Source organism: Diadema antillarum, unplaced genomic scaffold, assembly GCF_040938485.1.
Source record: "Diadema antillarum isolate AM-2024a unplaced genomic scaffold, OU_Dant_1.0 scf00000048, whole genome shotgun sequence".
NCBI classification, from domain to species: Eukaryota; Metazoa; Echinodermata; class Echinoidea; order Diadematoida; family Diadematidae; genus Diadema; species Diadema antillarum.
In genome coordinates this window covers 1545509-1608399 of record NW_027270937.1, presented here as the reverse complement: position 1 = coordinate 1608399, position 62891 = coordinate 1545509, and the positions used below count along the sequence as shown (strand labels likewise).

The window sequence follows — 62891 nt, the reverse complement described above, 5'->3', positions numbered from 1 at the left end:
ATGTAGTGCCTATTTGAAATGTTAACATTCCTTAACATTCTTATTTCAAGTGTGATTTAGACTTGTGCTGTAAATGCTAAAAGGAATTGGACAGTTTTAGTTGAGATGGAGCTTCAGGTTTCCAACTTTTTTGTGAGGTAATGGAGAACCCTCATATGAAATACGAAAGAGCATACAATTCTCAAGGGAATTCAAAGTATATTTGAGAAAAATTGGTTTTGAAATGACTGGATATCCAAAACAAAGCAAGGATATCCAAAACAAAGCAATCCTAATAGAAGATGGAACCCAATTTTTATTAGGATCAGTTTGTTTTACTAAGAAGAAATTTTGTTTTTGGATATCTCAGCCATTTCAAAACAGATTTTCATAAAATAATCTTTGAATTCCTCTCAGACTTGTATTCTCATTAATGTTGTATATTAAGTGGTTTCGTAATTATCTTGCAAAACTTAAAAGTTGAATCCCCATCTCAACCGAAGCTATACCATCCCTTTAACTAGTAACCTCTGCTGTTGGTGTTATGATTTTGAGTTGTATAGGCCTAGGGGTAAGAAACTGCGTGATGCTTTCGTTTCACTAAATACAAATGGTTACTTGCTTTAAAACTTCATGGAACTCAAAGGCTGGCCTTGATGTTGAGAAATGCTGTGGATCCTACAATGTAAAGCTCAGTCAAATTCTGTGGTCCTCCTTCTGGAGGGGTGGGAATTCCACATACTGGCAAGTCAAATTCTCTGTCAGCAGACTTTCGTTTGAAGAGGTGAGAGTCGAGAAATTCTGTGGCCCAGCTGTTCTTGGTCAAGATGGGGGGGGGGGGGGGGGGGGAGAAAAATGAAAATGATAACTGTCCTCCGGACAGCTCAGGCTTGAAATTCTGTCTGCTTTAGGGAGCAGTACACTTTTAAAGATCACAGCACTTCTTTCAAGAACATTTTGTTTTAATTTCCATGACAAACTATATAAGTACTTCAAGACTAGGAAATTAATAGGTGCTTGTTAATTTTCATGTTTTTGATGGTCAAGTTTACTGCTGGACAGAGAGTAGCATTTGCCAGACAAATTGACCAGGGGATTATGATCTGAATATATTTTGGTAGGGGGCATTCCGATTATGCCCAGAATTAGCAATTTATTGAGGAAGTGCTGGATATTCTGTGCAGACAATGGAGCTACAAGCCATCAAGTTTACAAGTTATGATCTAAATGCAATAGATGTGATGATTTGCCAGGGTGCAAACATTTCAATAGGATGAATAAGTTTTATACTGCATTTAGGTGACAGGACATGAAATTGACATGTGCTTGTGTATTAGAGTTAAAATCAAGTGCACATTTAATCATGTACGTGGGTACTCTGCATACAAATCTTCATATTAAAAAAATCTTTCTTTTTCCGAAAAAATTTGATAAATTGTATTATCTGCATCAAGTTATGAATTTGAATTGAGGTCCTTCCTCTGTATTGATGTCTTTTTTCCCAATGTGGCTCGCTCATCGCCTCATGTTGAGTTGTGAATCTGCCAAATTGGACGGTATTTCACAGTGGCACTATTTCACGATGCCTCACTGATCGTGGGCAGTGGAAGGATTCCACAAGAGTTATCAAGGTCTTCTGTTTCTAGGCCTGGTATGTAGGGACTATTTCAGGCATCTCCTCTTGCAGATACGGCGAGACGAATGTCAAAGCAGTTGCCACGGAGGGGGGAAGAGAGCGAGAGATACAGAGACTCAGAAAGAGAAAGGGGAGAGATGGACATATGGATGGATAAAGGGGGAAACAGGAACATTATTTATGAGGTGGCATTCACTAAAAACAGACAAATGGACGAAAGATAAAGGTACTTTGTGTCATTATTGCAGAGATTCTTCAATAAGCATTCATGGATATGACCATTTATTCATCTGTGTGGTTATTACAATGTAGGTGGAGCATACAGATTTTTTTTTTAATGTAAATTATTTGGTTTGAAACTGATCACAATATGTAATATGAGGGGAAACACATAATATTATGATAATGTATATGAATTGAAGGAAATGATTTCCATGCATCACAAATAAAGTGGATGAATGAAATCAGAGACAAAATGGGATAGGTGGATGATGGGGGGATGAGAAGGGATGAGGGGTAAGGTACAGCTGCGGGGGGGGGGGGGGAGGGGGAGGGGGAGTGAGGAGGAAAAAAAGCTGGGTGATGAGACAAAGTATGCAAGCTGGTGGAGGAGGAAGATGAGTTGGAGAGAGACTGTGAGAGATCAAAAGTTGGATGTATCTCTCCTCCTTGTCTCCCCCCCCCCCCCCCCTTGTCTCTCCTCTCTCTCTGTCTCTCCCCCTCTGGCTCTGCCCATCTCACTATCTCTCAACTCTCGTACCCTCGTGGGCTTATGTGCCAGTCGACTCTGTGGCATGAGGATTTCCGAGCGTAAGAGCAGGGAGCTTCAGCAGCTCCATGGGTAAGAGTGTGCGATCACTACTGGCACTGGGCAAGCCCTGGCTCGGATGAAGTGATCTCTCCCCACTTATCGTGACGGAGCTTGCTAGCTGTAGGCCCACTCATAGGGATTGACGTTGGACATTCTTGACACGTAACATATGCACCGACTGACATTTATGATGGCAAAAGGTAATCAGCCAAATTTCTTTGTTAATTTCTGTTTGCTTTAGGTTTTGTATTTTTTGGCAGCATAGTTACACTTCTGTGAATTAAGACATCTAATTTTGCAAGATGTACATACCAGTGCATTTTTATGGTACAGTGTATGAAAAAAAAAAAATGTCAGTTGAGCTTTATTATCAATTAATTTCATTCTCACAAGGATTACTGAATATAGCCATTATCATGTCTATTTCTGTTTACCGTATGCTCTTTTTAAATCTACATTGCCAGTGTTTTAGTAGATGCTATCATTATCTCTTTTTTTTCTGAATAGTTCCAAGTCAGAGCATTGAGAAGTAGTGATTCATACTGATATATAATCAATATGAAGTTTCAAAAAAAAAAAATATCTGTAAGCATTTAGGTATGTTTTACGCGACTAACAGTGATCATTGTTGTGGTTTATCAATTTCATCCACATACGTATGGTTCAGTAGTTGGATATATGTGCAACATTTTTCCTCACTGTATGTAGCCAAGAACACCTCAAGTGTTCATTTCTCCCATTCATTATTTATAGAATTTATTTAGAGAATAAACTTCTGATCTCTCAGATGAAGTGCAGGATTATTGTAGGTTGTAGATCTCTGAAAGGCACTTGTACAGTATTTTATTATATTTAGTGGAGTAATAAAGGAATTTGTTCTGTGGAAATGCATGAAATTTAGTGGGTTGTTGTACAGCAAAACAAAACAAACGCAAACCCAATCGATATTTTCCAAGTACATAGCTGTGATGACACTGTTATACTATGTGACCATGATGTAATATTTGGGTGTCCATTGTATGTCGTTGCAAGTTGAGAGTCAACATATAAAAATGACTCCAACATTCTTTTGCCATATACCAGATTCATGTTGGATGTGAACTAATCTGTTGTACTTGTTTTTGTTGGGTTGTTTGTGTATGTCCGTGTGTTTCCTTTTTTTTTTTTTTACCTTCGATGTGCCAATTAAAGAGAAGAAAATTACTCAATCATTTACACACAGAAAAAAAAAAATCTGTTCATGTGACCCAAAATGAATGAAATGAAATTTGAATTTGAATTTGCTATGTGGTATTGAGTAAACTAGCAAGCTGGACTCAACTTTTTGTACACATGTGTTTCAGTACCAAATTATGAAAGACCTGTTGCCTCTGAAATGTCATGTTTCCAAAGGTTTTGCCTGTATTTCCATTTGGTTGATACTTCTGCTTTAAAACACCAAACATTTGTGACCTGTCACTCTATTGCATTGCTAAAAGTCATCAAAGCTTAAGTTGAGAAAACTGCAAAATCAATCATTTGGGGGAAAAAAAGAAATTTGATTTGTTCAGACTCAAAAGTTTGATACCCTAACCACAACCTGACCTGTCAAAGTTCAGAGTCTGTAAGATGTTTTTGAAATTGTATTTTTTCTTAATGATGTGTGTTTTAAATGAATCTGCTTTGTTCTTCAAATGCCTGATCAATTGCACACTTAACTATGCAGGTTCAAAGCCTTTTTTTCTGAGCGTATTTTCTGATGCCGTGATAGCAGGCTTTTCTACCTTGATATTAACTTGATAACATTTTTGCATCATTGGAAAGCTTGGAGTCTGAAGAATATGATTATTTGTTTGTTTGTTTTTTAAATCAGAAATGTAATGTTCGGCAACTTCATTGACAGATTTCATGGCAATGGGTCACTTACACTTTTACATGTAGCTGTATAGATGTAAGAAAAGTGATATCTCTGGAATAACTTTCTTGTAAATACTGTAGGCCTTCATACTGTATGTGATAAGTTTTGTGAGAAATTCATATGGAAGATATGCCGAGTGCGGTATATTCCTGAAAGTTGCACAAGCACAAGAATTATGTTTTTATGTTGCCCGCTGTGGCAGCCAAGTGACACCTGTGTACAAGGTTATGAGAGTAGACTATCTGTTTTCTTCACTTGGACTTGGGAGTTCTCCTGTAGATTAGTTTTCCACACAGTTTGGGAATTAGAATAAGGACAAACTTATGAGGGTCAAATAGAAAAAAAGAAAGAAATTCAAGGCTGCATGGAACTAATCTTGATACACCCAAGTCACCCAGGGTTAATGGGTATCTCAGATGTTGCTCTCGAAAATGTTGAGAAGATTTTTTTTTTCTTTCTTTTTTTTGCAGAAGTAAGCACAAGTATGAGGAGGCTTCAGTATACTTGTCTGTAATGTGTACGTGTGTCTATATTCATTGTTTACTGGAATGACTGGGCTTCATTGTGAGCATGTGATATTTCTGATTTCATATCCACAAAAAGTCACATTTTCACAATCACCAGTTTTGATGTCTGTCACCTTGTCTTCTGCCTGTAGTTTCCCAGGATTAAAGGATGCGTCTTCGGCTTCTTTGTTGGAAGAAATTTCGTTCGCGAACAGCTGGGAAATGTGTTAAAATTCCTGAGTCAGGAGAAAAACGGTGAAGAGAGGAGAAAGCCTGGAAAGTTGTTGAGATTGCTTTGTTTTGCTACTTTGGAGCTCAGCCACAGCTCGTCAGTGGCCACATTACTTTGCTGTGAGAAGGATCGGTGCTGGCAGTGTGTGAAATATAAAGCCCAGGACTTGATTGGACTGCTTTAAACTCTTTGAGTCCTTCAGTAATTTTGACTCGGCATTCAGTATGTGCGTTGCAAGTAGTGGGGCACGTAGGACATGACGAGTCCCACACAGGAGGCAAGAAGTCGAGGACAGGGACCCCCATCGGTGACCCTGTCTGCCAGCGGTCCCACCCAGCCAGTGGTTCTCCACCACGCAAGGGGAGGTGACGAGCCTCGCAGAAGGGAAGGTGGCATGTTCCACAAGCAGAACCGAAGCGATGAGCTCGTGCAGGGCATCAGCCGTGGTGGCGGAGTGGGCTCCCCTGCACTGAGCTCACGCTCCACACATCTCGGAGTCGGACACGCCAACAGCAGCTCCAGGAGCATGGATGGCCTGAACTCTGGCTCCTGCACCCTTTCTGCTGACCATCCTGCATTTGCTAGGACTAGACAGTACAGGAGCATGTCCAATGATGATATGAAATCAGAAATGCTGCCGCCAAAGCGCATGCCGGGCGAACCGACAAACTACATGGAAGCTGCCGCTGCGGCATTGAAATCTGGGAAAGGATCGAGTATAATTGACAACCTGATGAAGGAATACAGAAGCGGAAACCTCTACGCCCGCCAACCTGCCGACCTATTATTACCAAGTGCCAAAGAAGAACCCTCTTGTTCACAGCAGAAAAGTGAGCTGATGCTGCATCGTGAGAATAGTGCCCCTCAACTTAGCGGTTTGCGGGAGAGGAGAATGAAATCTCCACCCGACTACCCGGGGCATTCCCGTTTTGCGCACACCTTTGACATCACGCCCACAGGTACTCCGCGAGCAGCATCTCCCCTCTCCATGATGTCTGATTTTGACTTCTCCACTAGCCGGAGCAGTCGCGGAATGTTTGGATCGCGTGATTCATCAGTGTTTTCGGACCTTGAATCCAGTCCTGGCACAAGGAGTCGAGGACGTGTTCCATCCCCAATGTCATTGTCTTCCATGATGTCGGACCTCGAGAAAGGGACTCCCCCTCCCAGCTATCCCGGATTTAAGCGCACGCCGTTTCAGAGCCTCTCTGGCCGGGAGTACAAGTCAAGGAAGGAGAGCTCTACGGTCGACCACAGCCGGGCTTCCAGCTTTGGATCCTATCAGCATTCCATGAAGAGACTGTCCACGCAGACTAGCTGTGACAGCAGCCGAGGAAGGTAGGACTGCTCTGCATGTAAGATTTGTCCGGCCCAGGATAGATGTCTTGCATGTCTCCAAGACCTTCCCACCCACCAGTGGACATCAGTATGGCCCCTTCTACTGCATGAGCCCTTCCCAAGCAGCATCACTACAAAAAGTTTTGTCAGCCTTGGTACATTGTATATTCCACTGCCTCTTGTGATACTAATCCATTATATTACATTATGTACAAACGTACATGTATATTTACAGTTAATATTTTGAATGAACCATTCATAAATATTTGTTTATTGCATGTATGTAAAGCATGTTGTGTCATCGTTTATCATTTATTTTCATTCATTTATCGTGATTATCAGTGCATGACCCCATTATTGTTGGAACTTGAGTACAATGTTTAAAAAACAAGCTGAATGGATGTTTCACATTTCTTAGGGGTGCCTTAGTAATTTTGTATTATGACATTGCCCTCTAATACTCTATGGTGTGGGTAGTTGCATAATGTGAAGTTATCAAATTGTGGCCTGCTTTCAGGCATTATGTGCATGTGATACATGGCCAAGGATGTGATTGATTCTTGGGGTGGCATAAATCCACTGGAATGCGACATTGCATGTCTTTCAGGTCAGTTGACAACCGTTATGATTGTTTGGAAGATAACATTTAGGCATCGTGCATTAATATCTGATCACCGCGGTATTCCAAGATCTATGTCTTTCTGACTTTGATGGTTACATAAAGTTTGTTGATAGAGGCAACATTATGCATGTCACAACTTCTCTATGCTGTCCCAGCATGGCGAGTGCACGTCGACAGAAGAATGCAGTCGGCGCGTAATGGTTGGCTTACAAGCCGGCTACGCTACACATGTGTGGTGTGTCTGAGCCCCCCCCCCCCTTTTTCTTTTCCGCTGTTTATGCTCCATCATAAATCAGACGTCAGGCATTCCAGGGATGTTCCCGATTCCCAAGTGGGGACAGAATGGATGGCGGCGACCAGAGGAGAGTGACACAAGACTAACAAAGGACGGAACAGATGGACGCACACACACACATACATTTGTACATGCAAACGCACATGCACGCATGCACATACACACACACACACACACACACACACACACACACACACACACACACACACATAGTTACGCACATACATATGCACACACGCATATTGACACCGTCAGATGGGAGTGACGCAAAAGCAGACAGGCATTTTGCCGGCGAGCGGGACAGACAAACAGAAAAACAGACTTGATAGCAAATCAAACATTTTCATAGAAAACAAGTAAAAACATGAAATAAGCATCCAAGAGGACCGAAAAGAAAATCTAAGTGAACTAATCTAAGAATCTAAAGTGAAGGAAGATAAGAGGAAAAGCAGGCGGAAAAAGGGGAAGATAATTCATCGTGTGGATGTGGGATAACACAAACTTGTTTGGAGATGGATATTAAAAAGGGTAATGAGAAGAACAGAAGTACAACTGTAGTCAGAACATGCAGACTTGCCAGAATATGATATGACAGTACATAAATGTAATTAATATGACAATTATGACATAAAATGCGAAGTTTAACAATGAGGAAAATGAGAAGAAGTAATCTCTTCATTATACATATATGGTTTTTTATAGTTGTTATTTCAGAAAGTACTGTTCATGTATTTGTGGCTTTATTGAAATTGATGCATTGCAAATGTAGGCAAATTTTGCTAATTGAATTTTTAGTAGACTTCTGTTCACTTGAATTTAGAAAATGGATTTAACAAGTCACAAAACTTTGCTGTGTTGTCACATGTTACCATGTATAAAATTTTACATCATGTGATAGTGAAATTAATGTGCATTCCAGGACTTTGATGGAGTTTATTTGTATGTAGAGACTCCAGTGCAATGTGCATATGTTTGAGTGTAAGTGAGATATAAGAGGGAGAGGGGATGGAGAAATGGTTGGGGGTGAGGGGGGGGGGGGGGTGGGGGAGGGGTGTTGTGGCTGGCCACGTAGATGTGAATTAGCGAAGGGTGGCTCAGAATGTCGCAAGGGTGGCACTATGATGGATAGTGTTGAGCTCGATAGATAGGGAAACCAGCACTGGGCAGGTTCTTAGTGTGATATCCATCTGGGTTCAAGGTGGCCGGCGGGGAAGGTAGTTGCCTCGTCTTGTGCAGCGTTGGGGGAGGAAGTGGCTGGTGCTTTCGACTTTCAAACCAGGGAGGGGGAATCTCTTCCCATCTCCCTGCTCAAACTGACTATCTCGTATGGTTCCAAATAGAAAATCTACCACTGGTCAGCTCCATTTGGTACCTTGGCATTTTTGCTTTCTCTGCAGATTTTGTCATCAACTACCAAACCTTTGTTTCCAACCTTCTATATTTCATAGAAAATATGAAATGCCCAAGTATTGATATGTATGATATTCAATATCTATGACTCTTGCCTGATCATAATCGGTCAAAAAAAAAATTAGATTGTGAACATCAATTTGTTTGATGTTCAATATCCATGACTTTTGCATGATCGCAATCATTCAAAAACATTTTTGATAGTCCTTAATCATTCTTTTTACGTCCCTCCCCATTACCTTCATTTTGCCAAGCATCTCCCGCCACCACCTGTACCCCACCCCATTCCATTTTCTATCAATACCCTCTCTCTCCTCTCCCCTCCCCATCCCCTGCCCCTCCCTCCAGCCCCACCTCTAAAAAGCCTATCAACCATTCATCCATGAATGAGAGGCAAGTGCAGTGTGGGTGTTATCATTGCAAGGTATGTCTTCTTGGTAGGCAAAGGGGGGTGGTGGGGCAGTGAAGAGGATACGCATAGTTGTGGAGTCACAGACATCAAATGCCCACGTAGGAGGAACATACCACAGATGCTCTGGAAGTGAATATTATGATGGGGGAAGAGGGTGGGGCGGAGGATGTAGAGGAGGAGGAGGAGGAAAGAGGAGAGAGTGACCGAGAGAGGGAGAGAGAAAGAGAACAAGAAGGTGAGAGGGAAAGGGACAAGGAGAGAGAGAGAGAGAAACGGAAGACAGAGAGGGAGAGGGGGAGAGGATTTAGAGCGGGGGAGGGAGATGGGAAGGGATGACGGAAGATGCTGACGAAACGAGGAAGGTGATGACGATGGTTGCTAGGCACATGGGTGGCTCACGTTTATTGGGAGACACCACTGAGAGTTCCTGGTCTCCCATGCCAGAATGGCTCGGGTTGTATTCATGCCCCGCAGAATGAATGTGATTGTTTCCGTATATCTGTTCCCAGATGTAAAAATTTCGTGTTATCGGAATGACACCGATTTTGATTTGTCCTCCGTGATTGTCTGCAGACTTCCTGAACCCATAACTCATCCCAAAGACCCACTCTACCTGTGCATGCTTGCCCTCCAAATGGAATTTGGTTGTTTTCATTTGCTGCTCCCAGATATCGAAGGTGTATGCTTTTAACAATCACAATAATGACTTTAGCCTGCATTCCTGGCGTGTTTTATGGGTTCTTCTTGGCTTCCTACACCCATAATTCATCACACAGGGAAATTGGATCTCTATCAAATGTTGCTCAAGTCCTGTCATATTACTTAAAATACTCAGCCAAGCTTTACAGTGACTGGTTAAAGACTGTGTTCTAGATATTCTAGGGTATAGGGCCTAATAAATATTCTGCACTCCTAATCTCCAGTTCAAAATTGCTTTGCAAATTTAGTCCAAGAAATTGGAAGAAGTAGCTTTTGAGAAAATGCATCAAATTGTAGTACCGGGTATTTATTATCAAAGCAATTAATCATTATATTGATACTAGTGATTACAAATGTGACAGTAGAACCTACATCACAAAACCAACAAAAAGTTGCTTGTCCTGATTTTACGTGATGACTCAAAATAGGTGATTAGTCACCCTAGTCAATCTTGAGTTTTTCATATTTTGTGAAAGAGCAATTCTTCTGTGTAATTCTAAACTTTGGGATCATATTGCAAGCGAATGAGAAATTGTGTATTTACCTGTCTTTCTGGAACACTTTTTTGTACAATAGTGTCATTAAGTGTTTGGTAGAGGCCCCTTTTCATTTCTTAAGCATCCATCACACACTATTTCACTTTGAACCCTAATAACTTTTAAAGGGATGATGCTACTGCTTTGAAAGGTGGTATTAGTCATAGATAGGATGTGTTAATAGAGCATGCTCACTTTCAGCTTATTATGATAATCCTTTCATTGCTGTTGCTAAGGAGTTTTACATCATGTGTTTTGTCCCATTCATTGCACATGGCAAGGCTTGGTAAGGTCAGTGCTGGAATAGACCCTATACTTCAGAGCCTCTTTTCTCAGTACACGCATTTCCAGAGTGTGTTATTTCTTTCCAATATTTAGATATGTTAAGAGAGTCTATTTGAATTGAAGATACATCATTTTGAAGCTTAAACTCTGCTCTGTCAGAATCTGCCCCTAATTGAAAATCCATGTCTGGCGATTTTTTGTTGGTTTTGTGGCCAGGTGCATGGCCACTAATATGAAATTTGTGATCGTGAAGTGATAATAATGGCGATGAAAATCATTATCATCACCGTCATCATCATCATTGTAATGATTCTTTAAAATCATAATCTAATAAATAGCATAAAAATGAGAAAAATATTTATCTTGCAAAACCACAACTCATTGAACTGGCCACTCTCACTGCATTATAATTTTTCTTTGTATTATTATTATTATTGTTATTGTCATTATTGTTGTTGTTGTTGTTGTTGTTGTTATTGTTATTATTGTTATTATTATTATTATGATTATTATTTATTGAAATAATTTTAACCGTCATGTGATTCTGTTCTGTTTGTGGTGAGGTGTTTGACATTCCTCTTAATGTCTTTTTTTATTTATGGGATGGGCTCAGTACAACAACTTTCTCACAATATCATTGGTTGTTATCACATGCCAGGACTTTATCCCAGCCCATCATACAGTGTATGAAGGCATTTGTGCAAAAGGAATGCTGACAAGCTGATCATGCTGAAGAAGATATACTGGCCGTAACGGCATACCCAACATTTTCTCCCCTGAAACCGTTCTCAGCCTTATCTTCACAGCATTTCCCCTGGAATACCTTCTACAGAAAACCTGAAGGGGCAGAGCATAGTTTGGATTCTCCTGTATCCGACTCAAGTCAGGCACTTAAAGGGCACACCACACCACGTTCAAGATGATGAGATGATATATCATGAAAAGTCAAACAAACTGAATAATGACAGCCAGGACAAAAAAGGAGACAGCCATAGGATTTCACAGCTCAACATCTTTTCAGAAAATACTGATGTCTATCATAGTTAAGTGAAAAGTTAAAATATGTTGAATGCTCTTTTTATATTCTTTATATCGTTCTACACAATATGACATCACAAGCTGTAGTACCGGTAGTCTTCACATCCAGCGATAGCGGAACTGAAACTTCAAAAATTCGTAACTTTTGAATGGATAGTCCGATTTTACTCAAACTTTCACTGATGTGTTCAACTAATATTGCTGCATTCTCTCAATACTCACGTTTATAAAGGTTAACTTATCCTTTAAAGAAAATGAGTATTTAATTTCTAAGTCATGGTGTATCTGGTCGCCATTGCACCCACCTTGGGCAAGCTCCAGGGATTTTTTTAGATGGCTTAACTAACTTTTGAGCAAGAACTGTGCACAAGGTTTTCATTAAAATGCATAGGAAATTAGTTGATCATTTGCCCCAGTAGAAATCTGAATGTCTGCCTGTGTACTCCTCAACTCCCAAAAATTAAAGTATGTTGACAAGCAATGCCCTTCAAGTCAAATTGTACAGGTCACAAGAATTAAAACGGTAACAATTCCATCTCTACCACAGGATGTAGTGCACAGGTCAATGTAGAATAGGGTGGAATGTTTCTCAGTCCCACATGAGTTATTATCTGCTGGATTTCCTGCCTGCTTTGGTTGATTATATGTCATAGGGAGAGTAAGCTGACCATCTTTTTTTACCTCTGGGCCGACCTAGTAAACTCCGTTGACCCCAGCAGCGGTATCTCGGTCAAGTATTTTGTTGTTTTACTCTAGAGGGCATTGATACCTTGGTCCTTTCGTGGTCTTTGACAGTTGATGCAATTTTGCAGGGGAAAGAAGGAGAAATATTTGGCCCACGTGCACTACACAATGTTCATGTGATTTACAGTACATGGGATTTCTGTGTGACCAACAAGGTTGAGTAACAATTTCATGCCATGGTAATGAAGACTTGTTCAGCTGCAGTCAAACCTGTTTTGGGTGCGTGGCTAACAGCTTCTACAGTACCTCCTTGCAGTAGCAACCGTCCTCACCCTCCCCCCCCCCCCCCCCCCCCAAAAAAAAAAAAAAAAAGGAGGACAACTGGAGATCAGAATGTGTGAAAAAAAAATCATTGTAACATAAAGGAAGGAGTCTGATTTCCTAATTTAAAAAAAGGGTAATTAAAAGGTAATAAAATGAACTGTGACAGTTTATAAATGAAAAATGCCTCACTATCATGGAAATTATGAATTTTCAGGTTGTAATCCAATTCAATATTCAATTCTCTGGAGTGGAGTTGTACACGTATGTACATGTCTATGATAATACCACCACAGAAAAAAACAAGAATAAACAAAAAAGAATCATTCAGTTTCAGTGGAGGAGGAGAGATGTGATGGAACTTGTCATATTCAAGTCCAGCCGTGCTCTGAAGAAATATCTTCTGGATAAGGAGGGAATGTTGGTCAACCCCAGGCCACTGCTGGACACAATGAGTACTGGACTGGATTCCGATCTCATCGTCCGATTGTGGAGGAATGCTGGAGGAATGGGGATCCCTGGGGGAATGTGGTGGCTTTATTTTGCTTGCTCGGTTTGACAAATACAAGCACATTGATGGAGTGCTTTTATGTCAGTTGGCGGTGGAGAATGTTTGGCATTCTTCGGATTTGCATCCCAGTTGTTTGCGGGGAGGGAGAGGAGGGGGTTGGAGAGCCGGGATGTGGCGTCTGAGTAGTTTGGAGACAAAAGCGGATGACAAGGAGGACGACAGTACTGAGAGCAGTGATGATGACATCGATGATTAGGATACTCCGGCGACACTGGTCTACCTCCAGTGGCAATATCTTCCAGATTATCTGCGTGTTGCATTAGATTGCTGTGCATCCATATTCCTGGCTCAAAATTTTCAAAGTTTCATTTTTATTGTAAAATTTGCCCAAATTGAAACCCCACTCCCAGAATAATGATATGAAGAGAATAGACTTTGAAAAGGAAACTTTGAAGACGAAAATTATTGAACATATATTATTACAAACGGTGAAAAAAAAAAGGTTAACATATGTGGGGAAAAAATAGTATTAGAGTTACATTCAGAAGTACGACAGAACCTTTAAAAATTTATGGAATTTGAACATTTAACTTGCCATGGTGTGTGCCCCCCCCCCCCCAAAAAAAAATGAATAAATCGAAATTGATATTTAAGAAACAATTGAACAGCTACCCATCTGGCTCAATATTGAGCGACAACTTTGTGTTATTAAATTGGATTAATTTCTCTCCAAACTGAATGAAATCACACTTAAAACGATTGATATAATATGATATGATGTGATATGAAATGAAATGAAATAAAATGAAATAAAAATGCGCAGAGAATGAAAAGGAAACATGAGAGCAGAGAGATGACAAAAATTGTCCACAGTTAAATGCCTCTTGGAATTGAAATGACCTTGACATTTAATACTGGTGCTTTGAGTACCAAAAAATATGACTTCATCAATCTATAAAAATGCAATTATCAGACCTTCCACGTTATACAGGATACACAAGAAGTTTATTTCTGCAGTAAATACTAGACACCCCCCCCCCCCATCACCTACCGTCAGTCCAACAGAGTTGGAATTACAGTAAAAGCCCCTGCATCTGCTTTTGTGTGAATGATATTTTCAACATTTATCAAGAATATTCTCATAAGATGATGACTGCCAAACAGAGATAATCAATTTCAAATACAGCTTTATGGGCTCAAAATCTGTTTCAGAACATGTTTTTAATTTCCAAGTAGGCCCTAATCACTCAAAAGTGATCCTTGTCACTGTGCAAAATTCATTTAACACACTCTTCCTCCCCTCCCCCCCCCCCCCCTTTATATCCAGTGGCATGTCATATGTTTCACATACTTGGCCTACATGAGTCCTGCTCCTCTCATATGCTTGTCTGCAGTGTGTATGTGTTGCCAGGGGCAGATGTTTGGCCTTGTCGATTTCTGCTGTCCTGTTAGCCCGTCAAGATTGTTTGCATTGCTCGGATGCCAGCATGTTTTAAACCCAAAGTGCATGCTCCTGAAAGAGCGAGTGTTGGGACCGAGTAGGAAAAGGTATCCCCAGCCTCGCATTTCTGTCAGTATCGGTGCATCAGTTACCCCAAAATAATGCCAGAAACATACTCTCATTTCTTTCCCCTTTTTATGCCTGTACATCTGAGACTAGAAAATGTTAAAAAAAAGCCACCAACAACAACAACAGAAGGTATTCTTATGAAGATATATTTAAAAAAAGATGGGAAAGGAAAGTATTCAGTCAGGGCATTTTTTCCAATTAGGCGAACAGGAGAAATATACAGAAAGTCATGCCCTGTTGAATGGTACTTTCATAGCTACACTTGTGTTCAAAGTTTCTTTATCAGCAGTAAATCCCTCCAAACTTGGCGTGGTTGTAAACTTAAAAAATGATAATGATAGTAACAAGACCTCTCTTTTTGTTTAAGAATGTATCACTTCAGTCCCCCCCCCAAAAAAAAAAAAGTGCCATATGGTGACACAATGGCTCAGAATATGCATACTGCAAACTGTTAGTATGTTTAATAACAAAAGTCTTGATATACATACTATGCCTATTAATTATATATGTGCCATGGTGTAAACCCTCTGTGTGCCACATTTGAATATTCTGAGACGGCAACGTAGTCATGCTTTGCAAAAATATCCTGTTTTTTCAAATCTATGTAACTTTTGAAGATTTTTGCTACCCTGGGACATGTAATGAGCAAAGTTGTAGAGAAAATGCCAAGCTTTGCTTTGATGTAAATTGTATGAAATATCTATGATTTTTTTTTTCAAATGACCAGTATAAAACATAGCTCTACATTATTGTAGAGGCATGACTTTTGCACGCAAAACAGGTGCTAGAAACTTTGAATTTACTCGCAACTCCAGTAGGGAACTTGATAGTCAATCACTACATAAAATGTGACAGGGATGGAATCGTGAGAAACGCTTTCACTGTACTGCGGCAATTTGGCGGTTTATCGATCAGTTTGGGCGGATTTGTGTGTCAGAGCAGAACACTGTATCGTGAACTTGGCATGCAGCTGACTGAGTCGGACGTGCGAACATGGCGCATAAAGAGTTGAATAAAAGAAATGAATCCTGCAGCCTGGTTAGGAGACTATACCCCCCACCTCCCTTCCCCCTTCCTCCCCCGTTACTGATGCACCCACAGGTTTGGGTTGTCTTGACAGGTCCACTCCTCAGTGCCTCCCTCATTATCTTGTTTTCTGCTGGCATTCCTCAAGCACTAGGAGACGATGAGGAGGAGGAGGAGGAGGGAGAAGAGGAGGAGGAAGAGGAGACTGCAAAGTGCATTGACCTTTTACATGTTTTAACCTTCTGTCCCTTTGGGATATCCGATTATCTCTCCTTACCCCTCCCTGCCCTTTCTCTATTGCTAACCATCCCTTACTCACCACCACCCCCCCCCCCCCCCCCCCCACCATACATTCTCACCTGTGAGGTAAGGTTTTGACAGACTATGTTGTTGGGACCTTTCTTGTAATGACATTTTATTGACTTTCTACAAAGCCTACTCGTACTTTAGCGATGGTCACAATCTTTCGAAGGGGTTTGTCCAAGAAAACAAAAATTGCAGCTAGGTTCTTCTGTGCCATATAGTAGTCAAAAGATCTTGCTTTTATTCTTCTGATGATAAATGGATAAAAGATAAATGGATGGGAAATCGACAACCACCTGATTCATGATATTTACAAATTTTGGCAGTGTCCTGCGATTTTAGGGAAAGGTTATATGATGTCATTTTGTGCTGAAAATTGACACCATCACTACAATGCGTGAGACAAAATATTTGAATGTAGTATCCTTGCTTTCTCAAGAATTACAGAAAAGAAAAAGAGAAACCTAGCTTCAATAGATGATGTCTTCATCTTTAAGATTTCTTCAGCTTTAAGGAGTCCATGCGTCTCAAGTCCCTGTCACCTCGACGACGGCAGTTTACTGCAGTGGCTCTCTGAATTCATCTTCTTGCATCTTGACTTTCCCCCAAATCTTTTCCTCCTCCTCCTCCTTCTACCAACCACAATCCCTCTTTCCAGTTATCCCTGTTGGTCTTCAGATGTTGCCCTTCCCTTTCCAGCATTCCTCTCCTGCTCGGGGTAAGGGACTTACATAATCCCGCCAAGCATTTTTGCTATTAGTTCCCTCAGCGGGGGCTAAACACCCCCCTGCGTGACATCTGAATAAGGGAGAAAAATCTGTCAGGGATGGTATGTAGGTGTGGCAGGCAGGGGGGCTAGGGTGCCTGGAATGCCACACGTCGTCCTCTGATCATGGCCTTGCATCATCCAAGCCCCCATTTCCCTTGGCTTGGCTTTGTTCCCCTCCCTCAACCCTTCAACCCCATCCCTAACTTCAGTCATCATCATCATCATCATCATCATCATCATCATTATCATCATCGTCATCATTATCATCATCGTCATCATCATCACCATCACCATCACCACCATCACCACCACCATCATCAATACTATTGCCATTGCCATCGCCATCGCCACCATCATCATCGTCATCACTATCGCAATTGCCATCGTCATCACCATCGCCATCACCATCACCATCGCCATCACCATCACCATCACCATCGCCATCACCATCGTCATCTTCATCCTCATCACCATCACCATCATCATAATCATCACAATGACAGCTATCATCATCATCACCATAATCACCATTTATCAGTTATCATTATTATAACCATCTTTTAGAGTGACTAATTTTTGAAGCCACAAGCTTAAATTCTGCCTGTGATGATTGTACTAAAGAGCAGTGTAGGAGTATTCTGGACAGGAACTGTGAACACTGACGGAAATATGTAATGGGGCACAGTGGGGATGTGAAGCTGGCATATTCATATTGACTGATAATACAATATATATCATGCTGTCGAATGGCCACTATAAGCACCCCTACAGACCCTTCCACCCCCACATACACACATATACAATGTACCATGACATTATGTTACATATCAACAGGGGTGCAGAAAGGGCCTTAAAAATGTCCACTTGATGTTGATTGAGGATACGTATTATGCAGCTACACAGGTGCTGAACTGGCAATGAATAGAGATAACCTAATCCTCCTAATACCAAAGGTGTCACTATGGCCTTCCAATGAAACAGAGACATTGTTCCACCCTAGTAGGCTATCTGTCAGTAAATTTGATTTAGGAGAAGTTCACTGAATGCTTTCTAAGTTGGTGCTAAATGACAGGCACATGAGAGGTTAAAGCCCTCTCCTACCCCCACTCCCACCCACACACATACACACACATTCACACTTTACTGCCAATTGCATGCATCACATGTTGTTTCTTAATAATATCACAATGAAATGAAAAGTATTGCTCACAGAACATTATCAGCCAAAATATGACAGAGAACCCAAACAATACAGTGCACAGAAATTACATTTATTGATTAATGCAACGCGATTGCAGGATTTAATAATTCCATATCTACTGCAGATATACTACAGCAAAGCCATCAGACTCAATGGGCTGTGTCCCTTAGAGAATGCAAGAGTGATTGTGAGTTTAGAGGAGGAAATCCTGAATAGCCTCCAGATCATTAAAGCAGGAAGTCTCCAGACATTCTAATCTGGCCCAGATCTTACACCTGCAGTGTTTTGACTTGTTGATAGTCACCCTTGTTTATGCACATACAGCATGGGGCTTTGTGTTCTTATTGGAAAATGCTAACCAAGCTTCTCTGAAGTTGAGTATCTTTGGTGAGATTTTGTTCAGCTCCATAATATGTAGCTGTCTTTGTAGTTGTGGGGGGTGGATGTCGATGAATAGAGATTACCTAATCCCCTTAATCTCTTATTATTGTATCACTGTAGCCTTTTTGTTGGATCGAGGCACATTGTTATGCCTGGATGGGCTGACTATGAATTATACAATTGGGTCAGGCTTGGATGATTTTATCTAAATGCTTTCGAAAGCATGACCAGTATACAAATGATGCACAGGACAGAGCGGATTGGTGAGAACTGGATGCGTGAGTTTGACTTTGGAACTGTTTAAACCCACAAGTGCAGTGAGTGGGTTTTAGACTGTTTCAAAGTTAAACGAGATTCTCACATTTTCTCTCGAAATGTGTTCTTTTTCCGTATCAAAACTGTGTGTATTATTGTCTAATTTACCTTTTCCAACGTAGAAGTGCCCTTGTTTTGTGATAGAACTCGTATGAAGACGTGCCCTACCAATCAAGGCTTAGCTCACTAGATTTTGACTTTCACTGACCCCATTCAGTGTCCTTGTACAGTACAATATTTAGTAACTAGTGTAAATAAATTAGAGAGTTTGCGAGCCTAGTGTGCTTTCTAATCATATCTCACGCCCGATTGATATTTCGCATTGTTCGATGGCAGATGCAGTTGACCTGGTAAAAGGGATACATGAACTGCTTGATTGCTTTCTCACAGGCAGATTACCAACCTGTCCCTTCTCTGTCGACAGGCAAAAAGAATCTCATTTGGGGGCATCAACGGTTCTAGGAGAATTATGGAAGGAACGGGATATGAGAAGGGATCAGTGCATGTAAAATGTAACTTCAAGTCCATCTCATATGCCTGTGCGCACATACGTGTAATCAATACAGCGATGACCCATGCATACAAAAAAAAAATGCAAATTTTGACAGAGAGAAAGCTGAACTTTTAATTCTGATAACAAAAATAAGTAAATCGTTGAATTATGAGAAAATTATGGAGAAAAGGTATCTGCCTTTGTAATAATACAACTTGGGGAAATCCTCCAGACTTTCAAAGCACCTTCTGTAGTCTTCGTACAATAGCTTCAAAGGGGTAACCCTGTTGAGCCATGATTGATTGTAATTGGGGGGCTGGAATATGTCATCAATGACATTTCATGTGAACAATGTTAGCTCAAGGATTTGATTTGTGTGCTTGTAGATATATGTGTAAGCCAGTGAAGAGTGACCCAAATTTGTTTCCCCTTACATTCACTGTCATAGAGATGTTATTCATGTTGTTGCAGAAATGTTTACGCACAATTGATGTACAGTGTACATGTATTTCACTGAAGATTTTAAGTTCTAAACTTTTTATGTTAAAGGTCATGTTTACCTTAAATTGGGAGAGGTGATTTAATAAATTTCAAGATTACATTCAAGATATTACATGTATATGATGCATATGTGTAGGCCTGTTGTATCATAAAACATCGTACCATAAAAAATAAAATTTTCACAGTAAAGCCTAAAATCTAAGTAGATATCAGTATTTTTCCAATAAACCATAACTGTAGACAGTTTAGTCTGGAAACACTTTTATTATAACCATTGTTTACATTTTGTGTATTTAACAAACAATAATTAACATCGATTATACAAATTCATGTTTTTACAGTGGTTGTTTCTATCCCTAACTCACATTTTAGAACAATTCTAAACCACTAATGCAGGCTTTTTGTTTCATCTGCAAATGGTAAATTATGCCTTTAAAGTTTTTCTCAGATTTTATGCAGATTTTAATAGTTTAACAAGTTCCAACTAGTCTTTCTCCACTGTTAGATATTTGCAGCTAAATTCAGAGTTGCCAATTCAGTGATTGCCAGAGCTAACTGATTTTTTTCCAATGTCAGATTATATTATAGTAGAGCTATTCAGAGCTGCCAATTTGAGGATGATGTGTGCATTGAAAAATTCTGCAACACAATTTTCCTAAGACCTAGGCCTAATGCATTTCAGAGATATCACCATGGCCTTGACACTACCCTGTTTCAGACAAACTTTGATATTAAAGGAAGTTTTGCCTTTCATTTCCTGTTTCCTTCATGGCACAACAACTGTCTCCTTCATGGCACAACAACTGTCTCCAGGTAAATTTTGTTACATTTTGTTACTTACCGCAAGAAATATCTCAGCAGATATGTGTATAGTGGATGTTACATGCCCTATCAAGTAATATGACTGTTCCTGATGTCAGTAAATATCAAAAGAAAAAAGAAATCATGAAAGAATATTATGTAATGATTGTCTTGTCCAATGCTGATACCAGAAGAGCTTCCATCTGGGTCCCAAGCTGGGCATTAGACATTCCAGCCCAAGTAGATTACAGGGGCATTCCCATGTGCAACCTGCAATTGAATACACAGAACTAGGTGGATGGGACTAAGCTTGATTTGATTCCACACACAAAAGCACACATACACACACATACTGTGAGCTGGTGATGTACGCGAGTGTCACACATCTGACATGACTTGGACTCGAAAGAATATCAGAACGGAGGAGACACGATGTCGCAGGAGATACTGTCGTGGTGGCATTAAATTGTGTCCCACCCCATGCAATTGGGGGGGGGGGGGGGGATATGACTCCATAATGTCTAACAAGGAATGTGCATTGCATGAGATGATAGATGAAGGTGGCATGTGTGATTGTATAGGTGTTGGGCAACAACACAAAATGCCATTGGACCTTACACCTACAGGCTTAACATTAATGTCTTGCCATGTAACCCTGCTATTAAGGTACATGTACGGTACACTGCAGACGAGATTCAAGCTTAGAAAACGGCACACAAAGTGATTTGGCTCAAATGTGTTATTTGTTCCGATTTCGAATGTTTGATGTTGATAACACCTCTAGTCTGAATTTCAAAGTTAAAGCATGATTCAAAATTGAATATTTGTTTTTCTTTAACATTACAAAGAATGTTACTAGAATATTTTTTTTTTTCAATGGACAGATTATTTTTTGTGCGTAATCTAGTGCACATTTAACTGCTTGTAAAGTTCCTTGGCCAAACTGTCGAATTTTTGTTTGTTTGTTTTTTTCAATCAGTTACTATGATAGGATTTTTGAAGCAAAGTGGAGCTTCTTTCGAAAACGTAAAATCTTGAGAAAAGACAGAAACGACCAAAATCAGGAGAGGATGTTAGCATCAAATATTAATCAGATCTTAAAGTATTTTTTTAAAACAATAACGAACAAATGTCTACATAGGAAGAGACTTTTTATACTGTGCAAGATATTGCTTCACAAGCAGAACAAAAGGTATAATATTGTGCTTTTAGGAAGCTTCGGGAAAACAGACACACACACATTAATAGCATTGTTGTGTGTATCTTTATCATATTCTTATAATTTGTTTGAATGCCAGATGTGAATCACCCCCCCCCCCCCCCAAAAAAAAAAAAAAAAAGACATGCTCTTATCACATTTTCTGAAAAGTGGGATTCATATTGAACAATTTAGCAGGATACAAATCTTGAGATTTTTGCCAGTGTGGACATAACAATCCCACCAAATAGCGCGATCAGCGTTGCGATCCAAATCCCAAGAAATCTTGCAGTTACATTGGAATCATGGCAATAATATGCACCACAGCGTGTGAGTGAACACTGGAACAAAAAACCTCAATTTTTTTTTTCAGTCCCTTCATTCTAGCCGTACGTGATTGCATAATGCACAGACCACAAGGGCACAGGTCTTCATTTCAGTTGATTTCAGACATTTGGAGTTTGGTTGACAAATTATTGCAATTAGCACTTTAAGAGCGGGATATTTTTGTCTGTTTTAACCTGCACAAAAACAAAGCAAAAAATCTTGATATTTGGATCACAATCGTCCAGAACATCCCCCTATTCCTGTCTCGTGTGAATGCAGCATGTCTGCGTCTCTCCCTTATCAATTGTTTGGTGTCCTACCAGCCACCCCGAATGCATCTGAAGTAAAAAGCTTTTAATAGCAAGATAAAAGGTGGGGCTCCATTATAGGTGACATTGGCTCACCTTCGTCTGTGGGTCTGTGTGACAAGAGATTAAGTGACAAGAGATTGAATACATTCCTTTACTGTGTATGTTGGCCTGGAGTAAAACAAGCCTAATATCAAAGAGTGTAGATTTATCCACAAGGCACCACACACACTTACACACAAACAGACATGCACACACACATGTACATATAACTCAAATATACAGCTTTGTACCTGTATACATACTCACACGGGGGGCAGGGAGGTGTAAACATGAAAGGCACGTAACAGAATTTTCATCACAATACATAATAAAGAATAGGTTTACAGAATATTTTAAGTATACGGAAATGCTGGAAATAGGGAGGAATGCTCCCCATACTCTGGCTGTGACAACATACACCAAAGCAACATACTCTGGGTGTTTAAAAAAAAAACCCAGATAAATGAACTGTCATGGAGAGCACTCATATTTTATTTGCAAACTTTTAACCTATTTTTATGTATATCCAAAGTATTATTTATTTCTATTATATTGTTTGCAATGTATGTATCATGTAGATATCACTGTATGCGTGTGCATCATAGATTTGTTTATTTATATTCTTTCATTTTTTGTGTACTTTCATTGATAAATTATTTTTCTAACAGCCCGAAAGCTTTGCTAGTCTATCATTAACTCACAGGGCTTTTGTATTTGATTCAGTTATTTTTCTTTAATTCATGATAAGAACAATTTCAGTTCAACAATTCAATGTGGAACTCCATAGCAACCACTCTGAAGAGTTTTTAAGTTGAGTCTGAAAGTTTGCACATTGTATTCATGATTATTAAATACAATGTACCAACTTTCAATGCAATGCAAGTTGTAGCATTATCCTTTCAAAAGTGATTAGGGTTGAATTTGAAGAGGCAGTACCAGATATTTAAGAAAAGAAAAGGAACTCTTCCTCATACTGCACACGACCACACAGACTCGAAAAACATGCTCTGCAAAGAGACGAAATTTCCCTTTTGTCCTACACTTCATTGAATAATGCTCAGAAGAATTGCTCTGTCAGAAAATATAAAAAGATAGAAATTGACTAGGTCGACTCATTTCTCCCGTTTTGATCAGAGTCCTCGAGTAATATCGGGTATTGCAACTTTTTGGTTGGTTTTGCGATGCACCATTACGAAGCTTGGTTGTCATTTGTAGTGACAAGGTCAGGTTGAGTGGGGGAGGGAGGGGCATTTTTCCACCTCCTCAGTTTGCAGACATCTTTACCATTCTTGGTGAAGAAAACACTCTAGTGTACGTGCCAATTGGCAAATAAAGAAGATTCTTGGAATCAGCTGAAATTTCCAAATATGTTTGCCTTGTGATTACAGATATATGTGGTATAGATGCGCTCTGGAAGAAAGAAAAAAAAGGTAATTCAATTTTGTATGATTTGTCAGAAAGTTGAGGAACCAGTTAGAGCTAATATGCAACATGTGCTATTATAGAAGCGAGATGCCTTCTTTCTACACCTGGAATATGATTGGAACTAGAGGTGTTTACAGTTACATTGGGAATATCTGTCCTTTAAACTGGGTTACATCACATAGGGCGAGGGGGGTTGGGTGATGGTATGTGTGTACATGTGCACTGTTCTCACATGGAAGCTTCTCATGTGTTTTAGTTTAGGGGGTATTCTTTGAATGTGGGGAGGGGAGGGGAGGGAGGAGGGAGCGGGGGAGATGGGGAAGGGGGGAGGAAGTGGGTAAGAGTGATAGCACTGCGCACAAAACATTCCGCTGCTTTCTTTTGATGCCGGCTCCAATTGGCCCGGGGATCGGAGGCAGGAAGGCTCAAACGGATGGTAGGATGCCAGGGATGCCTCCGCCGTGTCGTCATGTTTGTCTATGTGCCCCAGCTCCTAGGCATAGTTCACGTTCTTCCCATCCCTCCATCTCTCCATCCGTCTGTCCGTCTGTGCGTCGGGTCTCTCCCTCTCTCCGCGTACCTTCTCTCGTCCGCCTAATGTGTTTCACAGGTAGAGGGTTGATTGAGATCCTTGTTTGTTTGCATTCGGGGAGGAGGAACGGAAGAGTTCCTCGCAGAAGAAAATAAGAAACGGGAACGATGGGATGTCTGCTTGTACATGTCTCCAAGAAACATGAAGCAGGAATCGGGTGCATCTGCACTCTTGATTATTTCAATTAGTTAACACAGGTGGGCGTGGCGCATGAACTCGCAAGAGTTGATTTGTGGAATAGGTGATGTTGTGATCAACCACGGCTAATGTCAGCGTCGGTGTGCAAAGTTCTTATCACCCCTGGCATCTTAAGGCAGTGTACATGGTAATTCACATCATTGTGTTTCATCTGCAAAAAGATTCTCTTGAAATTTCATTTTAGAGTCTTTTTGCCAACAGTTTCTGATAGAATAATGAAATCATTAAAACTGCAGATGTGTGTCAGTGAGTAGCACTATTCTTTAATACTGATGTGGAAGTTGGAATAACAACAACAGTAGATAAGGGAACAAGGAATCATGAGTTTGAAAAGTTGCTATTGACAGTTAGTAAAACCCGAGAGAATAGCCACATCAATTCAGTAATGTCCAGATTATGTTAGCATCAATATTGTATGCTCCAAATTGGAGGTGCGGTCATAATTATAAACACACTGATCAGCTGATGACAGAGTGTATCATGAATTCATGAAACACATTAACCTGCCTTGTCCAAGGGTAATGTTGCTGCAGAAATGATTTTCTTTACATCATTGAATTGGCAATGCTACATTTTTCTGCATAGTCTGATATTGGAAAAAACTAGATGGAACTTACTGGATTCATCAGATCTGCATAAAAGAAATCTACAAGGACATGTCAAATTGAGAAAGAAAAAAAGATCCAAACAATTGGAAATGTATTGTCAATGAGCGTGTTTCTACTGAGCGACGAAAATTCGAGGTGATGCCAGCCGATGTGTGGTGATACCGGCCGATGCCGGCCGATACCGGCCGATGCATGGTGACACCTCGAATTTTTCCTCAGTAGAAACAGATCGGGTAGTGGCCGATGCCGGGTGATGCGAGGTGCTCCGTCGTCCACCTATTGAGGTGGTCGATGCGTGGTGACGCGAAGGACGATTCTCAGTAGAAACGCACCAGTTAGCGAAATTCGTGGTGTACCGGACGTCTAGAATTTCTCCCCGCGCTTTTCAGTCGGTTCATCGCACACACTCCTTCGACACATGTGTACAAAATACGTGTATATACACAGCGACAGTGTTCGCATATTGTACCAACTCGCTGTACGTGTTATAGGCCCTATACGTTACGTTATATGTAAATTGTGGCATTCATCGTCTATTGTTCGCGTGATTAACAGCCTAACTTATTGCATTACTAAGCCCTCATCACTTACTTTGATTTTACACCGCGTTATTTCATTTTATATTGTCTCGAATCGCGAGAGTACCACATTAGTATGTCGCAGCCTTGAGAAAATCTCAACTGGACCCTCGATCTCCAAAGATTTCTCATTAGTCAGTGGCAGGATACCAGTACATCTAGTTTGGGGTATGTTGGATGGGGAGACGAAGAGGAATAGCTTATCAAAAAATAGCCGCCGCAGTAGCAAAGCAGGCAGGGTTCGGATGCAGTGCGCGCATGACCCAATCTGTGACTTAAAAATACCTGAATTCCGGAATCGCCGCATTTGCACGTCACCTTTGCATCACCTCTTATTTTATCGCTCAGTAGAAACAGCTCGAGTGGTCATAAAATACGAGGTGCTGCGTTGGACAAAATTCGTGGCGATGCCAGGGATGTGAGGTGCTCTCAGTAGAAACACGCTCAATTTAAGATCCATTTCAGAATTTAGCAATTCAGAGGATTTAGAATAAAATATATGCAACAACAACAACAACAACAAACACACCATTCGGCCGTAATCTGGCAGAACTGCGTATCTCCTTTAACACATTACGCCAGAAATTGGGTTTAAAGATTCAATGTTACACCTTTCTAAACTGAGATACGATGAGTTGCATTTTTCCTCTTTTCTCGGTCATAATTGGTCTAAAGAATTTATTTCCAGCAAAAAAATGACAATCTGACCTTTTTAAGTAGTAAAAATTACCAATTTAAAAAACTTACGCAGTTCTGCCAGATTAATCGTCGCCAAATTTTTGCGATCGTAATCTGGCAGAACTGCGTATCTCTGGTCACGTGCCCGGGTTGATCAGCCAGAACTGCGTAAGTTTTTGGCCATGCGGGGGGTTTTTCAGGCAGAACTGCGTATCTCTAGGAGATACGCAGTTCTGCCTGATAAGCACGTGTTTCATCAGGCAGAACTACGTATCTCTTTTTGTCGTCAACCACGTGCTTATCAGCCAGAACTGCGTATCTCCTAGAGATACGCAGTTCTGGCTGATAAACACGTGGTTTATCAACCAAAACTACGTATCTCGGTCTATTTTCTGCGGGTTGTCTATCGTATTTTACCATCCACCCTCTTACTATTCAGCGGATGCAGTGTCAAAACAATGAATATTTTAGATCGAGTACAATTTTTTTGAAATATTTGTATTGTATAAAGTCATCATTATTGATTCACATTTAATTTCATTTTATCCATTCATTTGTATATGGAAAATAACTTGCTTTCCCCAAATGTTGTCAGTCTGTGTTCATGTTTCAGTATTATTTAGCGGCACAAGAAGTACTGCTACATCAAAAGCCTGGCTGCTGCTTGGGTTATTGTCGATCTCATGAAGCATTGCATTTGGACTAAGAATAATATTAGACTAGGTTCTAGATGTTAAGCTATATTGTTCATCAAGACTATAGGTACTACACTGTAGACCGTCGTCTATTCAGGCCTAACGATACACTAGACATCTAGAGACTAGTACTAGTAGAGCGGTACGTAGGAATCTGCATACGATAGGCCTACTGATCTCATCATTATCCTAGTATTCCTACTCTATGCCCAAAGTAAGAGTAAGCCTAGACCCTTTTGGCTGAAGGCCTAAACTCTATTTAAACTAAAGAATACTAGGAGCTAGGCCTGACTAAAAGTTTATTTACAGCTTTATTAGAAAATAAAAAAATAGACCCTAGTTCTCGTTTGTGTCGACTCCTAGTCCTACTGTAGGCCTTATTGTCACTACAGTACTAACGTTAGGGTAGTAGTGTTCTAACCGTTACTATCTATTTCTACGCAGGCCTATTAAAAACGTACGAGAACTCTCGAACTCTGTCTACTCGATTGTCTAGGTCTATGTAACATCCAGACGTCTATTTTGGGGCGTCATTATAACAGACTAATAGATCAATGAAAATTAGTTTCTAGATTTTCTAGTCTAGACTCTAGATCTAACGCTAGACTCTATATCCAGGTAGGGGCTAAATCTAGCGTTACAGCTAGACTGTTTATTGGGGATCTAGGCCTAGAAGGTACTAATGTTGTAGATCTAAGAACAACATAAAGCCTAACATGCCTATCTATAATGACTAACGGTAAGTCTATAGAGTCTATAGCCTATAATGTCTAGTAGTAGGCCCCTAGTACTGGTAGTAATGTATAGAACACAGATCTAAATCTAAGTTTCAGATCTATTTCTAGGGCTAAATGTTTATAATTTAGCGTTTAACCTGTAGATTCTAGATTATTCATATTACAGACTTCAAGAATGTCTGGCCGAATCAAATCTAGAAAAATAGAAAACTGAGTAAAGACAGAATAACCGGCGATTCAGCCTAAGTTAAGTAACGGTAGGCCCCAGTAGTCTACTAGTAGTAGGCCCCTACTGCACAATTTACTGGGAGTACCGGTACGGTACCGGTATTAAAAAGTAAACTGTAAAAGTGTTAGTATTGGTCAATTTCTGACGTCTGTAGGATTGGATCGAAAATGCCATCGTTATAGACGGTATCCTAGATATTCATTAAATTTCTCGAGATCAATCCCATAGATCCAAGCCCACTAACCGCTTATTACAATGAAAAATAAAATAAGAAGCTATGGTCAATGGATTACAGATATTGTTGTTCGCGTGACCTACGCTACCGCACAGTACATTGATTTCACGTACACTAACAATGGACAAGTGCTGCAGCAGTACCAAGTAGGCCTAAAGTTGACTGGAGCGTGATGTCAGACAAGATGAAAACTATAACGTTTGTTAGATCTAGAAATGCTCTAGGCTTAAAAAACACTAGATTGTAGCAAAACTTAATAGTAAGGCATACCGCATATTGACCTGTTTTGAAGCCTGCCAGTCTATGAAGGGAAAGAAAGTGGCAATTTCCCCCAAGAGTAACGAGGGTTATTGCTTTAGCGTGACTGTCGTCGTGTACAATACACGTAGCCGCACGACGTGTCTAGCTAGCTAGCTAGCTAGCTAGGCACTGCTAACCTGAACGCGCAGCGCGTTCGTCACTACCAAGGTCGCGCACGCGCGTGTTAAGATATACCATGTCCGTGCGGGACGCAGGAACACCTTGGTCCAAGCGTTGTCGTAAGTCGACTTACGCAGTTCTGCCTGATTAACATCGGAAAATTCATTTCGAATCTCGACTTACGCAGTTCTGCCAGATTAATCGCCCTCTCTCCTCAGGAATTTTGCCAAAATCACTTTCTAAAAATAACTTTCTGTACCGATTCACAACTTATTTTTTGGCCCACTTGAAAGAGCATGAGAAAAAACACACAAAACACTCAAAACCTGAAAATCGACCAAAATCGACTTAGGGAGTTCTGCCAGATTACGGCCGCATTGTGTTTGCCCAGGAAGAGATTTCTCTAAATGAAACACTTACAACAATTGATCAAAATTGTTATAAAAATACACATACAATGTTTTATCAAACCATAAAATGTGGTTCCTGCACGTGGCTAAAAGGGCTCACTGTTGTGCATGCAACCAGTTCATCACAACCACAAGCATGAACTCTGTTTCGGATATGAAGAATTTTAAGTTATCTATAGGCGTGTCTTCATCAGCCCGAAGTTTCAAAATAGCGCGCTATCTGTGTAGTGAAGACGCAAATAGTGCGCTATTTGATCGGGAAAATTTCCCCCAAAATCTTGGTCTAGTTCGTCAACTAGAGCGCTAATTCGTGAAATAGCGCGCTATTTTGGGTGCGTCTCCATCAGTCCGAAATTTTCCACGATCCCTCACCGCTTCTGGTTAACCAGCTGGCAATGGAAAGCGCATGTACAAGCTAGTGATTGTGTATAGTACATTAGGCCTACACGCACGGTGTATACATTCAAGGATAACATGTGTGTACTATAGGCCTACTGTTGTTGTCATCTTTAAAACCAGGGAGGTGATTTCTCTCGCCTCCCTATTAAAACTCATAGCCGTCCGTGCATGCTAGCTGCTTTTTTTTTTTGTAAACTTCTTCTTCTGCTCCACTCTACCTTAGCTGAAGATTCTTGCAGATTGTGTGCATTTTGGATTTGTTTAAACATTGCAATTCGTTAATTTCATATAAGATGCCTCACTGCACTGAAGAAAGAGTAGCGTTATTAATATCCCTTTGGAGAGAATTTGCTGTACTGCTCACCTCCCTGGTTGTAGAATCGTACATACGGTGATATAGGAGATTTTGAGCGGGGAAATCCACTTTCGAACCACGAGCCAGGCAGAGTAATATTGCAAAGTGCGCATGCGTCAATTTTCGGACTAATTTCCCGAAGCAGGCTGTTCGAGCTGATGAAGACGCACATTCGCTGTATCGGGCTATTTTCTAAGACCGCAAAATGTCCCGCTAGTTTGAACTTCGGGCTGATGAAGACACGCCTTATGAGTTGTGCTGTCCCGCTTGGTCTGTTTCAGTATCCCGCATGCAGACCCTCAAACTTGAGGTCATCGGTTCAAGTTCCATTAGCATCAATGGCAGTGCACTTTATCATTCCCTCATCACTTCAATAGTTCTTTGAATGAATCCAAAACTTCTTACTGGATAAATTCCACACTTCAGAATTTGGAAGACTTGGACCAACTTTCAAACCCAGTCAAATAATGCCTCTTTTGATCCCGCTCTTTACAGCAGCACGTCCAGCACCTCACCGCTGTCCACAGAGGCCCCTGCCCCGCACCCCTCTCCGGCCTCGCAGTCATCCCAGGCCACCTTTGAGCTTGACCACGAGGCTATCGCCAGCCGCGCCACCGACATGGTCAAATTCCTGTCAGAGGAGAACAGTGCCCTCAGGGATGAGCTCGACACCTACTACCAGAAAGTTGCCAAGCTGCAAAAGGTACCTGTATGAGTTTCTTCGTTATCGTATCGATTGTCACCTGGCAAATCAATGGCAGGTTGCACATTAAAGGGTTAATTCTACAGATCATGTTTCCAGCATGATGTACCCGTACGATAAAATAGTAGTCACAGTAGAGCAATAAAAACGATTTGTAGTATAAGGAGGAGATTGTTATTGTGGATCTGCCATACAAATCTCTGTCCATCCTGCTCAAAACCCAGAGACGCCAAAGTACTACAATGTATAAGCAGGACCTTTCTAGGTCAGATTAATGAGAGCGTTTTAAATCAAATATTGGGTCAAAAAGGGTACATGCACATGGTATTACAGACCTTCCAAGTTTGCCAGATTGTGATGGGGGCTTCTTAGAAAACTGAATAGTCCTTCATGCCCTGGCAAAAGAAAATATGAAAGACTCCCTGATTTTGGCCTTATCTCAGCCTATGGATGTGCATGTTACACATACACACGTATCTCACTGACAGTTTGGAATCTCCCTCAATTTTGATGCATGAATATTTCCAGGCCTGTGTATTGTCTAACACTCCGGACATGGTTAGGTAGAGATAGATACCCACAATTTCGGAGAAATCTGGACCTCGATATCCCCCCCCCCCCAAAAAAAAAAAAACAAACAAACAAACAAAAAAAAAAACAAGAAAAAGCACTCAATCTCTAAGACTGGAGTAAGAGGTAGACTTATCTAACATCTTCACCCCCCTCCCCCTTATTTTGCCACGCACTCGTAGTTTGAGCAGGAGATCCACAACGTGCAAACGGAGCATGAGCGGCTGATCGAGTCCACCAACAAGAGGGAGCACCTGGAGAAACTGGTGAGGGCCAAACTGGAGGTGGAAGTGAAAAAACTCCAGGAAAGGAATCGAGACCTGAGTGGTGAGTGTCTGTCTCATCAGCCATCCAAATCATCCCCTTTCCCCCATCCCCCATTCCCCCATTCCCCCACCCCATCCCCCGTCCCCCCCCCCATACACACCCACACTCATTGTGACCCTATCATACTATAATTTTTTTCCAAGATTCTATGAAATATACTGTATGTACACCAATTGTTTAACGAGTCTGGTGGCATTCGTGAATGAAACAGCACACGAAATTATCAACTCCGATTGCGACATGAATGCAACATGCACGCATACATTTCTCTGTTCATTATAATACTCCACAATCGCAAATTTCACCACTCGCAAAAGTTTAGGCACCTGCCAAAATTGTGGAGAAATATCCCATATGGTGCCCTCTCATCATTTTAAGAGTTGCAATCAGAGTTGACCAGGGTTTTAGTCATTGCATGGTTGCATTTCAACCTTTACAATGCATCGGTGGAAACTAGAGTGCAGGGTTCATGTAATTTACTGAATACCATTATGCGTGGCAAGCGGGGAGGCCAAGTCGAGCACATTTCAGGTGTACAGAGAATTGAATGAGTGAGTGAATGAATGAACTGTGAGATTGATGCAAGTTACCGATACCATTAATGTGTGGCAAGGGGGGGGGGGGGGGGGGCAAGTTGAGCACATTTCAGGTGTACAGAGAAATGAATGAATGAATGAATGAATGAATGAATGAATGAATGAATGAATGAATGAATGAATGAATGCAATTTACTGTTGCCATTAATGTGTGGCGGGGGGGGGGGGGGGCAAGTTGAGCACATTTCAGGTGTACAGAGAAATGAATGAATGAGTAAGCGAGTGAGTGAATGAATGAATGAATGAATAATTGAATGCAATTTACTGATGCCATTAAAGGACAAGTTAGTTTATTTCATAGACATGTGGCTTGAGCGAATGCAGCAATATTAGTAGAACATATCAGTGAGAGTTTGATGAAAATCGGACAATCTGTTCCAAAAGTTATGAATTTTTGAAGTTTCTTCTCACTCAAGGCTGGATGAGAAGACTACTATAGCTTGTGATGTCACTTGTGTACAACGATATAATGAAAGAATAAAGAAAATTCAACATATTTTCACTTTTCTCGCACAACAAAAGAACACTTGACTTCTCTCTTTCAGAAGGCAGGGGGAATAATATTTCCCTTAACATATGTCAATGACAAGTCGAAGAAATGTGCACTTTATTCAAAAAGCGAAGTTTTGTGAAATTCTTTTTTTTTTTCTTTGTATCGTTGTACGCATTTATGACATCATACACTGTAGTAGTCTTCTCATCCAGCAGTGACTGCGCAGATACTTTAAAAATGCATAACGTTTGAACGGACTGTCCGATTTTCCCCAAACTTTCACTGATGTGTTGTACTAATATTGTTGCATTCACTCAGTCCACATGTACACTATGAAGGTGGACTTGTCCTTTAATGTGTGGCAAGGGGGGGGGGGGGGGGGCAAGTTGAGCACATTTCAGGTGTACAGAGAAATGAATGAGTGAGTGAGTGAATGAATGAATGAATCAATTAAAGAATGCAATTTACTGAGGCCATTAATGTGTGGCGGGGGGGGGGGGGGGGCAAGTTGAGCACATTTCTGGTGTACAGAGAAATGAATGAATGAGTGAGTGAATGAATGAAAGAAAGAATGAATGAATGAATGAATAAATGAATGACTTAATTTATCAATTAATCAATGAGGTGACTTGCAGAGATTGATTAAAGTGTGATGTTTCATTTAGTTGGAACCATTATTGTCTCTTCTATTTAGGATGCTATATTTTATCAAAGGTAAAGTTGGAAGTCTTTCAACTTCATGTATTTTTGTGCACAGTTGAAGTACAATCTCTGTGTACCCAGTATTTTGGCATCCAGTGGACATTGCAAATTATATATTGTGTAACATCAAATCATTGAAATCAACACAACTGTTCAGTAAAAGAGTAATTAAGGTCTCAGCCATACCTGGCAAATGTTCATCTTATGATGACTATCAAATGTCAAGCAAACAAATTTTTATTCATTGGGAGCTCAAAATATTATGTAATTCCTTAATTTTTGATGAGGAATGAACATTATTGCTATCAGAAAATATGAATTAACATAAAAACCTTGATTTATCTCCACGCAGGATGCTACATAAGCACTTACGCTGTGTTACCCGATTGCCTGGGGCAAGTGAAGATCAAAGTCAGATTTTGTGCTGCTACAATGGAGTATTAGCCTATCTTATGATATTATGTCATGGAACTCCACCTTGCATTGAGAAAGTGGGAAAAGTGAAAAGTGAAGTTACTAGGATTTTTTTTCACTAGAAGAGGTCAATACCAAATCAGATGGATATGTTTTGCAAACAGGCAGAACAGCATAGCCAAAGCTAAGTCCCATCAATTTGATGATAAGAGATTGGTATGTCTGATATTGATATACAGCCCCAAATTAAACAGTGTAATCCTCTGGCAGCAGGGATGGATAAATATTCCAGATGTTGATTTATTTCTGACCCCAAAATATCAAAGACCGTACACCTCTCCCATCTTTGCCGGCTGATCAGGAAGTTGCGAGGCTGATGTTGGATTCCCAGCTCCGTGCTGTATTTTGATGGGAATGGGACTGGAGCGGTGAGAGAATACCTCACATTCCGCACATTCCCCGCATTCCTAGTTTTGTCTGGGAATGCGGCTTTAGTGTTGACAGCAGAGTTTGTTGACCTCCCGGGAGAACAAAGTCATCTCCGCTTACAAGAGGAGCGTTGTCAATTTCGGTGACCCCTGTTGATCCTTGTCATCATAAAATTGTTATTTTGGCTATTGTGGGTCATGGGGATTGCTACATTAAAAGCTAATTTTACCGAGTCTGGTTTGTCAGTGGCAGGAAAAGTAAGCACGCTATTGGGCCATTTTCTATCCCTAAACACCTGGAAAAAAGAAAAGAAAAAGAAGAGCGGTTTTGCAAAAATGTGGGCATAAACTGCTATTGCTTTTACTCTGCTTTCAAGTTTGTGACTGAGGTATTTCAGTTAAAGAGGCCTTGTGGACTGCACTAGTCAAACACTGTCCTGTTTCATTTTCTTTTTCTGGTTTTTCCCAACTCACTCAAAGATTAACACATATTTAGCCTTTTAATTTGTAATTTGAGTGACATTTTATAGATGCTTGACCCTCTTTCTATATTAATTATGAAAATCATGTATGGAATCATATGTCTAATTTGGGTTATTTTATTTTTATGTGTGTCTGAACCTCAGTTATGAAAACATGAGCAGTTTAATCTTGGACGAAATGCTGCATATGCCATGTAATTTGTTGTATTTTCATTTCAAAAGTCAGCTCATATTTGTGAAATTAACAACTCCCAAAAAAAAATGTTGTCTCCAAATAATACAGTGTGTATCGCCTCAATTGTGGGAAACTGACCACGGATAATACTTAAGGGCCTCCTTCTATTTCATCCCCATGGTTCTCGATTGCAAATTAAATTGTGAATGCCTGTCATTTGTGTCAATTTTGTGTCAGACGCTTGCCCATATTTCAAGAGATCAAAATGGAGACTTCCTCTGAAACATTCAAGATTGTTTTTTTTTTTAATGCTTTGTGGTGCCTTTTCATATCGCACTCTGCACTTGTCTTACACCTCATCTTCATCCCGATTTTACTGCCATTAGTGTCCTTTTCATCCGTCCCGCTTCAATCTATTCTCTGTTCCAGTTTCATCTCTCTCCATGTACCCCCCCCCCCTTTCCATTCTCTTTCTCTTTCCTGCTGTAATCCCTCTCTGTCCCCCCCCCCCCCCCCCCCCACCCAAGTGAATACCGGTAATGCTCCAATTTTCGTAATTTGTCCCCATTTTGTCTACCTCAGCCCACGTAGAGACCCATTTCCGAGGCAGCTCCCGACAGGGCAAGGAGAGTGGGAGCTCTGATAAAGACTTGCAGGCAGAGATCTCGAGGAAAGAGAGCATAGTATTCCAGTATCAGATGAAATGTGAGTTTCCCCCAGTTGCAACTTTCACTTCCAAGTCACTGTTTGTTTTGTTTTGGAGGTATATTTTTGCATTATAATACTTTGTCAAACACACAGATGTAGCAAGAGGCAGCCACCCACATACTGTTTTGTCCTAGGCTTACTGATTAGAAACTGCAGAAATGGGTATATGTACATGTACATAGAAGTATCTATATTTGAAACAAACACTCAAGCAAGTTTCTTTTGACTCGTGGCAAAAATGGAAGTGATTTTCATAAATGTTCTCTAGTTCCTTGCCCAAAGTTATGTCAAAATTGCAGTTGGTCTTCTTTGCATTAAGGAATTTTTTAAAAAAAAAACCCTTCCTACAATATTTTAGGGGATATTGCTTTGTTAATGGAAACAACCCTTTATTTTAAGATTTGCGGATATGGTAATGGTAGTTGCAGTGGTGATGAATTGCTACTTTGGCCCTGTCCTTTATACATAGATGTTGCTGTACTTTCGGAGGCTTCTTCTTCTGCTTGTTTTTAGTGTTGTTGTTGTTGTTTTGTTTTTTTCTCAAAAGGGTATCACTACTGTCCTAAGAAATGACAGTGCGCAGAATTAAGCAATGAAATAACAGTGTGAACATAGTTGAACTGCAATCATGTTTTTGGGGGGCACGGAGATTGTGGTGACCTTCCAACCACTCCCGCAGAAAGCCAGCCAGTTCAAGATTGGTTGATGGGAACTTGGAAAGAAGCCAAACCTCCCCATATCACTCTGAAATTCAAAACCTCAATCTGTGAAGCCTTCCTCGGTCTTGAGAACGAACGATGATTCGAATCGTGATTGCAATCGTGTTTGTAATTCAGCAATCAAATTAACTGTTCTCAGTACGTATAAAAGCATGAAAGTGAAGACAGTGATAATTCCATCTTCACTTTCTTTACTCATCAGCCATGTTTGATGTGCTTCAGCCTCATTCTTAGGTTTATATTTGCTGAATGGTACAATGTGGCAAGTGGCTGTAATGATTAACATGTTATCTGTTTCAGGTAAAGACTTGGAAGAGGCTAACAAGCAGTTGTTGAATGAGCTGCAGGAACAGAGGCAGCACGTAGACATGCTGGACACAGCCTTGTCCAAGGCTCAAGCCGATGTCGCTATGCTGCAGGAAGAGGTGAGGGTTCTGTCCAAACAATTTTTGTTGGCATTGTCTTTCAATTCTATTTCAAAATGCTGTTTGAGTCATTCTCTTCATTTGCTCATAGATGTTAATGTTGTTGCTGTGTGACTTTAGGTGCTTGTGTTTGTGTGTGTATGTTTCTTCCATTCATGATTAATATATTGTTACTACTGTATTTTCTGTTTTGAATTCAAGTTGTAGAAAATGCAGCTGTGAGAATTCGCTTTATGATTTATTAATTTTTTTATCATTTGAAGGAAATCTAAAAAAGATTTAAAAAAAACAAAAAAAAACTTAATAGGCAAACCAAACAATCCAGTCACATGATGTGAACATACATATGTAGTGGCAAATATACATACATACATACATACATATGGACAAATAAGTTGTAAGCAAAAATATTATTGACTACTAACCTGTGGGTAGCAGTGTCCAATCCATAAAGCCAATTTTTTATGTTTCCCTTGGTTTGTCCATATGTGCAGCTTTTCCTAGATAAATGCATTGCCCCTCTCCTCTGCTCCCTGTTACCCCTCTCGCCTCCAGTGCGCCCACCGACAAGTGTACGTGGAGAAGGTCAGCTCCATGAAACAGATCCTGACCTCGCTCCAGGTGGCCCACCTCAAGCGGGAGAAGCTGGAGACCAAGTTCCGGCAGAAACTAGAGCAGGAGATCGACAAGCTCCGTGGTCGGGAGGTCAGTCAGTCAGATCTTGCGAATCCCCCTGGCAGTCTTAAGCCGTTGAGGAGGGACTGATTTTTTTTTTTTTTTTACAACGTACATTTCCCATAGACACCTATCCGAGTATATTCGGGACTCGTCCTTGACAGGTTAAACCCTTATACCCTGATTTTGATGCGTGACGGGTGGCCCTGTTAAGATAATCATCTTTAAATTTCATTAAAACATGAAGCTGTAGAGGAGCACTATGGCTGCAAAGAGCCTTGAACAAGGACTAAAAGTGTCAAAGCAGGGCTTGAACCTTTTACCTTTTTTAAAAGTCTTGTGCACTCCCACTAGACCATATTATCTCCTCCCACCCACCTTCCCACTGATTAAAAAAAAAAAAAGTTGGACAAATCTATTAGCAGGCCATGATGATAAATGAATGCTTTAAATTATCTCCGTCTGTTTGGCCCCACCCACAACAGGACTCGGCAGCCAATCAGGATGAAGGGGTTTCCGAGCTGGAGGACGTCCGAGGAGAGACGCTTGTTGGTCAGCTTGCGGAGAAAGAGAGTACCATCCTCAAACTTGAGGCCGAAGTCAGTAAGGTAAGGAGAGATGGACAGCACACATCTCCTTCCCCCTACAAACAAACAGGGAGAAAGTTTCTAAATCAGTTTTTACATTGTCCATTTCTCTGAAAAATATTTGCAATGTAGCTGTGTGGTACAGCCGTAGCTGACAGCATGCTCTGAATGGTATTGTAAACTAGCAACTTGTGAACAGTGCTTGACACTGGACTTGCAGTCCATTCCGCAGCCCTTTTTTGTTCTTACGTAAATAATTCTTACAACTAATAGCTATATTCATCAGCACTGATACTGAAAGTCTCCTTATCTTTTGCTTTCAGATGTGGCTTTTCCAACCTCTTTCTCTTTTATTAGGGACTTACAAAACCTCATGTGCTGTTCTCTCTTGATTTCTCTGCACTGAAATGCACCTTTTGTTTTCAAAAGCAATAGATGGATTCATAGATTGGTGATATAATACGTCATTGCCATAGTCACTGTTGTTGTGTTTTACTTCTGATATGCAGAGCAAATTATGTTCACTCTTTAATACCAGTTTCCTGTGAAGAGGTATTTTTTACCATTGGGAGCAATGCTTTAAAAAATGTTTGAGTCATCACATTTGATTCATACAGCTTGTATGTGTAGGTCAGTTGTGTCACAAAAATCCTTCAATATAAAAATTTTGCAATAAAGCCTAAAATGTAAGGAGATATCACAATTTTTCTCGAGGAACCATAAGTGTAGATGGTTTATTCTAGAAATAATTTTATTATAGCTATTGTTCACTTTTCGTATATTTAACAATACTTAACATTGATTATACTTCTTAACATTTCTACATTGGTTGTATCTGTAACTCACATTTTAGAACTATTTTGAAGCACTAAAGCTGGGTCTTTAAATGGTGAATAATGCCTTTAACTTTAACTGGTCACTCTCATAGCAAAATATCTTCGTATTAAAGATTAACACGTCTTTTTGTTTTGTTTTGTTTTACCCCTCCATCACTTTTCTATTCTCAGTGGGAACATAAATACCTTGAGGAATGTGCAATCAGACAGTGCCGAGTGGACCATCCAGTCAGCTCCAGGTAACTTTTCAAACAGAGTACCGTTTATCCAGGGCTCAACACTAACAGTGGCCCGGTGGCCCAGGGCCACCAAAAATGAAAGTTGGGCCACCAAATTTCAAAAAAAGGACAAATTTGGTGGCCCGCTTCGGGCCACCAAAATCTTTTGGAAAGTATGTCAATAAATTCGTAACTTTTTGCACTGGAAATTAGCAGCTAAATTTGTTTAAAGGATGGATGAAAAGGACTGAATGAGTGCCTGAGAGTGAGTGTTGCGAGTTTGTTGAGATTTATTTATGAGTAGATATGTCCACCTTCCAATTCTTACTATGATAAAACTTAAATATTTGACTCATAAAAAAACAGGACTTTTAATGTTCTTTCTTTTTTTTTTCGGGGCCACCAAATTTTTCTCTCGGGCCACCAAAAATTTGAAATTGAGGATTTTGGTGGCCCCATTGGGCCCCATTGGGCCACCAAACAAAAAAGTTAGTGTGGAGCCCTGGTTTATCACTCGAAAATGAGAATATTTACAACAGCAGTATATGTACACATTCTCATCATCACACCTAGTCTTGTCTCAAGTCTTCCCCTCACACGTATTCTTGTTGCACGCGTTCTCATGACAGGTTGGATGCGATGGGTGACCAGGAGGTGCAAGGGGAGAGAGGACAGGGCAGCGAGGGGAGTGACCTCATTCACAAGGCCAGGATACAGGACTTGGAGGGAAGGTGGGTCATGTGACATGTCACATGTGTGGAACAGGTGTCATGTGAGCATTGGTAGAAAGTTAAAGTGATGGTACAGTTTTTGGTTGAGATGGGGCATCATTTTTCCTTCTTTATCGTGAGATAATGAGAGAACTCAAATGAAATATGAAAGAACATACAATTTTAAGAGGGAAGTTTATTTGTAAACAATTGGTTTTGAAGTAGCTGAGATATCCAAACATAAAGAGGTCCTAAATAAAAGATGGGACCCACTTTTTATTAGGACCACTTTGTTTTACTTTGTTTTTTGGATATCTCGGCCATTTCAAAACCAGTTAATAAAATAAATTTTGATTTCCTCATAGAATTATGTTTTCTTTCATATTTCAGTGGATTCTAATAATTAACTTGCAAAGAGTTAAAATGTGAATCCCCCATCTCAACCAAAACTATACTATCCCTTTAACATATGCAGTCAACCTTGCCTATTAGAGTCAAATCTATTTGGACTGAAGAAATAGCTTCAACTCAGAGAAAGTTCAACATAAGAGCGATTAAAATCAATAGAATATAAAGAGAAGAGGACTTGAAAAGACCTTTGACTATCACAGAGGTACCAAGTCTCACGCATTCTGTGTGAGACTCAAGCATTTAGGGTCTGTCTCACGATCTCACGCATGGCACCCATTTTTCTCATGCATTGGGCGAAGTCTGCAACTTGGGCCTATAATAGGAGCATAACTCAAAAGATTAAAGTGATAGTTGCAATTGAAGGTATATTTCCCTTACGTCTTTCAAATCAGTAAAAATGGTCACTGAAGTATGCACCTGATCGCACCATTAAGAGCTAAAAATTGGAAAAGCTCCCTACCGTGGGAGGCCACAGGGATAAAAACCCCTCCTTCACCCTCGCTTGCGCGCACATTTGCGCGCCGAGATGCCGAACAATGCCGAGTCATGAAAATCTCACTCATAAAAATTTTTTGAACTTGGCATCCCTGCTATCATGGTTATTATTCTACTTATGCAAGTTTGACTGTACGTCCATGCAAGATTGATGTGCTGTTGTATTTCTATTCTGAGAGAATAAAATGGTATTCTTCCACTGTAGCCATCTAGTGTGTCACCATCATATCGGTCAAGTGTACAGAAGTGAACTTCTTGTTTATAAACTTCTTTCCCCCCCCCCCCTTGTTTTGATTTGACCAGGTTTGCAGATATTGACTGCCATTCATGGCTGAGATATCACCTTCTATGGCTTTGAAGGACTTGAGTATCTTAAGCAAGAGAGGAAATAAATACTCATGCACTAGACTGAGTGAATTCTGAGGAAGGGAAAAAAAAATCATAAAATTGAGCTTTGATTGACAGATGATGGAATTGTCATTAAAGAAATTATACCATATTTCAGTATAGCCGTGGTATAAATTGTGTAGGAAAGTAATTACATGCACAAAAAAAAAAAACTACTAGTGACTACTTACTATTGAAACATTTTCTTGCTTTCCAGGCTCTCTGCGCTGTCTCTTGAGGTCCAGAAACGTGACATGATCATACAGGCTTTGCAGAATCAGTATCTAGAGCGGGGAAACTTTCCGTCCATGTCCACATCCTCATCAACTGAGCGCCTCGTGAATCCTGTCTCCATGGCCTCTTCCAGCCAGCCATCCTACCAGAGCCTTCTCCTCCGTCGCGATTCAATAGACTCCTCGTCAACGCCCGGCAACCTGGCAGAGTCATCGCCGGCCGTCAGCTCCAGCTCGCTGCAAAACCTGGACGCTCCCCGCTCGCCCGGGAGCTCCACCATAGAACCAGGCTTCATCTCCCATCACCAGGCGTCGCCCGCCTCCTCCACACACTCCCTGCATCACCAACCCCAGGCCAAGTCGCCCAGATCCTCCACCCAGAACCTGTACGCCGCCGCGCCCCCTGTCTCTGCCTCCTCCTCCAACCCGAACCTGAGCCTCGCCTCGCGCTCCCCGGCCACTTCCCAGCAGAACCTCAGCCACACGCACGCCACCCTGGGGAGCAGCCACACCCCGGCAGGGTCCCAGCAGAGCCTTGGAACCACCCCACTCCGCCCCTCCAGCCATGGTTCAGTTGGCTCCGGCCTGGGCTCACAGGAGAGGCTCATGGGCTTCAGTGACTCCTACACATCCTTGAGTACTTCAGGGTTATCCATGACAGGAACAGGTGAGTAAAAAAGAAGCAGTTCCATAATCACAACATCTCATCATTTGAGGAGCAAACTGGCATTGATGGTGACACAACATTTACTTCTGAGACAATTGCTCCGGTTTTATTTTCTCCGAGGACTTAAGGTTAGGGTTGTGATGGGGTCTTAGGTTTAGTTTGATGTGAGCACGATGATTAGGATTAGGGTTATGTTTGTGGGTAGAATTTATGTATGGCTTAGTGTGCAGATATTTCATGGGAGCAATCATCGCAGGAGCAGATGTCATGGAACTGGCATTGATACAACTGGACCTTTTTACAAAATTAAAAGACACCTTTTATGAATTTGCTTATATCAACAGAAAGCGTGCCTGAGCTTTAGCACAACCACTCTTTCAAACAGACTTTATAGGTATTAAAGAAGTATAAAGAGTTAGTCAAACAAATGAGTTGTGTAAATCATTACAGGGTCGAAGGGGGAGGGGGACATCATGCATTGAATATGCCTGTGCCTGTGCTGTCTGAACCAGCCTGTGTTCTCTGTAGATTTGACATTTTGTAGAAATTTGGGGTGGTATACAGGAAGATGGTTGCTCCTTGTAAGCAATTAATTGGATTTTGTGGATTTAGCACCTTTCGAACAAAAATTTAGCACAGTACATTATGTAAATGTTGTTTTCATGACTGGTTTCTGTCACTTTGTGTATTTTTCTGGGATGATTTGTTATTTTTACACACTAGTCTCTCCTCCTGTTTCCTCCATCTCTCCAAAGAATGTGTATGCATAGAAACGAAACAGTAATAATAATAATAATCAATGCAATAATCAAGTATATGTGGGTCATCCGTAAAGCTACACAAGCAGGAATGCTAGCCAGCCCAGCCTAGCCTAGCTTTACTCTGGGGTCAATGTACCGTCAGGCATGCACACAGGCTTCTGATCGGATCCAGCTGGATTTAGCTCCTTTTGGAACAAAACTCAAATTTCATTGCCTGATTTCTCCATTTTCCTCACAAAAATCTCACTACTTTGAAGAATTTACATTATGGGACTACTAAAAGTGAAAACATTCCGGTCAAAAATGTGCAATTTGATGTGAACTGGATCTACAGTTATAGCACTTTTTTTTAAAAGGAAGTCTTTATGTATATATACCAATGTATGTGTGAAAGAGTTCTGATTGTATATTCTCACTACTTTGAAGAGTTTGCAGTATGGGACTTCTAAAAATGAAAACGCTGCAGTCAAAATTGTGCAATTTGCTGTGAAATGGATTTATAGCACCTTTTTTAGAGGAAGTCTTCATATGTGTATACAAAATATATGTGTGAAAGAATTCTGATTGTATGTTGACTATGCTTTGCACTTCCAACCCAGATGGTGGTAGCGAGGCAGACATGGCTCGGGAGAGGTCCTTTCTGGACGAAAAGCTGAAGCAGTTGGACCTAGAAATAGCTCAACAGGTATCAAAGGACTCCCCCAAAGAGATCTCATAGATAGGACTCATTCATACATCCATTTCATTTTATTTCGTCACGGTACTGGGATGGGCTCAGCCAGATGGCAATTCTTTTTTTTTTTTGGGGGGGGGGGAGGAGGGCAGTCTGAGAATTAAAAGATCACATGCATAGAACGCAACACAATTACATAACTGAAATACTAAATAATCGAAAAATGATTGTTCAATCAATATCATTTGTTGTAAACCTTAAGGGGATTAGATACATGTTTGTGTCACAGCTTTGTAGTGTTCTGTAAAGAAGCAAAGGTGTCAGTGCTGTGACGGAAAGAAGCCGATGCTAGTTGGATGGAAAAGATTAATAGTGACTCAATTAAGGACAAAAATGATTTAATTAAGTTTTGCATAAATAGTTTGTTGCTTGAAAGTGCAAGATCTTGTGATGGAGTTGTTTTTTTGGAAAAATGGAAACTGTTTCACACTTTTTACTTGTGTTGTGGTTTGTATGCATATGCACATACATTATATATATGCGTGTGTCTGTTTCTTTGCATAATTATACAGAGGGCAAATACATGTTTGTTGTGTAATCCCTTTTAAACATTCGGGTAATATCAATGAGAAGTTACTTGAGTGGGTGGTAATGTGAATCTTGTGATTGTTTGTTTTGTTTGTTTGTGTGAGTGTGTGTGTGTGTGTGTGTGTGTGTGTGTGTGTGTGTGTGTGTGTGTGTTGTGTTTAACCCATTGAGGACGAGTCCCGAGTATACCCGGGCAAGTGTCTGTGGAAAATGCGTGTTGTAGCAAAATCAGCCCGTCCTCAATGGGTTAAGTATCTACCGGTAAATGTGTATTTAAAGGTTCTAATGCATGAGAATTTTTAAGCTAATTAAGATGTCTACCGGTACTTATAATGTGTATTTAAACGTTCATAGTGCTTGAAGAGTTTTAAGCTGCGTAACTTTGTGGATTGAGTCCTGTAACAATCAGGAAAAAAAGGAGTGGTGTGCCATGTACACCTGTTAAACTATGCCTCTGCCATGCAAGAGAGAGAGGAATGTAGCATTACTCCAAAAAGGAAACTGTATCTACCCAAATGAGTGCATAACTTGCCATATTGGTCTGTACCTGTATCCCTCCTGTACTCTTTTTTTTTCCCCCTTCACTGTAGGATAGAATTTTGGGATCCCTTGTGTGGAAAAGTTAGCAACAGTCGCCAGCGACATCGCCTGGAAGGGAAAAACAGAAACAAAGAGAAACGAGGAGACCCGTCGTCCGTCAAATGTACTGTGAAAGGAGAAGCGAAAAATTAAAGACATCGCCAGAGAGAAGGAGTCGTATGCGCTGCAGAGATCAACGTTCCACTCTTGCATGTCAGTTTGTACGAATACTCCTGTTTAATTTGTTTGTGTCCATGTTGAAGGGGCGTGTCACTTCTTGCCCTTTGTGATGTCATGTCTTCAGTGGCATGGTGGAAAGAAACCCAAAAAAAGAACAAACAAACAAAAACAAAAAAGAACAATTACTCCTTTGTCTTCAAAGAAGGCATACACACACACACTAAATGAGCATTGGGCATTATGTATAAAAGCTTGTAGTGCTACTTGCAATTATTCTGCAAGCTTGCTTGTGTTTCTGTGTGTATGTGTGTGTGTGAAATTGCTTATGTGTGCTTTTGTGTGCATATATGTTTTATGATTGTTGTTGTTGTTGTTGCTGTTGTTTTTAATCTTTACAATGGGGGAATTTGTGGACTCAAGCAATGAGCAAAGAGTTGTGCCGTGGTGTTCGGTGACCTGAAATTAGTGTTAGGTGAGCTGAAGTACAGAATATTTCATGTACACACTCCTAATGTTCGAGTGTGTGAATGTGCAGTTGAAATCCTGAAGATGTTGATGTGTGTAAAGTAGTAGGGCAGTTCAATGTTTTCTCAGCCTCTCTGTGCTAAGGTCAGCTTTTATCTAGCCAGAGAGAAGAGTTAGTGTCGAGCCCTGGTTTAGTCATGATATGAGAGAGAAATCAGAATTTGTTGTGCTGTCATTGGTAGCACTGCTGTAATCTTCTCGTACTGCAGCCGTGATTCAAATGAAAAGGGCCCTTTTTTTCAACTGGAAGGAGATTCCACTGTCGTCAATTCAAGTTTAGTTTTAAAAAAAAAATGGGGGACTCAAAATAAACATAGTAGTAAAAAAAAAAATGGCAAAAACTTAGGTGGTTTTTAAGTTTGACATGTTCGAGTGAAACATTCATATCACTTTGATATCAACATTGATGATAAAATATGGGAATTATATTAGGTGATGTCACCACCTCAGAACTCTTGTATTGGTCTGTGCAAAAACTTCAGAATTCCATGTTTTATTGCTTCCTATTGGGTTTATGATAAGTCCTTTACCAATCTGATTAATTTACTTCTACTAAAAGCAGTAAGTTCAGACGTGGTGGATTTTCACTTCAGGAAGATGCTACTCTTTGTAATACCCTCTGGTCTCCCATAGTTTATAGATTTTACAGCCCTGTTAACCCATTTCATACGGGAACCTGGTGGCTTGTGTATTCAAGTCTGTGGAGATTTCAGAATTCAGTATTGAATGGGTTGACACATGCAGTGTTCTGGGGAGGTATATTTTGCACCATTATGTTGTAGCACAAGTTTGTTGTGGCTGTGTTGTCTTTTCCACAAAAAAAAAACACTTTCTTACAGAATTTGTATTATGAGTAATGTCACTTTTTTTTTAAATTAAGGTATGATATCAAAGATGTATGTTGCTATATGGGTTTTTACGTTAGTTGCAGTTGTTTTCTTTTTGAAGGATATTTGTGGCAATGTTCACCTGCGTCATGAATTATGCAGTCCCACCTATGCATATTTGTGTATGTGCATTCCATGTTTGGCTTGATGAACTAGCAGTATTGCAGAAATTTCATGCAGCTTTACCATAATTTCTTGTCATCTGCCAAATTTACTGTCATTAATGACTTCCTTGGAACTTTCCAAAAGGGGATGAGGCACTGATCATTTGATCAACAGATCTAGTTTCGTCAGTCGGCCAAGCGTTAAAAGATCCCATCACTTGCGTATCTTATCTTACGATGCTTCGTATTATGGTTCAGCCTGTGGACACCCTGACTGTGTCGGGCTGAATTGCAAATCTGTGAAACGTATGCCTCCTTCTAGCAACACATACAATTGTGTACCTTTATGCCATTTGGGCTATGGTCATTTTTGTAAAACTGGCAAATAAAAATGAAAGAAGAAGAGTATTATGTTGAATATATCCATCAAACTTTGTAAACACATTGTTAGAGGCTGAATTTTTATTTTGCAATAGAGTACTGTCACTCCATATATTCACTGTACATGAAATAGGATCTCTCAGTAGTTCAGAGCAACCAATATTATCATTATACAATATTAATACATCTTTTTAGATAACTTTCCGGTGCTGAAGGTCAATTGTCTAGTCAGGAATTTGAAGCATCTCTGTTTTTGTTTTATTTATTTATTTTTTTTTTTTTGCATAGGGTTTTAAAAATTACACATTTGCATAATTTAAGGCACAAACGAAGTCGTCAGGGTAATATAAGACACATTGTTATGAAGGTGATGATAGTAAAAGGTTGTAATACAGTTTGGAAAGTTCTATGACTTTGATGTGTTCTCAAGTCCAATATGTCATGCCATGTATTTATTACAGAGTACCTTGCCACGTGTAGAGACAGCATCAGGAATTGTTTTCTAATACGGCCTTTCGTGGAATGTGTGCAGATTCAGTGGTATTGATATGAAACACTTTTCTTCTTCTCTCCGTAGTCTCAATGTATATTTGTGTAATAGACTACAAGAGTGTTAGTATCGTCCAACATCAGTTATCTGGTCATCACTTTCCCGGATCTCTCTATTGTCCTGATCATCCTGGCATGTGCTTTGATTAATATACTGTATACGCCATATATTTCACGAGTCTAAATTTTTGCGAATCAGGAATTCCTGACCTTTTTGGCTAGTGGTTAAATTCGCGATCATGGAGTCTTGTACTGAATGGAGAAATGTACACGCATACGTCACGTCCACATTGGGATCAGAGTCAATATTTTCGCGTGTCTTTAAAGGACAAGTTCACCTTCATAAACATAAGGATTGAGAAAATGCAACAATATTAGTAGAACACATCAGTGAAAGTTTGAGGAAAATTGGACAATCGATGCAAAAGTTATGAATTTTTTAAATTTTTGTGTTGGAACCGCTGGATGAGGAGACTACTACAGCTTGTGAGTCATATGCGTACAACAGTATAAAGGAAATATAAAAGAAAATTCAACATATTTTCACTTTTTTCGCATAATAAAAGAGCAACTGACTTGCCTCTTTCTAAAGGCAGGGGGAATAATATTACCCATAACATTTATCGGTAACGAGTCAGGGGAATGTGTACTTTTTTCAAAAGACGGAATTTTATGAAATTCTCTTTATATTTTCCTTATATTGTTGTACGCATGTGACATCTAAGTTATTCATACACTGCAGTAGTCTTCTCATCCAGCGGGTACTGCACAAAAACTTCAAAAATTCATAACTTTTGAACGGATTGTCTGATTTTCCTCAAACTTTCAATGATGTGTTCTACTAATATTGCTACATTCTCTCAATCCTTATGTTTATGAAGGTGAACTTGTCCTTTAATTTCGCAAGTAGCACCTGACTCGCGAAATTCACGAAAATAAAAACCTCGCGAAATATTTGGCGTATACAGTACACACGACTGTCTGTGCTTTTGTGAGGTTTTCAGTAAGAAGTTTTACCTGCAAGATAGCAATTTTCATGGATACAATAGAAAATTTTAAAAAACAAAAACTTGGGACATGTATGCCAAGCACTATGATACAATGTATTATTCATACTCGCCATAATGCTGTTACTGAAAGGAAAGATATGCCACTTGTCTTGACAGTCTGTTAGCCATCCTGATAACAAACTAGAGATAGAGAGCACACAGTGGTGTATGAACACTGACCAGTCATGAACAATAGAGGGCACTATATAGCTGTGAGTGCAGTCCACAATCCTTTATACAAGGTTAATGTTTTCTATGTGTACATAGAAAGTATCAGTACTTTGTGAAATGTAGTTTAAATGTCATTTTCTGCTGTCATGAAGAGCAATTATCTATTCATATGAAATCAAATGTTATCTTTTTCTTTTTTATTATTTATAGATATAATTACAGGTGATGCCCCATTTCTGACTAGTCTTGCATTTTCTGTGGATTTTCACCTAAACATGGAAATCTTATCAAAGTGTATGTGTCAATTCTTTGAGTGAAGTCTATTTGAAGTAAGGGAGGGAAATTTTCTCTGAGTTTCAGGATTTTCTGGGAATGCTCTCAGCAGCGTCCTTTTTGTCTTTAGGTGAAAATACTTTCGAGTTCCAATCAAGCGTGACATTGGTAGCGTTAGTTCAGTGTTGTTATGTGTTTTCTACACAGTCAGTTCAAAGCTAGTTTGAGCTACCTACTATTTATCTCTATGAAAAACTCTCACATTTTGTCCATGAAATAGAATCATGTCTTATTTCATGTAAAGCTCTTTCCAGAGAATTTGAGAGTAAGGGGGGGGGGATGTGTAGTAGGAATGATACTTGCAAATAGATATGCAATTGTCACCGACAATGTAGAGGCCATTTTGAATTTTTGTAGACAAAACTGTGCATTTCTTTTTTTTTTTATGGCAATCTTCTGAACGCAATGTAGTGTAGTGCCATAGCCGTCAAATATTGCCTGCTGTCTCCAAGAAATCTTGCCGAAGCTGCAAAAACATAGACGCAGCGACTGAGATCACTTTTCCTTCTAAATGTACTGACCTGGTGTATGTTGACTGAACAGGTCATCTAGATGTAAGCTGAAAGTTTTCTGAGAGAAGCGTTGTTTCGCAGAATCTCCAAACCTATGGTATGTAGTTGTTTGTAAATTTATGTCGAATATTGAACATCAGGGCCCCGTTTCATAAAAAGTTGATATGATAGCAACTCTTGCTGGAATGGCAATTGTCATGACAATGACAAGAATCCAGCTTCCTGATTGGCTGTTGCTATTGGAAGTTGCCATTCCAGCAAGAGTTGCCATCCTAACATCTTTTATGAAATGGGGCCCTGGACTCTTGAGAAGCAGAAACCAGTGTTTGCATACCTTCTGTTATAGGTAACTTGGCCTATTTGGGATTCAGTGTAGAGTCTTTTGTGTGTATGTTATTCCTACAGGAAGTCTTGTAAGGGGGATGATAGTGTAATTTCTTCTGGTCAGTGTGCTAAATATTAAAGCTTTAAAGTTAGCATACCAAAAAATATGTACTAGTGCCATCACAAAGAAACCATGCTCTGTAGATTCCATTGTAGCCATTGTGTTCCATGGAAGTGTATATAGGTATAGCAAAAGAGAAAGTGACTGTAAAGTCCTGCAAAAGGGGATGTGGCATAGCACATGCAAGTGTCATGCGAGAAACTTTGACATCTCTGAGAGGGAAGTTGCATTGTGTAAATATTTAAGAAGCTGGCCCAGTTTGGACAGGAGGAAAGACAGTAATTGTAGCACAGCACAAAAAAAAAGTGTTCCATTTAATCTACAGTTTGCCTCGATAAGTACTGTCGTCGTCCTTTTCTGTACACCCTCGAGAATTCTATCCCCATGTGGTTTCACTCGGAAGATTTTTTTTTCTTTTTAGCCTGTAAGCAGTGAATACTGTATGTGAGATGGTTTGATATTTTTGTGCAGGTAATGAGAGAATACTTACCATGTGGAAATGGGATCCAGTTTTAATGGACACTGAAATTCATGGCTGACCATGACATTTTTTCCCCCAGATCAGAAAAGGAGATTGAGTCATAAGAGAAAAAGTGTTAGATGCAGTCAACCTTGCCTAAGTCGAATCTGTTTGGACTTAAGAATTAATAGCTTTGACATAGAAAAAATTTTACTTCTGAGGGATTGAGATCAATAGAATGTTCACAGAAGAGGGCTTGAAAAGGCCTTCGATGTAGGCAATTATTCGACTTATGTGAGGTGGCCTTAAGCAAGGTTGACCGTAATATTGCTATTTCTTGAGCCTATGGCTAAAGTAAACGGGAAATTATGTGAAGGACTGTAGCTAATCTTATTAGGTTATCATGTTATAGATCATCACAATGCATTATGTATTCAAAAGCAGAACAAAACATGTTCAAGGAAATGTATGTTTGTTCCTTTCTGTTTCATGTTACATTTCCCCATGCTAGAGAGAATTAATGCAGGATATGTTGTGGAATTTCCAGTGAGTGGTGAATGTTTCAATTGTACCCATTTCTTGCAGTTCAAGGAAAATACTTGTGAATAGAAGTAACAGTTTAATTAATTTTGATTACCAAAATACATCATGATCTCATGTCTAACAAACTCTTGTCTGTTAGACGTGATATGTTCTTCCATGGCCGAAATGTTATTGAGACTTTATGATCTGTCAATTGTTTTGTTGTTTGTTCTTTGCAGGTGTTATGGGTCTTTTTATAACTATATAGATGTCATCTAGATAAGGGATTACACGTTTGAGCTTTCAGCTTTCAGCTCAACCACATGCCTCTCATATAACCCTGGTCAGCTGCCTCATCCTGAGCAAACAGTTGAATCGTTGCGGTTCATGCTGTGAGGGTATTCAAATCAATCATTTTGAGTGAAATCAAAAGTGAAATAGAATATGCATCTTCACTTACAAAATGTACCACCTTTCCCTAGCATGTTAAGTGGACCATGGTCTGATTTTTATGTTCTTGTATTTCAAGTATTAATTACTATCTCCTTGTCATCTTCATACTGAAGGATATTAGCCATATGTGATGAAAACAGGAAGGGCACTCTTAAAGAAGTTAACCACAATAGACCACTTGCTGATATGTGAGGGTGATTGCTATTTTTGCTAGTTTTCTTCACAGTCAATGTTAGCAATTCTGTAAAAGTCTGAAATGTTATTGAGCCGAAAATCTTTTCTGTGGAATAGAAACGAGGACAATGAACTGATTCATAGCAAATTTGAATGAAATTGACAAAGTCATGGAGGGGGGGGGGGGGGGGGGGAGTAGAAAAACATACGGAGATATTCAGGAATATACCAAATCTTCATTGCGCTGAGTGAGGAATAGAAGACTGTGTACTTGATGATTTCCTGATGTATGGTTTCTTTCATTTCTAAGTATCACGTTGCTAAGTTTGTATTTTTTTCAGCATTAACAACTGCAGTTGTGTTGCTAACAAACAAAAATGGTATTCAGTCCAAATTGCACTTACAGTTAGAAACCTAAGGGAAGTTGCATTATTGCAAGGAGATATGATTTGTGCTGTTCGTTATTCATACTTATGTCAGAATTTGTGTTTGTGTGTGTGTGTGTGTGTGTGTGTATGCGTGTGTGTGTTTCTATTATATGAATTTTTGCCAGAAAAAAAAAAACTTTTTTTTTCTTGCGATCATTTTTTTTTTCATCAGAGCTGAACTATGTAATATTTGCTTCAACTTGCCAACTTTATATTTCACGCATCATGTGTCTCCGTTGTTGCTCTGCTGAAGTCTCTCACATATAAAACTGAAGTGTACTGATGTATTGGTATATAAATATAAGATATATACACACACCACTTTGCTAGTTGGTCATGTGTATATATACATTACATGTATAGATATAAATACTGTTGTACATACATTGTGCCATTGAAGTTTGTTTCTGCAAAATATGCAGGATTTCCCCGAAAAATCATGTAGATTTATTCTCTTCCTGTTTCTTTATTTCTGTTATTATTTATCTGTCGCATAGCTGTTCTGTATCATTTACCTTCTCTCAGTATCTCAATATTTTCATTCTTCATATTATGCTGGAGTGTTACACGAAAAATTACTTTACTTGTTTTCAAAAAACAAGGTTGTTCATTAAAGGCAAATGTTGAAATGATTTTTGTAAACGGTTGTCCTGTGTTTTTTCTTATTATTATTTTGATGTTGAGCAAAGTATGTTTGTAACATATTGTGTTATCTTTGCTTACTACAGTTGTGTGATTGTATGTGTTGCTCGTGGGTTGGAATATGGAAGAGTGAAACTGTCAAATCTCTTATGATTGACACACTGTAATAGTCACCGACTACAATCCAAACAACCTGACCACTAGGTCATTGGCTTTCTTCTTTGCCACATCAGCTTTATTTTGTTTGTTTTTTTCTTCTTCTTCTTTTACTGATCCTAATTGAAAGGATACTGAAGTATATGTTTCTATGATAGAACTATGATTATCAAAACAGGATGGGGTTATCATGATACTTCTTTGGAGCAAAGTCATGTGAATGCAACCACAGGGCAAAAGGAAACTGAAATTCGCAAGGATATCACACAAGTGTCTAGAAAGCTACAACCACGATTGTCTCTTTCTATTGGCACCCAAAATGAGCCACGCTGGTCAGTATATCTACATCTCCACCATCACATACCACATGACACCGTTGTTGATTTTTGTTTCTGTCCTTGAGGAAAGAACAGCACTTGTCATCTGGTACTCGAAAAGTTTTGCTTTCTGTACAATAACAAACAAGCAGGTTTTCATGAAGCTGTGTCAAGAACTCATGTTCTGTCAAGAAGACGAATTAAACTTGCTTTCAATGTTCAGAGTTCAACTTTCTCTTCCGCAGCATGACTTTGCTGCTTCGGGGGACAGCAGATTAAAGGAGACCTCCGGATGATTTTCACACTTTTGCATATAAAAAAAAAACTATAAATTGGTTACACTGATGGGTGCAGAGCTTCAGAATTTGTAGTGATTGAGATGAGGAATAGGAGTGTTTTCAACATTTAGAACAAATCACAATGAACAAGGATGGCGACATTGCAGCCTCACAACAAGAATGCGGGAGTAGGGGCTCAAGGAAACAGAACAAAAGAAGAAGGCATGCATAGATTCTACGCAGGCGAAATTGTATAATGAATTACACTGCAACATTTCTGAAATATGTGAGGCTCCTATGTCATCAGCACTGTTCAGTGTGATTTGTTGAAGATTTTTCAGAGTATTGATTTCTCTGCTCAAGGACCACAATAAATAACACAAATCTACACGTACGATGGAGCTGTTGATTTATGCACTACAGGATGTGAAGTTATGAAAATCGTCTGGAATGCCCCTTTAAAGGCTTTAAAGGCTATTTTTAAAGACTGTTTTCATCCCCTCGAGACACACACACACACACACACACACACACACACACACACACACACACACACACACACACACACACACACACACAAATGATATCAGATGATTTCCGACAGGGTATATCTACAAGCAAAACTCCACAAACCTTTGACCCCATCGATCACCCCATACCAAGCCACTGTCTGGTTTGTCTCACTGACATAATGGTATATGATCGCTTACCATCATCTTTCCTCTTGTAGCAATAAAAGAAATCACTCCTCTTCCGAACACTTCAGCAGTTAAAGGCATTATTCACCATTATTTTTAGCAGATGAAAGCAAGCTTTAGTGCCTCAAAATAGTTCTAAACTGTGACTTAGGGATAGAAAAAAAAGTGAAATTTTAATCAGTATGATCAATGCTAAATATTGTTTAATATACAAAAATGTGAATAGTTATATATATATATATATATATATATATATATATATATATGTATATATATATATGTATATATATGTATTCATATATGCATACAGTATATAAAAATTATGTTTTTAAACTACACCGTCTACAGTTATGGTTTACTGAGAAAAAATAGTAACATCTTATATTTTATGCTTTATTGCAACATTTTTAGGTGTTAATATTTTTGTGATACAATAATTGACCTACACATCATGTATCAAATGTGATAAATAGAACATTTTTTTTCTTAAATCGTTCCTCGCAATGGTAAACAATACCTAAAAAAAAAGTGTATTTCCTGTCCTGTAGCTAATGTGGGAGATGTACTTACTCACGTACAGAAATATTGTACAATACCCTCATGGTTTGCCTTTAAGTAGAATCAGAAAGATGAACTCGTCATAATTTATTTATGAGCAAAATGAAAATAATAAAATGAAACATGATGATGTGTGAAAACACATGTGGAAGCTTTCTCCTTGTAGTGACAGTCACATGATCAAACTGACTCCGACACTTAAGCACACATCTTACCAGAATCTGAATATTATAATTTCTTAGTGAGGAAAACCACCCCCCCAAAAAAAAAAGAGAATATAATGAATAAACCTCAAAAGAAAGTACAAAATATTCCTTGCAGAACGATACAAAACTGACAAAAATCGGATAAGAATTAAGGAAGATATGACATTTTGAATTTTCACTTCTTTTTTTTCAGGAAACACTTCTCGACCAGTCGTTATGAATATTCAAGTCAGCAAGTTCACGATGTTATGCTCTCACAATTTCTTATTCATTTCATGTACATAATTGACAAAAATCTCGCATTGCATTTCAGCGGTATAAATATTAAACTTGCCTTGCAACCACCCAAAATAAAAAAGAACAGATGTCAATTCAGATATATCTTCGTTTTGGGATACGCTTTTACCGTTTTATTAGCTTTTAAAAAATCATATAAACATAGGCCTACGTGACAAATTGTGAGGGTGTGACATCATCAACTCGCTCTTTGAATATAAGGACTGGCAATATATTGTCATAAGGACTGGTAAAAAAAATGTTTTCCGAAAAATTTGAAATTTCAAAATGTCATATCTCTCTTATTTCTTATCATGGATGCGCTGTGGTATATAGGCCTGAGATAAGACTCCCGACTCCCAATCGGAGGACCCGAGTTCGATTCCCGCCCAGCTAGTGCTTACTGTGATGGTATGACATATCATCAACTCGCCCATTTGAATATAAGAACTGGGAATATATAATCATGAGGACTGGTCAATAAATGTTTTCCGAAAAAAAAATAACAAGACTTTCATGAAAGGGACCCCAGCAGGTATATCAGAACCAGCAGAAATTCCATGGAGCTGTAGTGGAAGTTATTAACATGAAAGTTGAGGCAGCAGTAAAAGTAAATACTATACTCTCTAAAAAAATCGAGTGAAAATATTCACTCTCAAAGGAGTGAATACAAAAAAGAGTGAATTGAGAGTGAAATTGGAGTGAATTTTGAGTGAAAATGTTCATTTTCACTCATTTTGGAGTGACCTCAAGGATCACTCGAAGATCTTGGAGTGATCCTTGAGGTCACTCTAAAACGAGTGAAAATGAACATTTTCACTCAAAATTCACTCCAATTTCACTCTAAATTCACTCTTTTTTTGGTATTTACTCCTTTAAGAGTGAATATTTTCACTCGATTTTTTTTAGAGAGTACATAGAAATCAGAAGCAGCTATAAAGTGGTTGTAATGGTGATGCTGCAGATTTTAAATATTGGAGGAGGAGGCGTGGGGTAACAACTTAGTAGTCGATGTGCTTTCGCTGTCGGCCATCGCATCCAGACAGTTCATTGATGATATGCCTAAATTGCCTCAGATCCTTTCAACAATTCATTCCACGCCGTTAAAATATCCGGGTTAAAAGCCCTTTTCAGTTTATGTATACATAATGACCCTGACTACTCATTCAGTGCTGTTTTAATTGTTACTGATGAGAATGCTCGAGTTAATCATTGTTCAGGTAGAAAGGCGCGTCTCAGAAAGCCACCTGTCTTTCTTGCTCGCTAACAATACCACAGTTCCCGATGCGCCAATCCCGGCCCGCTGCACTCTCCCTCACCCATGATGTATACACACCCTGGATTTTATACGCACCCATGGTGTACACACCACACCTGTATGGAGAGATGAGGCGCGCAATGGAGCTCGGAGCTCCATCATGGTAGAGCAAGTGGCCGCAGCGTCTTGTATTGTTCATCTTGCATTGTCTTGGCACCGGTACCGAGGAATTTTCTGGGGGTGCAGTGAACGGGATTCCTATTGCGTTCAGCCGCTAGTGGTTCTAACTAGCCTGCGTGAGCAAGCATTGTCAATTTCTCTTCTGTCAACAGTAAGTATTATACAGAAGGCTACATGAAGTGTGTAAGGGGTGATTCTGAAATCCAGCATTACTGAAGACTCACTGCGAATGCAATTTGCGATGTTTTGGTAGGAACATGGACCCTGTAGGTCCATGGTAGGAATAACTCCCCCGTCCAGCTCAGCTCGCTCCGAGAGCCAGAGTTCCCCAGCGCTCCAGCTGAGGAGTTGGCCAGTCAACAGTTAACCACTTATGTTTGGGTTCATAGTGCAATCGATCCATATCTCTCTGTCCTTATCTCTCTCTTTTTAATTGTACACACACGCGCCGCTCATTTTATCAGCTGTTTAATTGACTCGTCGTATGCCAGTTGACAATGCGCTTTATGATTAAAGTATGTTTTCAAGTGACGTGTACACGCTGGCTTGTTATTGTCAACGTGCCAAGAAACCCGCGATGCGAGTACTATAGCTGTGTCCTAGGAGCAGGATAACAACACGCGAGCTCAAAATCGAAAAACCATGCATTTTCTTCTTGCTTGACTGCTGATGCCCGGTACAGACCTGAAATCTAATTGCGTGTTGTCTTCTTTTCTCAGGCCACAAGGAATTTGTAATGAGTGTGTAGCATGTGCGGGATGATGGGATATTTTGTAGCTGTCAGGTGAGTTTGCACCGAAAAACACTATGGTGTCCGTGAACTTATTACATGAATTGTATTGATGTCAACACAACTGTGTACCATTGTATAAGTGTGTGTGAATTAATGCATTCCTATAGTTCCTTATTGACATTAATACATATGTTCGTATCTGGTAACCAGACTGTCTGTCTGTTCTTTGAGAAAGCGATTATTCATTGTTATTATTGAATGTATTTTACTTTACGGAAGGGGTAGCTATATATAGGGCCAGCACCTCCCTGGTTTGGCTACTCAGGAAATCGGGCACTTAAAGGCAAGAGTTCCATATGTACCCCCGCCAAAGTAAACAAAGAAATAAAGAAAAAATAGGTTGTAAATTTAGCACATATTAAATTTCGATGGATTTAGGGTTAGGGTTAGAGTTGAGGGTCAAGGTTTAAGGTCCCTATAGGGTTAGGGTAACATATTGATCTCAGTGTCCTACTTGTAGCTAGCAAGGGTGATACGTGCGGACCCGGAGTCCTACCCAGGTTATTTATAGTGGGGTACATAATGGAACTCTTTCCCACTTAAAATCTGGTTAAAACCGCTAGAACATCGTACACGTATCTTTTAAAAAAAATTAATTGCCCTCGATCTAATGCCCCTCTAATCCCTACACACTACTTGGAAGGTGTTGCCTCTGCAGTATAGGTCCGCAGCAGGTGCGTTAAGGTAAACTCCTGGATTACCCCCTTTTGCCCCATCCCACCTCACCCCGCATTGAAAATGCACATATTAGCGGCTCACGATTATACCATTTATTTAATCGTTACTGTTTGCGGCAGTGCTTCCTTAAAATTTGAATGTCTCTCCCCCCCCCCCCCCACCCCATCACCCCACTTGCTAAATGTGTGTGTGTGTGTGTGTGTGTGTGTGCGTTCATCTGAATGTCCGTGCGTATAGCTAGCAAGGTTAGGGTGTGTGTAGCGTGGAATGAAAAAAAATACTGTAGTGTCAGTCTTCCTGTTATAAGAAAGTCTTTCTCGGTTGGCTATAAATCCCTGCATGCATAACAATTATGAATAGGCCCCCTTGCATCTCACTGCCCTTTCTTTTTTTGCTTTTTTCTATTCATGAAATGCTTATTATTCTGTCAATCACGTGATAAGGAAGCTCACACGTGGCTTCACAATCAGCATTTGAGTGGGCATTTCAGCCGTGTGTTGGGGAAGCCATCCAGCTATCTTGCAAATAATGAATTTGATATAGAATAGAAGTTTTGCTGCAAATAAAGTAAAAAACACACATACACACACACACTCACACAGCGGCAACCACACAAACATAATCCACACACAACAGCAACAAATTCTCGTAATGATAAGGCAAGCTAATGTCGTGGGACAGGCCAGGGGAGTCGATTATAAATACGAAAAATTAAGCTAATGTTTCCATCCATGCCTAATGGCACCTATTTGATAACCATCCAGTACAAGTGCACTGTACTTGATGTGTGACCATGTGGAAACAAATTCATATGTTTCTACCTTATATCAACCAAATACGCGGATGTCATGTCACAATTGCGTGTAAATACACTCTGCTAAATTTGCAGACAACCTTCATTTCTGGAAGTAGTGCAGAATATCTATAGCTCTGCATATGAAACTTTTTCAAAACTTGAAAATGGAGTTTGAAAAGAAGATCTTGAGACTCGCGGGTATCATTGCCTGTACTAACAAAGCTTCAATTGACCCAGAAGCTGACCTCAATCCTCATCTTACACCCCTGAATCCGTTCCAGGTCCTTTCATGTCACGTGAGACCGGGGAGGTGAGAAGGGTGACATTTTTATACTCTGTGAATGTTTTTGTCTGACACTGCGAGACGACCAGCGTGTAAAATACACCAAGATGCCTGCAGAAACTGGCATGTAAGTGGGATATCAGCTAAAAACAGTGTATACTGCATGATGCGTTTGCATTTTATAGCAAAACAATACAATTCTACAAATTGTCTTTATATTAACATTGTTGCTGTCGCTTGTATCTTAACAATATTTCTGTTAGGGCCCTCGATAAACATTTCATCCTTTCATGTTTGGAAAACACAAGGTTTGCTTTGTTTATATAGCATCAAACTTTTAGCCAGTAAGAATGAACGACTTTCGTGATGTTTTCAAGTGATTGTACTTGCGAGACATAACGTCTCTCAGTATCACAGTACCATAACTACTACAAAAACAGACGTTACATTGATTAGAAAATACTGATTCCGGACATGCAATATTTCATGTAAGAAATTTATTACAGATTTACAGATTTAGATTAACAGATTTACCGCAACGCGTGGCGACCTACTTTTTCAGGAACCATATTGATGTGCCTGCGCTAACTAACTCTTCTATAGAATATAGCAACTGGTAAACCGATTAAGAGACATGAGATTTGAAGAAAACAACCATTGATATGAATGCCTCCCTTGAACTCGGTTCTGTTTTGGTTGAGCATACGTCCGACTCCTAGAGAGTGTAACGAGGGGGTGGGGTTACTGCTGTGGTTACGTCTGTCATTATACTATACAGTTGTATACAGTGTGATATGAGGATCGGGCAACCGTCCAAAACGGATTAGTCAACGAAACACCAGGCCCCACGTCGCGGGCTAACAGAAGCGGAAAGATATACTAGTTTCCCATCAAACGGAAACGCCTCTATATATCCGACTTCCGTAGGCTCGGAGGCGCTTGGGGTCTACTCTCAGACAAAATTCTTGCATTCTTTATTCCTTTTCTTTTTGGCCATGTCTAAACAGATTTTCCCCAACATCCTATATTCACTTCCGTCATACCGATAGCGTAAGGGGAATCACCTACATGTATTCAAAATTCGCGGAAATACGTTCCTGTCCCAATTTTAGAATGATTGAATTCAGCTCACCTGGTCCCACTGAATAGGCCTACATATTGATAGGTTTGGATTTTAGTTTGTAACACGTATTCCTTAAAAGCCAGTTCGTAGTTCCAGTTTGCGGATACGCAGAAAAAAGTCATTTGTATACCGACAGGCATGATGTTTGTTTTTGTTTTTGTTTTTTTCATTTTTACCAATGTGCACAGTGCATGTGAGCTAATTACAAAATGCCTTATTGTTGCTACGTAGGGCAAACCATGGCCAAGATTGCTGTTATCTGGAACAAACCATTAGTATGTTTCAGGGAGGTGAGAGGAAATATCCCTGGTATGTTTGTAATGGACATATATTGAAGAATATTTTGGTAAAATGCCGTATTTGAATATAGGGAATCATTTCATGATAGAAAGCTATGAATTAGTTGCCATCGCTGTTACACACATTGACACAGACCTACTTTCCCTGTTCATCCCTCAGATGATTGTCATAACATGCCTTTTGACGTATTTTCAGCTTATATTTGTTACACCTATTCTTCATCACAGTATGCTGTTCTACCCCCCCCCCCCCAAAAAAAAAAAAAAAAATCTTAGTAAGGCATCAGTGAAAATCAGTTTGTGTGTTTGTTTCTTTGTTGGTTAATGTTGTGTATTACTGAAATCTGAAGAAAAAAAAAATCTGGCGTGAATGTAATTGGCAGTAGGTGTGTTTTGTTACGTAACTGACGTCTTCATAAGCTGAGCAACAGTTTGTAAACACAAGAGACGTTCGCTGTGACTAGGACACAATGGGATTTTGACAAAAAGTACGAATAATGATTTAATGATAATTATTTAATAATAATGAGGATGAGATGGAGAATGACCAAATTTGGGATGAAGGTTGAAGCTTTAGATTTTTTCCCCTCTTTTTGTATGTGGATGGGTTGGGTGTTTTGTGCATTCATGTGTCATTTTACATGTATGCAGGGAGTTCTGTTTTCTTCTATTACTATCTCATTTTCTGCTTGTTTAATACATCTCTCTATATATTACTATCTATTACTACCTTATTTTCGCCTGTGTAATATATATCTCTCTATATATTATTACCATTTATTATTATCTTATTTTCTGCCTATGTAATACATATCTCTCTACTGTATATATCTGTCTCTATCTCTCGCTTCCTCTTCATATACATCCTTCTCATATCCTCTCAGACACATACACATTCTTTCTTTACATCTTCTGTCTCCGCTGAATCATGCTGAACGAGAGAATCGTAAATCATTTCTTGAATTGTAACTAAAAGTTCATTTTATTTTACGACGCAGTTCACAATGTTGTAATTTGAAATGAAAATTCATACAATCTGAGAATAAAAATGATCATCATGCAAGCACAGTTTAAGCGATTATTAGAAGCAAAATTGAACATCTAAATTTCGAATAATTTAAAATGATGGAAAATGTCTTGAATACGTTAAACCGGCACCTTATCTTTACGCGTAATATTTCTAAAACAAAAACGAATGTGAGACGTGATATCATATAGATCTACTAAAGTTAGTAATATCACAGATGCACTGTCCTTTTTGCAGTATTGTTCTACTATATCTAAGACGAGCTTGATATATTGATACTTTTTTTTTTACCTGAAGGCTTCAGTTCCAACATAAATACGATGGAAAAGGACCTATAATCTCAGTGAGCGGAAGTGCGTGGGACGTAACGGGTAGCTTAGAAAGCTAGCAAGAGCGTTTTAAGTCCAGTCTCACAAACTTTCACGTTCTCTGAACTAGTTTAAGTCAACTTGTTGTGTACACCTCTTCTGTTGCATCGCTGTAGGAACGCAGTCCAACTTTAATAGCCTTTTGACATGATCACAGGGCCCAGTCTTCCAAGAAACGACTGACATTCAAAACTGTTAGCCAAAGGGCTACATATAACCACTTTAACAGATCTTGAATCTTTTCTTTTTTTCAGTCGCTTCTTTATCATTATGCACAGCTCCAAAACCTTACCACTCGCCTTCCTTAAATCTCCGCAAAACGCAGTATGTGTTGAAGCATATACGCTCCGGAATATGATAACGACATCATCAAAGATTGGCCCTATTCTATGAATGTTTTGCACGTAGGAAACCAACCATGGGTTATTACGCGTCATTGCAGCGATGATCACGTTGGACGATAACCTCTAGGTCACTAAGAACGATAAGAGATTAGTATTCTTTTAAGTAAAGAATGAAGCCCGACACTAAGCTGGCTCTTCCATTGTAAGATAAAACTAAAGATAAAACTAAAGATTATTGCTACGAGTTTAGACATACCCATAAGTTCGGACTGAAATAGCGTCAACACACGTTGATAATAGTCCCCCTACCAATAGTAGACGAAATGAATTTCATATGCTCAGAAATCTATTTTCCCCCATCTACGTACAATTGTGGTATAACCCACAGTGACATTGTCTGTTATCTATACAGAAGAAGTCAGAACGCACGTAGCAGGTGTAACCTTGTCGAACAAGTTTGAGTTTTTAACATCTGAGATGTAGACATCTTACATTTAGACTCTGAAACTGTTTCGAAAAATCCTTAGTGATGTTTGTATATGAAAAATATGCGGTAGTCACAGGAACCATTTTTGCCTTACAGTTTGTATGATGAAATCAATCTGTAGTTGTTATTGGATGTGCTGATTGACAACTAATGTTTCTCAAAGCTGAAATATAATGTTGCATGCAAACGTGGTAGAACTCTTTCCAAACTCAAACTACTGAACATGAATAGTACTTCCGCTCCCAAAATACGTTGGGAATTCACTAAGGTCGACTTCTGAATACGAGGTTGACCTTCGGAAGTGGCAGTCAACATCTAAAACCTGTATAGGAACCGGAAGTATTCATGTAATATGGTTTGATGCGTGAGCGATATCACTATAA

General features: G+C 39.7%; 1 protein-coding gene across 2 annotated transcripts; it reads left to right on the top strand.

The window, feature by feature from the left end:
• Nucleotides 1–2474: 2474 nt before the first annotated feature.
• LOC139715426 (uncharacterized) lies at nucleotides 2475–45126 on the top strand. 2 transcript variants are annotated; one of them, XM_071627001.1, is made up of 13 exons: nucleotides 2475–2626; nucleotides 4982–6399; nucleotides 30505–30709; nucleotides 31462–31606; nucleotides 35479–35601; nucleotides 36624–36748; nucleotides 37304–37453; nucleotides 37909–38031; nucleotides 39018–39085; nucleotides 39694–39795; nucleotides 41285–41967; nucleotides 43328–43413; nucleotides 44580–45126. In XM_071627001.1, exons 2-13 carry the CDS (start codon nucleotides 5318–5320, stop codon nucleotides 44613–44615), a joined length of 2928 nt encoding a protein of 975 aa, XP_071483102.1. In that variant the 5' UTR covers nucleotides 2475–2626; nucleotides 4982–5317; the 3' UTR covers nucleotides 44616–45126. The 2 variants fall into 2 exon arrangements, with proteins under 2 accessions (XP_071483102.1, XP_071483101.1); XM_071627000.1 differs by having other exon boundaries at nucleotides 30502–30709.
• Nucleotides 45127–62891: the final 17765 nt, after the last annotated feature.

Excerpts from the sequence above, each read along its gene's own strand:
- LOC139715426 (XM_071627000.1), top strand. The coding sequence starts at position 5,318 with ATGACGAGTCCCACACAGGAGGCAAGAAGTCGAGGACAGGGACCCCCA. Across the intron at positions 39,086-39,693 it reads GACCATCCAGTCAGCTCCAG|GTTGGATGCGATGGGTGACC; the intron begins GTAACTTTTCAA and ends TTCTCATGACAG. Across the intron at positions 43,414-44,579 it reads ACCTAGAAATAGCTCAACAG|GATAGAATTTTGGGATCCCT; the intron begins GTATCAAAGGAC and ends CCTTCACTGTAG.